Below are 58,677 nucleotides of genomic sequence, written 5' to 3' on the forward strand. Positions count from 1 at the left end.
ACCTTAAGTAATAGTATCTTAAATGCATGTGTGTTTTCCTCATAAGTAAAGAAAATGTGAACTGTAGACTGTAACCGCCTGGGTCATGCAGCATCACGCTGCGCGTACTGCTGTCCCAGGTGGAGAATGTATGTGCTGCCATCCTACCTGCAGCTTCCTGGGTACTGGGTGACTGCAGTGTCTCTGGAATTTCATCTTCCCTCTTAACGGTGCGTGAGGCAGCAGCGAAAGCTCTCAGATTGTCCTTTGCTGCTTGAGGTGACTTGTCTATGAAGAAAGGATACAACTAGTTCTAGTATACACACTGCACTCTTGTGAGGTCTCAAATGTCTCATTTGCCCAGTGACCAGGCCAAACTGTTAACTCAATTATATTCCTTTACTTGTTAAAAGTTAATAAAGCATTCAAAAGGCAACTGCTTGGTTTCATTTGCGCCTTGTATGTGTGATTTGGTTTTTCTTGGGTAAAATCATCAGTAAGGAAAGAGCTTCTATCTAAACCAGGAGGAGAAAGGGTACTGAGCAGGAGTTGCACCACTAGAGGACAGTGTATTGGCCTGAAAAGCCATCCCTAAGCCAACTCCTTATTTCAGCTCTAAGTACATGAAACATGTAGCTAGAATACAAGAAAAAAGTACCAGCCAGATAAAGATGGGCTCAAACTTCAAAACAATTTAAAATGGACTGGATGTGTCTTGGTGTGTCATGATCCTTATTTTTATTGCTTTCATTAACTGGTCATCAGAGTCTTTGTCCTGGAATGAGAGGTAGGGACTGAAGAACTGGCCTCACACTCCAGAGTCTTCCTTAGGGGCCTACTCATTCTACTCCTGCCCTTTTAACCACTGAGCTTGTTTCCTGGCCTGTAAAATTAGCATATTTATTGTGCTTATAAGGTTTCCAAAAAATAGGTTTTGATAATTGATATAGTTAATACAAATATATCAAACAAAAATTTAAAAATCAAACTTAATTTTTTAGCAAAAATCACAATTGATAAAGGAATATTATAGAAAGTTTACTAAATGCACATAAAAAAGATTTTTACCTCAAGCATCTCATTCTCCATACAATTTCACCCATTAAAAGTATACAATTCAGTGGTCCTAGTATATTCAGAGTTTTTATGCAACCATTAACCGTGGTCAATTTTACATTTGCATCACACCAAAAAGAAACCCTGCATCCCTTAGTACTGTCACTCCCTACTCGCCTTCCCAGCCACTGGCAATCATGTATTTTCTGTCTCTGAATTTGCCTATTCTGGACATATATATGAATGAGGTCACAGTTTGTGGCCTTTTTGTGTCTGGATTATTTCACTTAGCATAATGCATTTGAGGCTCATCCACATTATAGCATCTGACAACTTCCCTTTTTAAGGCCATGTAATAGTCCATCCTCTGTACAGACCACATTTTATCCCTTTATCACCTGATAAACACTTGAGTCGTTTTCACTTTGTTTACCATGAATAATGTTAAGAACATTTGTATTCAAGTTTGTGAATACATAGGGTGTCCCAAAAATGTATGCACACACTTGGAATGATTATAAATGCAGTGTTTATTAAAATACACTTCATTTTCAAAATTGAGCTATCAGCTGTTACAGGGTATATACATTTTTGGGGGGGACACCCTGTGTATTTTCACTTCTCACGTGTATACAAACGTAGGAGTGGAATTGTTGGGTCATACGGTAAATGTTTACTCTCTTGAGTGTCTGTGTGTGCATTTAAACCAGGCGTCCTCAAACTACGGCCTGCGGGCCACATGCGGGTGTTTTTGCCGTTTTGTTTTTTTACTTCAAAATAAGATATGTGCAGTGTGCATAGGAATTTGTTCATAGTTTTTTTTAAACTATAGTCCGGCCCTCCAACGGTCTGAGGGACAGTGAACTGGCCCCCTGTTTAAAAAGTTTGAGGACCCCTGATTTAAACAGTTTTGTGATGAGTGAATCAGAATGACTGCTGTGACATGAAACCAGAATGTGTAGCTATGTATTAGCACCACATTTGCTTGAATTTGGGTGTAAACTGCCCCCATCTGGTGATACCTACAACAGAAACAGTGTAGATACCATCCATGATTAAAGTGCCTGGATTCAGGCCCCCTCGGGTGCTGTGAAAGAACAGTAAGACCTATCTTGTAATAGGCACTGAGAGAAACCATGATCACTCAGAAAGGAGTGCCCTGTGGCCAGCTTGACCCAGGTGTAGCTTCTGAGTGCAGAGTAACCAAGGGGTGGGGGAGGACAGGCCCACAGTAAACTGGCATAGGCACTGAATGTTCCTTAATTGTTCTGGAGCCATGGACCCTTGCCCCTGAGTCTTCAGAATGCCTCCTTGCTTCTCTGAATCCCTCCCATGGAAGAGTGGCATTCAGGGAGGGTGGCCCGCTGTTTGGCCTTCATCCCCAAGTCAGCTACTTGTTGGGCTGGTGGGGCAGTGACTAGGTAACCCACTTTGCCTGTTTATGTAATCTGTAAAAGGAGATGCCGCTGCTCATGATGGCGATAGTATCTATCTCACAGGACTATGGCCAAGATTTTAGAAGTGCCATCGACATGAGAACCGCCCTGCCTTCCTGACCCGTTCCTCTTCCCCAGCCCTGGCTCGGCCCTCCGCCTGCCCCAGCCCCTTCCTGGCCTCATTGGGATTGTCCAGGGCTCAGCGGCGGCGAATCGGCCCGCCTTTCCCCTCCCTGGCCAACCCACCCCTTCTCTGCAGCCCTGGCTGCTCACATTCCCCTCCGAATCGCCTGTGCTTTTACTGGTGCGCCCTCTACCCACCATTTGACAGCCTAGCGCCGGCCGGCGCCGGGCCTGCCTACCCCGAGCACGCCAATCCTTAAGTGGGCGGCAGTGCAGCTACGTCATTGGGTTTTGTTCCGTCACTCATTGGGACTCAGCCAATCAGCGCCGCCATCGAAAAACTGGGCGTGGAGGGCAACTCCAGAGGAGCAAACACCCACCGGCAGCTGGAGCAGGGCTGGTTGCGCGCGCGCCCCAGCATTCCTGGGACAAGGGTTAGGCGGCTACCCTGGCCCCAGGAACGAGGCGGACATGGGCACTTGGTTCTAACCGCAGGCTGACCGGGTGGAACGCTCGGGTGGAATGGGGTTGTAAGGGATAAGGGTGCAGGGGAGAGGAAGGTAGTAGTGGCTGGAAGTGCAAGCAAGGGTGGTGGCGGGACTGTGCATCCCAGGCCTTCCTGGACTCCTAAAGGGGAAGGAAAGGGATGCAGAGACTCCGAGCTCCGAAGCAAGTGGGGCCTGGCAGCTGAGTTCTCTAGGTAGGGCATGCCCACCCAGAGGCCATTGTGGTCTTATTTGCAACAAGAAATTAAGAGGGTACCTTTTATGTCCCCACTGTGATAGTGTGCCCTGCCAGGCCATGCTTGGGATCAGAAAAGCAGTGGCCTGGAATTCAGGAATCCTAAAATGGTCCCCACGTGCGATGCTCTATTTAATGAGGAGGACAAACAGCGGTTACAGAACACTCGAAGTAAGGGCGCAGGAGTGCACCAGGGGTGTAGAGGCAGAGATGCAAAAAGACCCGCCCTCAGTGTATGCCTGTGTCCCTGGAGCATGCTGTGATTGGACCCTAGTTTTGGGGTCTAATGGCAACAGTGGGTGGCTGCAGAGGATTTTAAGGAGAATGGATGCTCAAATGAAGTAATGACACAGTCCTCCAGCAATGGAACTCCAGTCCCAAGACACAGGAAAGCAGCCTACTTTCACCAGAAGGGGGGCTCAGAGGGACTGGGGGCTTCCTGGTGGTCAGTTTCAATTGAGGCCAACCAGATGTCCCAGTTCCAGATGGCAGGATCCCGCTCCTCCAACCACTGCCCTACCTTTCACTTGAGAAACATGGAGAAAGAGGGAATTCAAATGACACTGGGATTCTGCAACCCACACAATTAAACACTGTGTTTGATTTTCAGCTCTGTCAGCCCTGCAGATACAGAAGTGCAGGAATTTTCAGGGCTGTCATTGAGGTCATCAGCTTGTCTGTCATACTGTGACTTGAGCAGAGAGAAAAGGAACTGGAGCTTGAAAATACACACACACACACACACACACACACATATATATATATATATATATATATATATATATATATATATATCATTGATTTTTACAGAGAGGAAGGAAGAGGGATAGAGAGTTAGAAACATCGGTGAGAGAGAAACATCGATCAGCTGCCTCCTGCACCCCCTCCCCTACTGGGGATAGAGCCTGCAACCAAGGTACAAGCCCTTGACCGGAATTGAATCTGGGACCCTTCAGTCTGCAGGCTGACGCTCTAGCCACTGAGCCAAACCGGTTTAGGGTATGAATATATCTTTTAAATATGTTTTTGCTAATTTCAGAGAGGAAGGGAGAGGGAGAGAGAGTTAGAAACATCCATGAGAGAGAAACATTGATCAGCTGCCTCCTGCACACCCCACACTGGGGATCGAGCCCGCAACCTGGGCATGTGCCCTGACCAGGAATTGAACTGTGACCTCCTGGTTCACAGATCGATGCTCAACCCCTGAGCCACTCCGGCTGGGCTGGAGCTTGATTATAAGGGGCTGGAAGACTGAATGTGCAAAACGGGATGCCGCAGTAGCAGAGATAGTACAGGAAGGAGCTGCCGCCCCCAGAGCAAGGGGAAGAAGAGCAGTTGGTGTCATCAGAAGCCTAGGAGCCAGGATGGGGGGCGTTGAAGAGCCAGAGCCTGGGTCTCTGAGGAGGAGCTGCTGCAGTTTTTCAGGGAAAGCAGCAGCAGCAGCAGCAGCAGCTAAGAGGGAGCAAGGCAGGAGGTGATTTCCAAGGCACCGTCTTCAGGTCACTGATTCTTTGGTGGCATCTTTTTGTGGCTTACTCCATCGGCTGAGATTTTTATTGCAATGACTATGTGTTTGTACTTCTAAAGTGTTTTGTTTGTTTTTTTCAAGTATGCCTGGGCTTTTAAAATTATATTTTATCTTTTTTTTTTCTTTTTAATCCTCGCCCAAGGCTATTTTTCCATTGATTTTTAGAGAGAGTGGAAGGAAGAGGGAAAGACAGAAATATCAATGTGTCTAACATCAATCCGTTGCCTCCTGTACGTGTCCTAGACCGGAATTGAACCTGGGACCCTTCGGTCCACAGAGCAGCACTCTAACCACTGAGCCAAACCTGCTAGGGCTATTTCTTATCTTTTTTATTCCTTCTTTTGTATCTTTATTTTGTTGTGTCTCAGAAGCCATTGAAGATTCTGGCAGTTGGAGTAGCTTTATATCACAATAATACAAACAATTCATAAATATCCATGAGAAACGCTCTCTGGTCTTATGAAAATTCAAAGGTAATATCAATCTGTATTTCTAAGTCCCCTCTTCTTAAAAGGTTAAGCGTCAACCTATGAACCAGGAGGTGACAGTTCGATTCCCGGTCAGGGCATATGCCCAGGTTGTAGGCTTGATCCCTAGTGTGGGGTGTGCAGGAGGCAGCCGATCAATGATTCTCTCTCATCATTGATGTTTCTATCTCCCTCTCTCCCTTCCTCTATAAAATCAATAAAAATCTTTTTTTTAAGGTGGTTCTCTTTCTCACCCTCCCTGCTTCCTTATGCGCTGGCCCAAGGCCTGGGGGATATTCACGTGGGCTCACCCCTGACACCTTCAGGACATACTGACCCAGGAAGCTCTGATTGAGGGAGCAAGCCAGGCCGCAGAGCTTAGCCCGCAAAAGGGGGTCAGGCTTGGAGCCCAAAGTCCTTGATCCACACCCGGCCTTGGCCACTTGCTAGCTAGTGACTCAGAAAAAAAACTACTCAACCCTTCTTTGTCTTGCTCATTTCCTCATGGAGAATAGGGATTGCACTGCTACCCACCTCCCAAAGCTGCCAAGAGGATGGGATGCATGAGTCCAGGCATGCAGCAAACACTCACAGCCATTACTGAAGATTACATTCTCTGGCCTCTGACAGTTACACTCTGGGAATACTGGTGGGGACTACTCCTCTCTGACGGATTCTCCATGAGGATAGGCAGTGTCTTCAATTTTATTTTATTTTTTATTATTATTATTTTTTAATATATTTTTATTGATTTCAGAGAGGAGAAGGAAAGATAGAAACACCAACGATGAGAGGGAATCACTGACTGGCTGCCTCCTGCACGCCCCCCACTAGGGATCGAGCCCACAACCCGGGCATGTGCCCTTGGCTGGAATCGAACCTGGGACCCTTCAGTCCGCAGGCCGACGCTCTATCCACTGAGCCAAACCGGCCAGGGCCAATTTTATTTTTTAAAATAAAATATATTTTTATTGGTTTCAAAGAGGAAGGGAGAGGGAGAGGGAGGGGAAGGAGGGGGACTGGAACGGGGAGGTGGAGGGAGAGAGGAAGGAAGGGAGGAAGAGGGAGAGAGAGAGAGAGAGAGAGAGAGAGACATCAATGATGAACCCTAGCCAGTTTGGCTCAGTGGATAGAGCGTCGACCTGCAGACTAAAGGGTCCCAGGTTCAATTCCGGTCCAAGGCATCATGCCTGGGTTGAGGGCTTGATCCCCAGTGGGGAGTGTGCAGGAGGCAGCCAATCAATGATTCTCTCTCATCAGTGATGTTTCTTTTAAAATATATATTTTTATTAATTTTAGAGAGGAAAGGAGAGAGATAGAGAGATAGAAACATCAATGATGAGAGAGAATCATTGATTGGCTACCTCCTGCACGCCCCACACTGGGAATCGAATCTCCAACATGGGCATGTGCCCTGACCAGAAATCGAACCGTGACCTCCTGGTTCATAGGTCGATGCTCAACCACTGAGTCATGCTGGCTGGGCTGTGTCTTCAATTTTAGTTTGCTGACCCATCTTAAGCAGGGCTCTGGGAGTCCTGGGTGGAGTCCTGGGAGAGGTATCCCTTCCCAGGGAGGGTGGGTTTGCTCTACCAGGAGTCCAGCAGTATTACACGACGGAGGGGGGGGTGTAGTTTCTTTCATCCAGGGGTTCACTAAAGCCCCTCTGCCTGTAGCTGGGTAAAGGCAGCTCCTGCTCATTGATGCTGTGGATGGTGGAGTTCCTGGCCCGCTCACTCAGACCCAGGCTGGGATGTACCTACTTCTTCTTACACTGAGCGGCCAGATTATTATGATCTCTGAATGCATAATAATCTGGCCACTCAGTGTGTGTGTGTGTGTGTGTGTGTGTGTGTGTGTGTGTGTGTGTGTGTTAGAGTCCCGGTGCATGAATTCGTGCATGGGTGAGGTCCTGCCAGCCTGGCCAGGGGGAGGGGACATGGGCGGTTGGCCGGCCTGCCCATGTCCCCTCCTGGTCGAGGGGACAATTTGCATATTAGCCTTTTATTATATAGGATATACACTGAGTGGCCAGATTATTATGCGCTCAGAGATCATCATAATCTGGCCACTCAGTGTATATCTCTGTCCTTCCTTTTCACTGTGGAAATGTGCCTTTCAGAGCACTGGTTTTAGGTGGGATCTCAGTTCTGCTCTCTCACCTTCAGAGCTCCATGAACCCTGAGTGCCTTGGAAATCCAGCTGGGCAGCACCTCACCGGGCCCAGCCCCACCACCCCCGTTTTCATTTGCTCTGTTTCCCCAGGGATTTCCTTCCCTTCCCTGCAAGCCACCTATGCATTTAAAGAATGTAACTAGCCCTACCTGGTTTGGCTCAGTGCATAGAGCATCGGCCTGCGGACTGAAGAGTCCTGGGTTTGATTCCGGTCAAGGGCACATGCCTGGGTTGGAGGCTCAATCCCCAGTGGGGGGTGGGGGGGTGTGCCGGAGGCAGCCAATCAATGATTCTCTCTCATTATTGATGTTTCTATCTCCCTCTTCCTTCCTCTCTGAAATCAATTTTATACTATATATATATATATATATATATATACACATATATATGTACACACACACACACACACACACACACACACACACTGAGTGGCCAGATTATTATGCGTTCAGAGATCATAATCTGGCCACTCAGTGTGTGTGTGTGTGTGTCTGTGTGTGTGTGTGTGTGTACATACACACACATACATATACACACACACTGAGTGGCCAGATTATTATATATATTATATAATGGCATATAATATATGTATGTATATTTTACATCAAAAAATGTGGCCAGATTATTATATATATTATATAATGGCATATATATGTATGTATATATATTTTACATCAAAAAATCTTTTTTTAAAAAAAGAATGTAACTAGCCCTGGCTAGTTTGGTTCAGTGGATAGAGTGTTGGCCTACAGACTGAAGGGTCTGGGTTCGATTCTGGTCAAGGGCATGTACCTAGGTTGCAGGCTTGATCCCCAACCCTGGTCCAGGCAAGTGTGGAAGGCAACCAATTGATGTGTCTCTCTCACATCAATTTTTCTCTCTGTGTGTCTCTCCCCCTCCCTTCCACTCTCTCTAAAAATCAATGGAAAGCCCGGCCGGCGTGGCTCAGTGGTTGAGCGTCAACCTATGAACCAGGAGATCAAGGTTCCATTCCCGGTCACGGCACATGCCCAGGTTGCAGGCTTGATCCCCAGTGGGGGGCATGCAGGAGGCAGCCGATCAGTAATTCTCTCTGGTCATTGATGTTTCTATCGCTCCCTCTCTAAAATAAATTAAAATATATCTTCTAAATAAATAAATAAATAAATAAATAAATAAATAAAGGAATAGCAAGCAATGTTGTTTTAAAAAAAATCAATGAAAAAAAATATCCTCCGGCGAGGATTAACAAACAAAAAGAATGTAACTAAACACTTCTCATTGCATATTTTCTTGTCTTCCTTCCAAACTGAACTGGCATCCCTGGAGGGCAGGGGCTGGATATCTGACAGTCACCACCACTAACCCTGGCCCAGGCAGCACTGGGTCATGTTGACCAACTCCCCAGGCCACAGTGATGGGCTAGCAGGCCTACCCATCAGCCTGGGTCAATGGGCAATTGGCAAACAAGACTCAGAATTTCCGCTCCAAGTCTCCTTATTCTGGTCACATATGGGAGAAAACCTCTATGCCCAAGAAGCACAACCCAGAAATCATCAATTGAGAGCTTAATAATTTTGATAATATAGAAATGTCTCGCCCTGACCGGTTTGGCTCAGTGGATAGAGCGTCGGCCTGCGACTGAAGGGTCCCAGGTTCGGTTCCAGTCAAGGGCATGTACCTTGGTTGCGGGCACATCCCCAGTGGGGGGTGTGCAGGAGGTGGCTGATCAATGTTTCTCTCTCATCTGATGTTTCTAACTCTCTCTCCCTCTCCCTTCCTCTCTGTAAAAAAAAAAAAAAATCAATAAAATATATTTTTTAAAAAAGAAATGTCTCACTTCCTGCATCCAAAACGAGCAAGTCTAGTCTTTTAAGACAAAAGACAAAATGAGGGGAAATATTTACAATATATGTAACAAAGGACTAACAGCCCTAATGTATGACAAGTAGGGTCTTTTGGGGAGACACTGATATAGTGTCTATTAACATGTGAAATGCCCATAGGTTTTGACCTGGCAATTCCGCTTAGTGGAAATTATCCTAGAGGGAGATTGACACATGTTCAAAGCTGGTGGTTGCAGCATTAATGTGAATAGCAAAACAAGAGAGAAAATGTGACAGTACATCAATTGGGATTCATTATGTAAATTACAGTACATGTATTTCATCAAATACCAAGACATTTGTGTACTAACACGGAAAGGTCTCAAAGTATATTACTGCCCGGCTGGTGTGCTCAGTGGTTGAGCATGGATCTATGAACCAAGAGGTCACGGTTCCAATTCCTGGTCAGGGCACATGCCTGGGTTGCGGGCTCAATCCCCAGTGGGGGGGCATGCAGGAGGCAGCCGATCAATGATTCTCTTTTATCACTGATGTTTCTATCTCTCCCTCTCCCTTCCACTCTGAAATCAATAAAAACATACGTTTGAAAAAAAAAAGATATATTACTAAGTAAAAGAAAATCACAATCAAATGTATACAGCATAATTCTAAAATAAGAATTTTTGTACATATTTTCATCTGCTTTTTTTCTTAGGTCTCTTGTTGGTTTATGTTCGATTGTTTCCTGTTCTGTTTTATTTTTGAAATGTGTCAGATGTCCTTTGATGCTAAGAGAGTGCAAACTGAGTTAAATGGATCCAGGCCTTATCCCTTAGGCATTAATTCTGTTCCGTAAGAACACAGAGACAAATATAAAGATAAGGACAAAAACATCTGTACAACTATCAAATACATAAATAAAATATGTTTTAAAGTGTATGTTTTTAAAACTGAATAACTATGTTGGTGATTGCATAGAAAAATGTAGTTACTGGTCTGTCTCCACACCCCCCCCCTGCCCCCCCTCCCCAACTCTCCCAACTCCAGGGCTAAGCCTGCTTTGGGACTTCCCTGAATGAAATACTTCGATAAAATGGTTCTTGACTGATTCTTCGGAGGTTCATGCTGCAGCTGAAATCCCAGGGGTTCAACAGCTAAGCTGCTGAGAGATCAGAAATGACGTACTGGGGGTAAGAGATCAACTAAAGAACTTGTATGCATATAAGCATAACCAATAGACACAGTCAATGGGGGGGGTGTAGACTGGGACTGGGGGGCAGGGGCAGGCTGGGAGATGACAATGGAGGAGGAAGGGAACATATGTAATACTTTCAACAACAAAGAATTCAAAAAAAAAAAAAGAAATGACGTACTGCTTCCTCTTTCATGGGGCACTTTCTGTATTATAAATGGGACTTTACCAAACACACTGGGAAACCAAGAGGTCCCAAACCTCCAGGCTGCCATTTGTCTGTCAGCCCGACTCCAGTGCCCAAACCACTGCCCCCTGGCCACCAGCTCCTTCCCGGGCCTCAGCCCGCAGAGCTCTGGGAGTTAGGCTTTGGCAAGCAGTAAACACCCTTGCCAGCCTCCTCCTCCTCTTCTTCTTCTTCTTCTTCTTCTTCTTCTTCTTCTTCTTCTTCTTCTTCTTCTTCTTCTTCTTCTTCTTCTTCTTCTCCTCCTCCTCCTTCTTCTCCTCCTCCTTCTCCTCCTCCTTCTCCTTCTCCTTCTCCTTCTCCTTCTCCTTCTCCTTCTCCTTCTTCTTCTTTTCAAAAGGTCTTCCCCTAGCTGGTTTGGCTGAGTGGATAAAGCGTTGGACTTCGGACTGAAGAAAGGGTCCCAGGTTCAATTCCAGTCAAGGGCACATGCCCAGGTTGTGGGCTCAATCCCCAGAAGGGGGCATGCAGGAGACAGCCGGTCAATGATTCTCTCTCATCATTGATGTTTCTATCTATCTCTCCCTCTCCCTTCCTTTTTGAAATCAATAAAAATAAATTTAGAAAAATAAGGTCTTGTCTTCCCACCAGCCTTCAGAGAGCTTAGAGCCCTTACACCTCAGAAGCCCTCCTCCCTCAGCCTTAGGAAACGGGCCAGAAGGCAATGATTGGTTTTATGTTAAGATTAGAACATACATGCCAAAACCGGTTTGGCTCAGTGGATAGAGCGTCGGCCTGCGGACTGAAGGGTCCCGGGTTTGATTCCGGTCAAGGGCATGTGCCTTGGTTGCGGGCACATCCCCAGTGGGGGGTGTGCAGGAGGCAGCTGATCGATGTTTCTCTCTCATTGATGTTTCTAACTCTCTATCCCTCTCCATTCCTCTCTGTAAAAAATCAATAAAAATATTTTTTTAAAAAGATTAGAACATACAGCCTATTTGTCTACTATCCCACAGCCTAGAATATCTAGATTTTTTTTTAATTTAAAAAAAGAAAGAAAATTGTAGTTGGATGAGAAACAAAATTGTTAACAATCTTGCTTAAGCTAATGTTGTTTTGTAAAAAAAAAATCAATTATGTACTTTTAAAGTGTGCAGGATGGTCATGTAAAATGGCATAGCCACTGTGGAAGGCAACTCAGCTGTTTGTTTTTTGTTTTGTTTTGTTTAAAAAAAAAACAGATTTGTATTGATTTCAGAGAGAAAAGGAGAGGAAAAGAGAAAGAGAAACATCAATGATGAGAGAGAATCATTGATTGGCTGCCTCCTGCCTGCCCCCAACTCGGATAGAGCCCGCAGCCAGGGTATGTGGCCTTGACCAGAATCAAACCCAGGACCCTTCATTCCACAGGCTGACGCTCTAGCCACTGAGCCAAACAAGCCAGGGCTCAGCTGTTTCTTTTATTTTATTTTTAAAAATATACTTTACTGATTTTTTTTTTTTTTTTTTTTTACAGAGAGGAAGGGAGAGGGAGAGAGAGTCAGAAATATTGATGAGAGAGAAACATCGATCAGCTGGCTCCTGCACACCCCCTACTGGGGATGTGCCCACAACCAAGGTACATGCCCTTGACCGGAATTGAACCTGGGACCCTTCAGTCCGAAGGATGACGCTCTAACCACTGAACCAAACCAGCCAGGGCTTAAAAGAAACATCTTTTAAAGCTACACATCCATCTCCACAGGACCCAGCCATCGCACACTTGGGCACTTAGGCCAAAGAAGTGGAAGCTTGTAATCACAGGAAAACTGTGCTCCAGTGTTCAGAGCGGGTAATTTGTAGAAGCCGAAGACTGGGAACAAGCCAGCCGCCCTCAGCGGGTGAATGCTGGAGGGAACCCTGCTTGATCCACACCGAGGACTACAGCCGGCAATGCAGAGGGAACACCAGCGACACGTGCAGCAGCGGGCATGGCCCTCAAGGGCCCCGCGGAGTGGAAAAGGCTCAGCCAGTTACACACGCATTCTTCCACTCAGGTAGCTAATGGACTTCAGATGACAAAGCTGCAGGGATGAGGATAGAATACTGGCCCTGACCGGTTTGGCTCAGTGGATAGAGCATCGGCCTGCGGACTAAAGGGTCCCAGGTTCGATTCCAGTCAAGGGCATATGCTCGGGTTGTGGGCACGATCCCCAGTAGGGGGCGTGCAGGAGGCAGCCAATCAACGATTCTCTCTCATCATTGATATTTCTATCTCTCTCTCCCTCTCCCTTCCTCTCTGACATCAATAAAAATAAAAAAATAAAAAGAATAGAATACTGGCCCTGACCGGTTTGGCTCAGTGGACTGTAAGGTCCCAGGTTCATTCCCCTGGAGGGCATGTACCTTGGTTGCAGGCTCGATCCCCAGTAGGGGGCGTTCAGGAGGCAGCTGACCTATGTTTCTCTCTCATGGATGTTTCTAACTCTCCCTCTCCCTTCCTCTTTGTAAAAAAATTAATTAAACAAATTTTTTTTAAAAAAAAAAAGAAGAAAGAAAAAAGAATAGAATACTGGTTGCATGGGTTGGCGGGAGGAGGGGAGAGGCTGTGGCTGTAAAAGGTCAACCGGAGGGATCCTTGTGAGGGAACAGGCTGGACACTGATGGCAGTGGCGGCCCCTGGAATCTACACGTGTGATCAAAGTGCACAGCGCTGTGCGTGCGCATACACACGGGTGTACCCCGGAGCAGCTCTCGGCTGGCGTCAATGCCATTTCCTGGTGTGCGACTGTAGTGCTGACCCTAGGGAACTGCAGGAGGGGCCCAGACCTCTGAGACGTTTCCATGGAACTTCCTATCAAGTTAATTACCTCAAAATATAAGTTCACACCAAAACAACGCAAGCAGTGCATACTGTGTACAAACAAGACGATTCTCGCGGCTCTGCATGGAAAGTCCCTGCTTTCCCACATTGGAACCGACGTTGTCCCCAGTCCACAGACAGCTCACCCCCACCAAGAAGAAAGAAGCTGGCAAACATTAAGCCTAGAGGCGGAAGGAGAACGGCTGGCTTTGATTGGGCAGAACAACTGTCCGTCAGGACCGAGGGGCTGAGCTACGTAGGGTGGGCTGGGGGCGGGTCTTGTCACGAGCCAAGCGTATTTATTGGTGGAGCCAGCGAGACGGTGTAGGAAGAAAGGCGGTACTTCCTGTCGGCGGGCTGATGACGCCCTGAGACAATGGAGAGCCGCTTTGTCTCCGCCATCTCTCCCCGCCCCACACACACCGTGAATTGGCCATAGTCACCGTTCCCTAGACCCGGGGATCTCGACGTCCCCCCCTAGAGAAAAGCCACCACCGAGTCCAGGCCCCGGGAGATTCTGGGGTCTCAGTCAGGCGGCCCGCCCCCGGATCCCGGCAGGACTTGCCCACCTTCTTGACGGTGCCAGGCCCTCCAGACGGCCAGGGACAGTGTACTGGAGTCCGGAGGGGACTGGTGAGGGGAAAGGAGGCCGGGGACCCCACCCAGATGGCAAAGGGCAGGGTCACCCCGTCTCCGGCCCCGCCCAGTCCTGGCCAATGAGGGTGGCCTTGCTCCGAGCTCTTGGGAGCTCCCATCCTCCCAGGGCCCCAAATGGACCCCTCACCCCCACCCCCACTCCCCCCACACAGTCACATACACACTCATTCCCGGGCCCACTGTGTTCCAGCGCCTCCCGAGTGTACCCAGACAGTTTCTGTAAAGCATGGCCTACAAACAAAACCACCCAGGAGCCGGGTCCCGGGGAGAGGGGCACAGCGTGGAGGCCGGTCACGGGGCCTGTGCCGGCCGCCAGAGGGACTGGCTGTCCACGGCCCTGGAGGTGAGAAGGCGGGAAGGGACCGTCTTCCCCGTGGGCCCTGGCAGGGTGGGCCTGAGGGAGGGAGCCCTGCTCAGACAGGCCCGTTCTTCTGCAGGAGCCCCCGCGCTGCCGCCATCAGCTGTGCCCGCCTGCCTCTCACCTGGACAGGCCAAGGTGAGCCCTGCAGACAGAGATGGCGGCTTCTCCGGGAGGAGGTGTGATCAGGGCCATCCATCCCGGTGGTGCTCAGGCTGGGGGGGGGGGGGGGGGGAGGGGTGCGGGTGCATGGCAGCCCCTGCAGGGCGTGTTCACACCCAGGTCACTGGCCTACCCTGGGGTCTCTGATGCTGCAGATCTGACCTGGGGCCTGCGAATCGGCGATCTCACACTCTCCCTGTGATGCTGCTGCTGCTGTGCAGGGGTCCCGCTGAGAGAAGCACTTCCTTGAAGGCCTGAAGCCCCGAGGTGTGTGCCCCCTGCCCTACCTGCCCTCCGTGGGGCTGGCTCCTCTGATGGTCCCCGCGGGTCTGGGAGATGCTAGGAGGCCGCTAGCCCTCCAAGACCAGGGGCCTCCTGTGAGCAGCATCACCCTTCCTGCCTGCCTGGGCGGCCTGCAGGGCACCGTGCACAGCCCCGGCGGGGAAAGGGGTTGGGGTGCAGGGGCTCAGCGATCCCCGGGTTTGATAACAACATCTGGGCATGGAGGAGAGACAGACCAGACTGGGGCCTGGGGTGGGCTGGACAGACTCTCTGAGGAGGCAGAGGGAAGGCCCAAACCCCAGCTCGGAGATGGGAGAGGAGCCTGGGCCCAGAGAGCCGGAACGGGGATGTGGGGGCACAGAGCACCCAGAAGGTGGTTTTCTGCCTGGGAACCACCCTGACAGGTGGCAGGGGTGGGGGTGCGGCCGGCCCTCTAGCTGCTGGGAGCCTCCACCTTTCCTGCAGAATGCCCCTCACCCGGAGGGTGTCCCAGCGCCTGGGGCCAGTGCCCGGCAGCACCCTCCTTCCTCGGCCCGTCTTTGCAGGGGTCAGAGGCCCGTCCTGTTCGGCGCCACGGCGGCCTGTCCTCTCCCTGGAGCGGCAGGTGACGGGCATGGCCAGTCATGGCCCCCGTGGCCCCTCAGAGCCCAGCGCCTGAGCGTACGCTGGCTGTGGGAACAGAGGGTGGAGGAACCCTTGGCTTCCGTTGTCCACGTTTCCCCTCCTGGACCCCCTCTTCCTTTTGGGGTGTCGGGCTGTGCCCTGTGCCCTGGGCCCTGGGTCAGCTCTCTCTGCGTTAATGACAGGAGCCCTGACTCATCTCGTCACTGTTTCCCCCTCACTTTGTCACTTGTCTCCTGACTTTGTGGTTTGGGGTTGTGTTTGGTCAGGCAGACAGCTGCAGTTTCCATGCCATCAGACTCTCCAGGCTTTTCCTGATGGCTCTGGGCTTTCTTGTTGGTTGGTCTGCTTCTGACTGACTCTGAGCCCCGTCTCCATTTAAAACTGTGTATCAGCTCCCTGCTGCTGATAACAATGGCCCCAATCGCAGCGCCCTGATGGGAGTGACAGTGACCTCCCAGTGTCTGAGGGACAGGAGGCCAAAGGGCCTGGCTGGGGAGTCTGGCTCCGGGCCTGTCCCAGGCCGCAGTCAAGGCCCCAGCTGGCTGCAGCCTCGGGCCTCCCTGGTGGGGGAGGGGCTCTGCCTCCAAGATCACTCAGGCGAGGTGACAGGGGTCTCGGTGCCTCCCCACAGGGCCTGGCCACCGGGCTGCTCAGGCAGGGCTTCCCCGGGACCAGGGCAGAGGGGGGAGCGGCCCAAGATGGAAGACACAGTCTTTTTACCTCTCGACCTTCCCTCACCTCTGCCGTGTTGTTATGGGTCACACAGGTCAACGCCGGAACAGGGCTGGAGGGGAGATGGGCTGAAGGGTGTTCTGTTCACAGCAGATGAGAAGGCTGCGAGAAGGGCCTGCTCCCGAACCTGGGGGTCCAGGCGTGAGGACTCCGGGCCCCGCACAGAACAGCCCCTCCAGAACGTGTCCCTTGTCTCAGGGAGGGTGGCCAGTTCTAGCCCCGGGACCAAGCCAGGCAGGGCCCGAGCTAGCGGGGCAGGCGGCTCTTTGTCTTTAAAGGGCTGTGGACGAAACACACAAAGGGAAAGAGAAGAGAGTGCCTCCGAGCCCCGTGTGCCCGCGGTGTGTGCTCTCTGCCCTTCGCTGGGGACTTGGCAGCCCGGATGGCGGTCCCAGCCCCTGGAGCAGCTCGGGGCTCAGGGCAGGAAGCTCTTCCTCATCACAGCAGCGCTGCTCAGCGCCCTGTCAGTCCCCACCCAGGCTGGGCCACAGGATGTCCCTGACCTCCCGTGTCCCCACACACTGGCCCAGTCTTGCCTCCATTCCTTCTCCGTCCGCAGGGGCAGGGGCAGGGGCAGGGGCAGGGCAGGGGTGACCTCTGGCTGCACACAGGCTAGGTCACTCCCCTCCCCCTGCTGTCCCCTCCAGCCTTCCTCCATGCAGCCTGAAGGCTGGGGGCGGGGCGGGGGTGGAGAGGTGCAGGCAGCACTGGGGAGGGGCAGGCCCAGGAGCCCCTTCTCTTCAAGGAGGGTGTCAGTAGCCCCGGCTGGGATCTGGCGGGTTGGGGGGTGAGGGTGGCAGGTGCCAGTCTGGGGGGAGGAGGGGCGGGGGCAGCCGAGTGTCCAGTTGTTCAGGAAGGAGCTCCCACTGTGGCTGAAGGAGGCCCTTTGCATCTCGTTTCCCTGGAGACGTGCCCGCCCCAGCCCCGTGGCTCCTGGCTGGGGCCCAGAGGTGACTTCCCGATGACGCATTTGCTGGCTCTGAATTTGTCACCCAGGTTCTGTGGGCGGTGAGTGCTTCCCTTGTTGGCTCTCGCTGCTGGGCAACACGGAGCCCTCGGTGCCAGCTCCGGGCACCGCCCCGGGTGCTGTGCGTTTCTTGAACCCGGGACAGCGGGTGTCTGGGGAGCCAGGCTCCGTTTCCCGGCAGCAGGGGACGCCGGCGCGCCTCGCCCCAGGGATCCTGGCCCTGACTCTGGGGGCATCAGCCAGGGTGTGGGGACACAGGGTCGGGGCCCCTGAGACGCCCAGGCCTGGGGCAGCCCTGGCTCCTGGGCCACCTGACCTCTGACTCACCACCCCCCCTGTGCCCGCGCCGAGCCCCCTTCCCATCCCTGGGCGCTGGGCAGGAGCCACGGTGAGGAGGGCGCTGCCCTGCGGTCTGCCCGGGGCCGCCGGGCCAGGAAGCTGAGGAGGGCTGGGCGGTGCTGGGCGGGCACTGCCCCCCCCCCCCCCCCCCCCCGCTGCAGGGCCCCTTTCCTGGGGAGCTCCTCCTGGTGGCCTGCCCTGAGGATGGGCAGTCACAGCCCCACCCGGAGCCTGTCCCCATCTGCCCTCAGTGGCCTCACCCTCTGCCCGAGGACCCGGGTCCTGACCCAGGGGCACGGGTGTCTGCCCCCTCGTCTCCAGCAGCTGTGCCGACCGCAGGGCAGCCTCTGCCCCGCCCGCTGCTCAGCGATGTCCTCACCCTGCCCCTGGCTGCGGCCTCGCTGGGCGCTGGAGACCTGCCCTGACCCCCGTGCTGGTCACGGAGGTGGCGGCAGCAGCCTGACCTCCGAGCAGCTCCGTGTCCTGCAGGGAACGGCCTCCCTGGGGACGCCCGGGCCTGAGGAGGAGTCTGTGCACGACCGGCCCTGCCTCTGGGGCCCCGTCTGCGGCGGGATGGCCCGGGCCCTGCACGGGGATGAGACGTCCTGAGCCACTGAGCGCACCGAGGGCCCAGGTCAGCACCAGCACCGCGCATGCTCGCCGCCCTGGCTTGGTGTCTGCCCCCCTCGGCCCCTGGCTCCCTCCAGGTTCCCAGGGGGCTGCCCTGGAGCACCGTGGCCCCAGGCCCTGGACAGGGTGAGGCTGCCCGAGCTGGAGACCCAGCGGGAACCCCAAGGGCCCCCAGAGGAATGTTCCCCTCGTTGACATGCTGGGCTCCCTCACTGTCGGGCAGGGGGGTGGCAGCCCTACCCTGAGGGCCCAGTGCTCCCCTTTCTCCACCTGGGCCCCCAGCCTCCTGCGGGGATGGGCAGCAGGGAGGGGCAGGTGCAGAGGTGTGGCTGGGGCAGGGGTGGAGGCTGACGGTGGGGTGGGGGTCAGCTCAGCCCTCCCCCTGCCCTGCCCTGCCCTGCCCTGCCTGCACTCAGGGCAGACAGGACCTGCGGGGCGGGGCCCGGGGCCCCCAATCGGGTGACCAGCCATCTCCTCCCCATTTAGTAGGTGAGGTGGGGGAGCCTGGGAAGGCATGTGGCCGGGTCCTCCCCTCTGCTCCTGGCCCCTACTGGTGAGCAGGGCTTGGGCGTGAGGCTGGGTGACCCCCCTGTTGGCTCTGGGCTGGTGGCCAGGCCTCCACACCCAGTGTGTGACCCTGGCTCATGGCCTGGGCCTTGCCCCTCCCCGTGTCCTCCCAGCAGCCAGGATGTCATCTGGGGTTCGCTCAGTGGCTCAGTCGGGTCCCGGGCCATGTGCCCCCAGCAGCATGGGGTCCTGGTGGCTCTCTCTCCTCGTGCCAGCTGCGGGCCCTCCACTGGGCCCCTCCTGCCCGTGCCCGGCAGGGCTCAGGCTCAGGCCTGGTGTGTCCTGCATGCTCAGCCCAGGGTGGTCCCCAGGGGCCTGTTCCCCCAGGTGGGCATTTTCCATCGTTGCTGCCCCACGTGTCACAGCTGCCTGGGTGTGACAGGGCCTCTGGGGAGGGGACAGGGCTCCTGGTAGCTGGGAGCCATCTCCGTGGGGGGCCCACCAGGCAGGGATTTGGGAGAGGCTGGGGGGCAGGACTGTCTCCTCTCAGAGCGGCCAGCCTAGGAGGCGGCAGGAGGCTCTGGCATCTCAGGGAAGGGAGGTGTGTGCTGGGTGTGCAGAGTCCTGGGGGTCCACTGGGCCGAGGGGAGAAGGGGTGCCTCGGGGGGATCTCTGTTCCCCTGCTGGTGCTGCAGGTCTGTGGGCCGGGCTCTGCCTCCTCCTGTTCCCTCCCCAGCCGGGTAGCTTCCAGAAGCCTCCAGAATCCACTGCCTTTGAGGACAGTGGGAGAGAGAAGTGCTGGGCCAGCGGGTGGGGCCTGACTTATTCAGGCGTGTCCAGCGGCCCCTGGGGCAGAGTTTAGTGTGGAGACTGGCCACCCAGAGCCCAGGCAGCAGTCCAGCCCCAGGGGCAGTAACAGCGAGGGTCCAGAGCCACTGTCCAGTCCTTTAAGAACCTCAGAGCCCCTGCCAGTCCATCCTCGTGGAGCTGCAGGATGTGCATCCACTGGGTTGTCTGAGAGGCTGCCTGCTTGGTGCTGGAACCCACGTGACTCAGTAGGCGCATTCTCCAGCTTAACAGCTGGCTATTGTGCAGCATGGGGGTCAAGGCAAGGGCACCTCTGGGCCTGTCCAGTGCTGTCTGCCACTTCCCCTGGACCGTCTCAGGGAGGCCAAGTTCATGGGTGAGATCAGGAGTGGTGCTTCTTGGGCCCCACCCTTTGCCCCACCAGCAAGGGCACTCCTCTCTCAACCTCCCACCCTCAGGGTGCATCTCAGCTCCTCCCACAGCCACCTGTTCTGTCCAAGGCCCCAACAGGACTCGGCTCAGGTGGTACCCCCAAAGGAAGCAGAGATGATCTGCTGGACTGTAGGCCACTGCTGCCCCCTGCTGTGTCCCCAGCTCTGCTGGTTCCCTTGGGCGGGAAGAGGGGAGTGGATCAGGGGTGTGAGTCATCCAGTGTGAATACTGGAGCCCTCAGTTGCTATACCGGGAGGACCCCAGAGCCCTCGGGGGCTTTTGGGAGGTGAGTCCCCTTAGAGTTCGCAAGGAAGGGAAGTAGTCCCAGCCCTGGAAAATACTAGGTGGAGACCTTCGAGCCTGGGGTTCCCTTGGGGGCCCAGGGAGCACTCAAAAGCCTTTGGGTTGAAGTGCCCAGAGCACTAGGGAGCACTCAGGTTTCTTTTGGGGCTCCAGAGCTCTAGGGGTTGGGTGTGGAGAGCCCTTGGGACCACCAGAGGGGGTGTAAGAGCACTCGGGATCCCCTGATGCCCTGGGGAGTGAGCCAAGCCCAAGGGGGAGTCCTGGGATGGGGATCCAACCTCCTCAGGAGCTGTCAGAACTCCTTGGGATGGGAGTGTCCTCAGAGCCCCAGGGCAGGAGGCTGGGAGCCCTCAGCAGTCCTCCATGTGGCACATGGTGATGAATGAATATGGTTGCCCATGGGGAGTAAATGAATGAGAAGGGGGAAGACTATGTCACGTGGGTGTTGCCTCTTTTCTCATGCCAGACACCACAGTGGTTGCCAAGCACACCTACCTAGCCTCCCCCTCAGATGGAGGACCAGAGACTTGGAGCCATTCTACCCAGAAGCCATGCCATCTCTCTCCCCTTCCTTGGGATGCCCCTGGCCCAGCTCCCCTTCCTCACGCTGTCCCTTTTCTCCACCGCAGCTTTGACAGGTCAATCTTGCCCTTCGCTGGGCTCCACATACCTTTCCAGTGCAACAGCAGCCCCAGGCAGTGCTTGTGGGGGGTCCCTCCTAACATACTTAGATTTGGGATCAGTTGCTGAAACAAGCTGTGTCACTGTGCCCCTCTGGGGTCTTGGTGCACTTGTTCTGCCCCTCCCCCTCTTACAGGCTCATTGATCTGACCATCAGGTTTTACTGTCAGTGATGAGGCAGCATTCCCTGCCCCTGCCCCTGCCACCGCCACTCCCCCCATAGAGCATCCAGGTTTAGCCCTTGCACTGGGATGGCGAGGGGCAGTCTGGAAGTCTGGGGAGTCCGTGCCACAGGTGTCTGTGCACTTGGGGATGAGCCAGGTGGGAGTGGCTTGCAGCAAACAAGGGAGGCTCTGCAGCTGTGGGAGTGGTGAGAAAAATAGCAATTCATTTCTTTCATTCTTTTGAATATTTTAAATGCCCAAAAAGCATGTGTGACTTTTAAGAAAACACAAAAAAATGTGGCGAGAGTCCAGCTGGCATGGCTCAGTGGTTGGGCATCGATCTATGAACCAGGAAGTCACGGTTCGATTCCCGGTCAGGGCACATGCCCAGGTTGTGGGCTCGATCAATGATTCTCTATCATCATTGATGTTTCTATCTCTCCCTTCGTCTCTGAAACTAATAAAAGCATATTCTTTAAAAATGTGGGGAGAGACTAGGATACAGCAAAGAGAAATGGCCAGGAGCTGGAGTAGGTGGGTCCCAGTCCCAGCCCTGACCTAAGCTTGCTGTGTGGCCATAGCCAGCCGAGGGCCCCGAAGGCTCAGGAGCCCATGGGTACTTTATGGGCGCTGTGTCAAGTAAGAGGCTGCCACCTGCTGAGTCCTACCACCTGTAGCCAGGAGCTGGTCAGAGGCGAGATGGAGTGATGCCAGGGCCCCACCTGTCCTGGCAGCCTGGCCTCACCTCTGCTTCCCACCTGCCTGCATGGCGTACACGCCTATGTGCTTTCCCAACTTGTGCTGGCAGCGCACCAACAGGACGCACAGCCTCACGTGGCATTCTACCCTGGGTTCCCTCAGTACCCACTGCTATAAGCACGTGTACATATTGAAGATGATTCAATACCCATGGCAGAAAACCTGGAGATAAATAAGAATAGTCAGTTGAAGAATCCGATTACCCAGAGATGGCGGGCCATCTCAGATGACGATGACTGCCCCGTGTCACTAAACAAGCCGCTTTCCGGAAGAGAAGGCCCACCGAACACATGCTGCCCCTTAGACCCCAAGGTCAGCGTCAGCTCTTCCCGGTTAAAGCACCTGCAGCCAGCATGGTGCGCGCAGCCTCACCTGCATTTCCAGCTGGGCTTTCCATAACCTATGGTGCCGCAGTCATTTTCAAAAGTAGTCAAGAGGTCTGGCAGTAGACCCCACAAGCGAAGCCCAAATGTGTCTGTGGGTAGAATGTGCCCAAAGCAAAGGAGGAGAGCCAACAGAGCCAGGTGGGGATCTTTGCGACCTAGGGTAGAGGCCCCAGGCAGAGAAGCCCAACCCTTTCCCCAGCAAGAAGAGCCCACGCGTTAAAAATAAACTTTTTATTGTGTGTCCACGAAAACAGAAGTCAGGGCGGCCTTTGGTTAATCCCCCAACAAGGTGACAACAACAGGAGGCATGCAATGACAACAACTATGTTCTCCTCTTCAGGAGAAGGGTCTTGCCCTCCTGGGCCCTAAGGGTCAGAGGCAAGCAGGGTCAGGAGGAAGGTCAGCCCAGGCCCACCATGCTGCAGAGAGCCCAGGTCTGCTGCCTCCTAGGCAGGACAAGGTAGGACAAGGCACCCACAAGCTAGAACACACACGAAAAGTCCCCCACCCCCCTCCCCCCAACAAATACTGCTAAGGCAGTTGGCCAGCACTTCCATGAGCCGCTGGCCATGAAGCCAGCCGGACCCTCAGGTGTCCCCTTAGAAGGGGTTGCCGTCCTCAGCCTGCATGGAGTAGTAAACCAAGAGCAGGAAGGCAGCGAACACCACAAAAAGGATCAGCTGGCCCCAGAGTGGGACCTGGCGGTCCTGGCCCAGCCCAGCCCCAGGGGCCTGCTTTTCTGGCCGGATGGCTCGGCGGGCGAGCCACGAGGGGGGGCAAGATGAGGTTGAGGACATGGAAGAGGTGGAGGAGGTGGTGGGATAATAGGACATGCCCAGGGAGCTTCTGGTGATGTTGGAAACAGGGCGGTAGTGCGCGATGCTGTGGTAGGCACTGTCCCGGCCATACACGGGGCGTTCCCTGAGGCAAAGAGGGGAGCAGATGGGCCAGGAGGGTCTGGGTCCAGAATCCGTCCTGGCCCCTGGCCTTCCCCACGACTCACCTATTCTTGCCATCCTCGTCTGAAGAGAAAAAATTGTCTTCACGCACCTGAAGGAGAGAAGCGGGGTGAAGAGACCCTGTCGGGGTCAGCGTGGTCCTGTCATATCTCAGGCCAAACTTCCCTGGCTGGCCTGCCCTGCTCCAGAACCCTTCTGAACTCCTGGCCTTATGTCCACGGGGCTTTGCCACTTGCTCAGTAATTGTCCTGACTGCGTGCACCCTACCTTCTGCCCCAGGATTCTCAGAAAGAGCTCACACCTAGATCCCCAGACCGGGGTGCAAAGCATGTCCCATGTGCTCTAGTCAAACAGTTCTGACAGCGCCCCCAAAGGAAAGCCCTGACCAGGCAGGTGTCTGCGGACCCCATGTCTTCCTGGAGGCTTGAAAGCTACCATTTGCACCCAGGGGCCCCAATGATTTATCCAAACCCAGATATGACCCCCCCCCCCGAGGTTGTACCTAAGTACAGGGTGCCCGGCAGCTAGCTCACCTGGTGGTGAAAGGTGTCAGCATCTGCGAGTGCAGCGGCGGGCTGGCGGAAGCCCTTGGGTGTGCCCGCAAAATCAGGTTCACCGTAAGTTCTGGTGCTCATGTAGCTCTCCTCATAGTAGTCATCATTATAGCCTTGGGAAAGGGGGGAGGTAGCGGTAGTAGAGGGGGCAGTGGTGTCCCCCACCTGGCCCCATGGTCCGAATGTGAATCCTATTTGGGGCCTGTGACACAGCTGCCCCCCCCCTCCAGGGCTGGTGAGGGACAGTGGGGATTGAGGTCTCAGGTTCTTCCTGACACTGAGGTCCCTGAGGGAGTGGAATTGAAGATGTCAGGGCCCCTCCCACCGCCGTCTTACCCTTGCTCTGATAAAGTAAGGCGTCCTCTTTCTTGGGCAGATCGTACATATCCGAGTCCACCGATGCTGAATCTGAGTCTGAATGGGGGAGGGGGAGAGCAGGACCATTGGCCCCCAAGTTCTTTTCCTCTTGCCCCTCCCGGCCAGAGTCCCTGCCACACCCGCGCAACCCAATCCTCCCTATAGCGCAAAATACGTCCCCACAGGTGGTCAGGTGGGGCCCTGGGGTGGGGGGGGGGGTCTCACCGGAGAGCCGATAGGAGAATGAGGATGTGGACGAGTTCTGGGGCGAGAGCCTTCGCCTCTGAGTCTCGTACTCGAAGATTTTCTTTTCGTAGAGCTTGCGAGTGGAGCCTGGCCAGACATGGGGCGCAGGGGAGGGGGGGGTCAGGAAAGTGGGCCCAGAACCTGGGGAGGGAGTCCCAGGAGGGGGCGCGCAGTGCGGGCTGGTGCCCGGGAGGGGGACCCGGGAGGCGGGGGGGGGGGGGACACGGGAAGGGGAGGGGGCCGCCCGCCGCCGCATACCCACGACAGGCCCGTGCGGGATGTTGTACTGGCGCAGCACAGCGGCCAGCTCAGCGTCCGAGAGGACCGCGTAGTCGTCCATGGCGGGAGGCGGAGGCCTAGTGGCTGCCCGGGCCTGGCGACACGGGCCTAGCTACGGTTGCCTCGGAGCTCGGCGGTGGCAGCAGAGTGCCTCGGGAGCGGCAGCACTCGCGTCACGCTCGCGTCACAGTCGCGGGGTGCGCGCGCCGCGCAGGGCGGAGCCAGTCCGCTGGGAAGCAGCCAGCGCAAACCGGTCTGGCCTGGGGAGTGGGCGGGGCGGGGCTGGTGAGCCCAGACCTCACAAACGAGCGCGATTGGCTAGAGGCGGAAGAGGGGCGGGGCCTGCGCGCCCCCGGGAAGAGCCAAAGCAGCTCAGACCTGTTGGACCGTGGGAGCTGGCGGGGCTGCGCGCTCAGGGAAAGGGGAGGGGTCGGCGAGCCCGGCGTCACACGCTGTGGAGTTTGGGCTGGACGTGAGGGAGGGGCGGGGCCTGCGCGCGAGGGAAATGAGAATAGACCCGCCTGTACATGGGGGGGCGGGGCGGGGCCAGCGAGCGCAGACGTCACCCACTGGTGTGTTCGGGCGAGAAGTGAGGAGTGGGGCCCCTGCGAGTGGAACCGGCAGAAACCGGCCAGAGCCTGGAAGTGGGGCGGGGCCGGTGCGCACGGCGTGGCTTGCCTTCTCTGAGTCACGTGGGCTCGCCCCTTCCCCGCAGCCCCTGCTACCCAGAATCGGGGGGGTTTCCTGGGCCGCACCTGGCAGGCTGCCCGGGCAGTACCGGGAATGGGCCCATTCTGAGGGTGAGCCCTTGGAAAGCGCAGGGCCCGGGTCCGGCGCTGTTGCAAGCGCTTTGAGTGCGTGTGCCACACCTGGGAAGCGACCCCAGGCAGAGCCCAGGCCCTGGGTTGCCCCCAGGCCTCCCTCCCCCCAACCACCTCCCCCCTGTTCCCCTCCAGCTTTCCTGTCTGCATAGCTCTGGCCTGTGCACCTGCACCCTGCGGTCCCCACCGCTTCCCTCCCTCCCTGCTCCACCCGGGAGGAAATGGGGCACTGGGCCAGGAGGCTGCCAGCACTCCAGGAGCAAGCAGCCTTGGAAGGGGCCGGACGTGCCAATAATGGGCACTGGCATAGGACGCCGTGTGATGTGAGCACAGACAGCGGAGTGTCCGCCTGGGGTTGCCATCCACCTAGGACACTAGGGGTTTCCCTTCCTGTGTGAATGGCCCCTGCGCCCAGTGTGACCCAGGAGATGGCCAGACAAGGAGCCAATGGGGCCCTTCCAGACCCAGAGTGGCCTGCTCAGGGCTCCCAATAGGCTTGGCAGGCTCTGAGCACCTGGGTGTGCGTGGGTTTCAGTGCCATGAAAGTTTAGGACAGGGGGGTTCAGCGCCACGCCAGGACAGGGGGCCCAGGGACTGAGGGGGGGGGCAAACCACAGAAAGCACCAAGGCCTACTGAGGAGCCTGGACTGTCACTAGGAGTTGGTAAGGGCCTTTGTCAGTCAAGAGCTGTCCCATGGAGAAAGGAAAGTGGTCCCGTGGAGATTCTAAACAAAGACAGCCAGTGGAGTGTGCGGCCAACTGAGGTGCCCCTCCCTGGGCAGGCCTAGAACTGGGAACATAGGAAAAGGAGGTGCTGTCCCTGGTCTCATAGATGACAGCTGGTGATGGGGAGCAGAAGAGAGGTGGGCTCTGGGTCAGACAGGCTGGCTGGCCCAGCTGGTGCAGGGTCACAGAACAGTTCTCCATGGAGGGGAGAAGGTTGCCAGGCAGAGTGGTAAACACACGGGCCCCTGGACTGACTGCAGACAAAGACCCTCAGAAGAGTTGCTGTTGACTTGGCTTTAGCGTAACGGTGGGGCCTGCTCTGTCTCCTGAAAGATGAAGAGGAGACATGTGGATCCCCAGACACGTGTATGGCTTCAGAGCAGGGAGAGAGATGGCGTTTGGGCTCTGGGCCGCTCAGAGGCTGCCTCGTGGAATTTTGAGTTTTGGCAAGATCAGATTCCCCAGCACCTCTCCAAGCCTTCTTCTGCAATGTTGGCCCATGTCCCGGAGGCTCAGTCCTCCCCCATGCCACCCCTCCCTGTATGCATCCAAGCTGTTTCCTTATGAGGTCAAGGAATTCTAGGTCTGCCGTCTCCCCAAGGAACACCCCTCCCCCGGCACCTGCCTCGGCACTCGGCCTTTTATGTCCCCCACTGTTGTCCCACTATGAGGTCCCACCATAGACGGCACCAGGAGTCTGAACTGTGATGGTCCCCTGCGCCCACCCTGTGGGCTCCTGGAGCCCAAGTACAGCCCCACTGCAGGGCAGACCCATCCCAGACCACCAGAAACCAGGGGGAGCCCTTGACCATCAGAGCTGAGAGGCCCCCTGCGTCACCCCCATCACATAGAGCAGAAATCGGGAGACCAGAGAGGGAAGAGACTTGCCCAAGGGTCTCAAGTGCAGCGGTGCATTCAATGGACTGTTCCCCCAGCCAGTACCTAGTCCTCATGGCAATGACCTGGACATCTGTGGCCCAGCAGGGGTTCCGAGTCCTCAGAGGACTCCTGTTGGAGGAAATCTATGGCCTCCATGGAACTACAGCCAGGATGAAAGGGCTAGGAAGCCACCGAGTCCAAGTCCAGAGTAAGAAGGCAATTTCACCCTAGCGGGGTTGGCTCAGTGGATAGAGCGTCGGCCTGCGGACTGAAGGGTCCTGGGTTCAATTCCAGTCAAGGGCAAGTCCTGGGTTCGATTCCAGTTGCAGGCTCAATCCCTGGCCCTCGTCTGGGCCCGTGCGGGAGGTAGCCAATTGATGTGTCTCTCTCACATCAATGTTTCTCTCTCTTTCCCCCTCCCTGCCACTCTCTCTAAAAATCAATGGAAGGATATCCTCAGGTGAGGATTAACAAACAAAAAAGAAGACAGTTTCACCTTTAAGGATGGGGAATGGCTTCCAAGCAGTATATTGTATAACACGCAATTCCAGCCAGATTGAAAGTTGTAAGGAAAAATAGTATCAACACGAACGCATTTCTCAGCATCCATGTCCAAGGACATGATTGTTCCCTGAGCTATTCGTGTTTTCCGTAAGATCAGAATCTTCTTCAGACTTTAGCACTGGACAAAACTTAACTTTTCAAGGACGTTCGAGAGCCTTTGGCTTTTCCCCAGTGTTTGAATTCTTTGAAACAGCTCTGATAGAAACAAAAGTCATCAGATGGTGATTGTTGTGAAAATGTGTGTGTGGAAGGAAGATTGTCACAAGCAACATACAAGAGTGAATGGTCAGCGGACCAAAAGCCTCTCAAAGAACGCCTTGTGTTCCAACCCTGGAACCATTGATGCATCTGGGAGCCATTGGCATGGCCAGTTGGAGAGTCAGCCTGCCTTGGCAGCAGGAATGGAGCTGATTCTAGTGGTTTTCCAAAACCTTCAACACAAGGAGAAAAGGTCTTTCATTTATGACATTTTTTTTTTAACACCAGGGACCAGCTGGTGCTGGACAAACCTTCGTTCCCCCCAGACCTGGAAGCAGCAGGTATGAAGAACTGCATGTGTGGGAGGGGTTATGTGTGGAGGGGGAGGGAGGCAGAAGTGTAAAGAGAGGCTTCAAATGGAGGTGGGGGTTCTGGGGTCCAGTCACTTGGCCACTGCCCCCTTCATGCCCCCTCACCTATTGTAACCCTGACAATCCCTGTGGTAGGTAAGTTTCCGTCCTTGAAGGACAGCCGTGGCCATGAGCTCCAAGCAGCCACCCAATGGAGCTGAGGTCAGGCCACTGATCTATCAAGTGATCATAATCCACCTCCCTCCCCAGTGATAGTGGTGGGGGGTCCCACCAGAGCGAGCAGTGAGAGATGGAAACCCTGGCACTGCTGGGAGATCCCACCATGGGTCTAGGTAGAAAGGTCACTGGCAAGGGAGGCTTGGAGAGTGAGCACCACCTTCCCATTCGTGTTAGACTGTAGATCACCAAATTCATTTAGCAGGTGTGACCAAGCTTCTTCCTTCCTCTCCCTTCCTTTATCCCTTCCTCTCTTTTATTCTCTTTTGAAAATACATGTTTATTCAGAGAGGAATGAAGAGGGAGAGATAGAAATATCAATGATGAGAGTCATTGATTGGCTGCCTCCTGCACGCTTCCCACTGGGGATCGAGCCCGCAACCCGGGCATGTGCCCTGACTGAGAATCGAACCATGACCTCCTGGTTCATAGGTCGACGCTCAACCACTGAGCTACGTCAGCTGGGCCCCTTCCTCTCTTTTAATGAAGTAGAACAGAATAGAAAATACCCAAGTGCTTTACAGGTACTAAGGGAGGGTATTTTCGTGAAATGTTTGTTTCAGTTTTTGGTGCCAGCCTGTGTGCATGCGCACACAGACTGGCTCAGGATAGAAACAAGTCATTCTTATTGTGGGCAAAATGTTAAAACGACACTGCTTTATGTGGCCTTCCTCGGAAGTGACACTTAGGCTGAATCTGAAGCTACCAGGAAATGGGCATATAGAAGAGGAAGAGGGAGCCTGGCAGAGCCAGGGTGTGGCTGTGCCCACCCAGCTCACAAACACTTGGCTCTTTCTGGCTGCTCCTCACCGCACGCTCCCAGGCTTCGGAACGGCACCTGATCCTGCTTCTAACAATTCAGTGCCCTTCAGCAGGGGCCCAATTGGTGGCAGCTGGGCTGCTTGCTCATCACCAGGCTTCCCTGCCCCGCTGGGGCCTTGTGGCTGGTAAGCATTCAGTGGATACCTGCAAAGGCCTGTTGTTCCACTCCGCCCCAGAGGACAGAATCCCACTTGCTGGCCAGTCCAGGCTTGGGGCAAAGGTAGGGGCCGTGACTGGGTGGCTCCCTGGAGGAGGTGGCCTTTCTGGCTGTGTTGAGACGTGGGCCCTGCAGACCCTACGGGCTCTTTAGAGGACCCTACCACCACCCCCCCCCCCAATCACCCCAGCGGTCCTCGAAGGGCGGTGAGCTCATCGAGGGGGGGCACGTCGCCAGGCAGCCTGGGTGCTTGAGCTCACGGCGCGCCCCCGCCCCCCAGCCCCCCTCCCCCGCTCCTGGGCGATTTTACCAATTAAGGCTTTTTCGCCGGGCCGGGCCGGGCCGGGTGCAGGGCGGGCGCGGGGCGGGGGTGCGGCCAACAAGAAGGCAAGCGGCGGCAGCGGCCCATTCGCGTAGAGGCTCCAGGCGCGCGGCGGACGCCAGCGGAATCCCGAGGCGCTGGCTGCGGGGCGCGCAGGCAAGCCGGGCGCCACCCTGCGGTTGAGGGCCGCCCGCAGGGACAGCAGGTGAGGCCTCCGCGCGGGATGGTCACCGCGCTGCTCACGGACTCGGGGCGGGGGTGGCGAAGGCGCGCGGCGAAGCCCGAGGACGCAGGCGCCGGGCGTGCACCCAAGGCCAAGCCAAGTGCAGCTGAGGCGCCTGAGCGTGAACGCTGGGGAGACGCCCCCTGCTCCTGGGAGTGCGCTACCCAGAGGCTGCCTTCCCTAGTCTTCTCGCGAAGCTGTGGGAGCCCAAGGCCACGGGCGTCCCTGAGAAGGAGCGTGTCTGAGCACCTGGTAGGATATGGGCTCGTGTGGGTGCCCACGAGCTGCCCCAAGAGCAGGGAATAGTGTGGGGCGAAGGTGATTGACCAACTGCAAGGACACTTGGCAGCCAGTGTGCCACCTGGGAAGGCAACAGCGGGCTCTTCGCTGTCACCAATCCTCAGGGCACCAGCTGCCTTGGGCACAGGGGAGCTGGCCTGGGGCTGCTGCACTCCGTGGGGGCCAGGGCAGGGCTTCAGCCAGGTACCGAACGCAGGATCTCTTCAGACAGGCCAGATTCCTGGGCTGGGCCCTGGGCTCTGTCCCAGGTTGGCTCGGAGCTCGATGTTCACTGCCAGCCAGGATGTGAGCAGCAATATACCCAGATTCCCAGGTGCAGGGAAAGTAGGTGAAGTCCGTTGGCAGGCCCGCCTGCACGTGCTGCAGGCTGCACGGCCAAGGCGGGAGCTCAGGAGATGAGTCCCCTCATCTGCAGCACCTGGGCAACCCAGGTCTCTTCTCCCTGTGCCATGAGGAGGCTTTCTCGGCCAGCTGAAGCGCCCCTGTGGGAGGGCCTGGCCTGGGGTCTCAGGGCCGGGGGCGGGGTGGGGGGCGGGGTGTGTCTAACATCCAAGAATCTACTCCAAATAAGGGAAAATATGAAAGAGCTGGATTTAGGCTTCCAAAGACTGCCTGATCTGGGGGCTTTGTGATTGGGGCGCCATCTGGTGGTGATAAGATGTCCCCTAGGGACAAGAACCTTCTACACCCCCAGCCCTGTCTCCCCCAAATAGGGAAAGCCTAGGGCTGGAAGCCAGGCCACCTAGCTTCTGCCCACCTTTTCTGTTAGAGTTGAGTGCTGGCCAGTTACTCTGACTCAGTTTCCATGCTCTCTGAAGATTAAGGAATGAACACAGACGATCCATTTGGATGGCACTTAGTGAAAAGAATAGCAGTTCTTGATGTAATGCTGTCCTTGGGAACTTGCTTTCCAGTGGGGGCAGGGGGAGCTGAAGGACAACTTAGCGTGTCTTGAACGGAGCCTGGCAGGAAGGGGTCCATCCGGGTTCCCCCTTCACAGCTCTCCCTCCCACCTTCACTCCAGTTCACAAGACACTGGTGTGGAGTTTTGTGCAGGTGTGGTGGGAAGTGCTCGGGAGAGGGGAGAGTGCGCAGGAGGCGGGCCTCAGATTGGGAAATGGCATTTGGAGTCTCTACCACCACCATGGGTGGGGAAAACCAGTCGTGTGACAGGTAGCCCCTACGTGAGCATGCTGGCGGGTAGGGAAGATGCCCGCTGGGACCATAGCCCCACCGTGGGTAATGCCGGCACTTAGTCATGCAAGAGTCAACCATATTTGGACATGACATGCTGGCTGAACCGGGGCTTGCTGTCCCACTGGTCTTTAGCAGATAACTTAATTATGGCTAGTCTGCAGCTCAATCTAAGAATCCAGTAGGAGGGACAGAGACCTAAAGAAGGGAACATACTGGAGAAGGGAGGCACATGGGACTGGGAGGAGTAAGCCCACTCTGGGGATGAAGGCTTCTCTTGATTGAAGAGGGTGGCAGTGAGTGTCTCCAATAGGCCTCTTGCTGGTGCCCATGTCCCCACATCAGCCTCCTCACTGTCGCCAGACTTTTCTACTAGAAAATTAATTTTGAGTGAGTAGTTCCCCATTGCCCTGGCAACACAGCCCAGGCCTTAGCAGTCTTCTCTGGTTTGTCCCTCTCAGTCCCCTGCTCCCACCCTGTTCTCAGAAGGGGCCCCTCTGCATGGCCACAGCCCTGAAGCCCACCCAGACCCAGGTGCTCAGAGCCTGCCAAGCCTTATTGGAAGCCAGGAGCCAATGGAAGGGGCCCCTGGCCTCCTGCCTGGCCACAACTGGGCTCCGGGACCAGTTAGACAAGAGAGGAAACCCCTAGTGCCCCAGGTGGACAGCAACCCCAGGCGGACACTCGCTGTCTGTGCTCACATCACACGCACGCGGTGCCCTCTGCCAATGCCCATTGGCACACCGGGCCCCTTCCAAGGCTGCTTGCTCCTGGAGTTCTGGCAGCCTCCTGGCCCAGTGCCCCATTTCCTCCCGGGTGGAGCAGGGAGGGAGGGAAGCGGTGGGGACCTGCAGGCGCAGGTGCACAGACCAGAGCTGTGAAGAGCGCAATGCCTGGCCAGGAGCGAGGGTCTAGGGAGCAGCCTGGGAGGCAGTGTAGGGTCCGGGCTCTGCCAGCAGCCGCTTCCCAGGTGTGGGGCACGTGCTCACAGCAGTGCCGGCCCAGACCGTGCTCTCCAAGGGCTCAGCCTTAGGATCGGCCCCTTCCCGGCTGCTGCTGGGGCACCGGACAGGGTGTGGCTGGGGAACCCCCAAGCTGGAGCCCCAGGGGGGTGGGGTCAGGGTTGTGCTGCCGGGAGGGGGCGGAGCCCATGTGACTCACAGAGGGCCAGCCATCGCTATGGCCCTAGGGGCCATGGGGAAGGAAAGTCCCTTGTATGGCTTGCTCGCTGGAGACCGAGACCCGGTGGTCCAGGGCCAGAAGCTGCTCAGCCTTTCCTTGCTGCAGGGTTTTCTGCAGCACTGGCGTGAGGCCGTGCTTGCCCCATTTGGGGTCCAACGAAACTTCCTCGGAGCACGGGGGGCAAGGGGGGTCGCCTCAAAACTGCCCGGGGTCGGGAGGGGGGGCTTTGGGGGGCATTCCAAAGGGCGAGGTGGGGCGGGCCACCCCCAAAGCCCCACCCCATGACCACGCCCCATCATGACCCCACCCCCAGCCCCGCCCCCAGCCCGCATTTAAAGGGCTCGCTCTCTCCACAGCGCAACCTCCGCTGTCTGCATCGCCCCTTGCACGCCGGAGTGCCTGCGACTTTAATTAAAGGGCCGTCCCCTCGCCTAGGCTGCAGCACCGCCCATCGGCTCCTCGCGCCTCAAAATGAGTAGCTCCCACTCCCGAGCGGGCCAGAGCGCGGCGGGCGCGGCTCCGGGTGGCGGTAACGACACGCGAGACGCCGAGATGCCGGCCACCGAGAAGGACCTGGCGGAGGACGCGCCGTGGAAGAAAATCCAGCAGAACACATTCACGCGCTGGTGCAATGAGCACCTCAAATGCGTGAGCAAGCGCATCGCCAACCTGCAGACGGACCTGAGTGACGGGCTGCGGCTTATCGCGCTGCTCGAGGTGCTCAGCCAGAAAAAGATGCACCGCAAGCACAACCAGAGGCCCACCTTCCGCCAGATGCAGCTCGAGAACGTGTCGGTGGCGCTCGAGTTCCTGGACCGCGAGAACATCAAGCTCGTGTCCATCGGTGAGGGCGCGTGCCGCCCCGTGGCGCCGGGAGGGCGAGGGCGGGGGGCTCCGCGTGTCCTTCCATCTCCCCCGGGTAGACCCCTCCCAGCCACCCTCCCCGAGTCGTGGTGCTATCCCGGCCCTCTCCCCCCGCCCCACCTCGGCCGAGGGGCTCCGCGCGGGGCCGGGCCTCGAGAACAAAGGCGCGCTGGCAGGCTGGCCCCGCTGCTGTGCGGACCGCTACGCGCCCCCGCCCGCCGCGCCCCGGCTGGCCCGCGCCCAGGCTGAGCTCACATCCTCCGCAGGCCGTGCCCCCGCCCCTTCGCTTGCTGTGGGAGAGGGCCTGGAGGGTGGGCACTGGCCAGGCTCTTGCCCTGCGCCCAGTGTCCCATCCCTGTGCAGCGGGAGGCCCCGTTTCTCTACCTCCTACAGCAGTTTGGAGAGGGCCTTCTGACTTCCAGGTTTCCCCGTGGTTCCTAAACAAGGGAGTTAGAGTTTGTGGGTTCCATTGTTTAAGGCTCTCAGCTTTTGCTGGTCTTGGGAGATGCCCCCCTCCTCAGAGATGGCTCTAACCCCCCCCCCCCCCCGTTTAGATCTCCACCAGGGAACTTAGGAGGCCAGAGAAGGGCATGGCCAGCAAAACGGTACCTGAAATGAGTCTGGGTGTCAGCCAGTGAAGGGAGCTGGTTGGTCGTCTACTGAGACACTGAATTACTGTTGAACTTGGGCCAAACTCTTGTTTCCATGCAGGACTTGGCTTTTCTGCATCTTGAATGCAGGAGTTGGTTGGGAGGTACTCCAGCGTGTGCTGGGCTCACTGCCAGCCCAGTGTCCGTGTCACTGGGCTGGTGATGCTGGCATTGACCGGGCCTACTGTAGCATCCCTGGCTCTTAAGGTGGAACCCACTCCGGGACGGGCACCAGCACTGGTGACTTGGGGGCATTGTACAACAGAGAGAGAAGGGACGTGCACTTTTCTCCGAATTGAAAGGGACCTTGCAGTTGGCCCCCTTGCCCCGATGCGGTCCAGGCTTAGCCTGAGAAAGTGAGAGACCAAGATTCGGGTGCCCCCAACCACTCAGAGGGCTGGCCCCTACGCCCTCACCTCTTTCTTTGGAATGCCTTTGGAGGCTCAGGCCCACCCCCCCAGTCCCAGTGTGTGTCTAGCCAAGCTGAGTCATCTCTGAGCCTTGGGTGGGGGGGCAACCGGATGTGGGGAGGCGGGCCACACCCCAGCTGTCTGAGGGGGGGTCTCCTCCTCCCTTCTCTTTTGAGCTGGCTGGAGCAGGCCTAGTTCCCAGAGCTTTGCCATATAAGGCAAAAAAATGTTGGAAAGCAGCAGTGATTAGGGGAGGGAGGGGGCAGGCTGGCCCAGGGGCTGGGGAAAGGGGGTGGGAGGGGGCGGGGCCATCCAACCAGGCACTCTCCCTACGAAGCCTGGCCCTTCCCTCTCTCTTTTCTGAGGGGGATGGGGAGGGCCTAGGCCTGCCTCCTGTGGACCAGGGGGTGGGCCCAGCCTGACCCGCCAGGGCTGATGAGCTTGGCCTTGTGTGTCCCCCTCCTGGGTCACAGTGGGCCTCAGGCCTCGTTAGGGCTCTTCTTCTGGACCCAAGGACTCTGGGGACGGGGGCCTCGTGGGAAGCCCCTGCTGGTCCTGTGTATTTGGTCTTCTCTGAGCCTTCCAGTCACCACTAGCCTGAAGCCCTCCTCTCTACTTTCCCACCATTTGGGGACAGTGCAAGCCAGGGGTGCGGGACCCTGACCCATCTCAGTCTGGGGACAGACAGGCCACTCTGCTCTGAGTGGCTCAGCTGGTCCTCAGGGTGCTGCCTACTGGACTCAGAGGCCGCCCGCCATTGAGCGCCCTTTGGTGGCGTCCATCCCCTTCTCCCCACCCCCAAGTTGACTCACTAGACAAGTATTTTCTCTTGATTGGGGGTTGGGGTAGGTTGGAGGCAGCAGGGGTTTCGAAGATGAGCTCTTAGAAAGCTTGGCCTTCCTCTGAGCCCCTCTCCCAGCCCCTCACCCCTTGAAGCCGAGACCCACAGGGGCCTTGGGTGGGTCCCACAGCCCAGAGGGGTTCCCATGGTGACAGGGTGCAGGGTGCCCGCCCTAACCACTTCCCCTGTGGTTAGCTTGGTGGCCGCCCGCCCACAGCCCAGCAGCCCGTTAGGTGGCAAGGAGGGCAGGCAGCAGCCGGTTGGGCTCTGCTGAGGCAGCGGGATCAAGGACCCCACCCATGGCCTCCGCTACCCCAGTTCCCAGGCTGGGCCCTGGGCGTCCAACCCAGCCTCAGTGGCTCTGCCCTCCTCCTCGGGCTGGGCGAGGGGGCCCCCCAGAATGTGTCCTCATCCTCCTGCTGGGCCCCAGTGAGCCACGACTCATTGGCCCAACTGGTGGTTCCATTGGGCTTCCGGCCCCTCCCCTGTGCCGGGACCGTGCCTGACTCCCAGCTTGGTCCTGCGGGGGTTGGGGGGCATTAAGGAAGTGCGGGGTGGGGCTTGCACCCTCCACCCAAAGGGTTTTTGCCCAACACCTCCACTTCCCTTGCCTCATGCCACCCACCCTGGGGCAGCAGTTGTATTTCCCAACTGCCCCACCCACCAGCCTTCCTCTTCCCCTTCCTCAGCCCCGGTCAGGGGCCCTGGCATCCAGGCCCACTAGGGCTGCGCTGCTCCTACTGCTTGTTGCCTGGAAACCCGTGGCGATGAGTGATGGGCCCATCATGCTCACTCCAGGGCCTTCCCCTGGCCCTGTCTGCAGCCTGCAGCTGTCAGTCCTTCCTCTTGTCCCCCAGGGCTTCCAGCAACACCCCCTCACTACTATATGGGTGGGTCATCGCCCCCCCAAAAGTCTCCTTCCCTCTGAAACCACCCACACCCCCTTCCGGGGGCCTCTCCCTCCGTGGGGATCCCTGTGCCGCCACGCTCCCCACTGCCTGGGAGCCACCTGGCGCCCTGTGTGGGCACCCTCCCCCCACACAAGCCCCTGTGTGCACACGTGCACAGGGACACTTGGGTGGGCCCCCCTGCTGCCCAACACCGCCACTCTTTTCCCTCACAGACAGCAAGGCCATCGTGGATGGGAACCTGAAGCTGATCTTGGGCCTCATCTGGACCCTGATTCTGCACTACTCCATCTCCATGCCCATGTGGGATGAGGAGGAGGATGAAGAAGCCAAGAAGCAAACGCCCAAGCAGAGGCTCCTGGGCTGGATCCAGAACAAGCTGCCGCAGCTGCCCATCACCAACTTCAGTCGGGACTGGCAGAGTGGCAGAGCCCTAGGCGCCCTGGTGGATAGCTGCGCCCCGGGTAAGGAGCGTGGGGAGTAGGAGGCGCGGGGCTGGAGCGGGGGCTGCGCGGAAGATAGTGGATACGGCCTGCAGGGGAGTCTGGAGGACCCCAGACTCAGTCGTTCTTGTTCCGCAGGCCTGTGTCCTGACTGGGATTCCTGGGACGCCAGCAAGCCTGTGAACAATGCGCGAGAAGCCATGCAGCAGGCCGATGACTGGCTGGGCATCCCTCAGGTACAACTCTGCCTGGACGTCCAGGGCTGTCCAGGGGCCAAGTCCCAGGGGGGAGCGGGGTCCTATCCCGGGAATCTCTGAGGCCTGGAGGCCAAATGGCTCTTGTCTTTGGACTGTGACAGGTGATCACCCCCGAGGAGATCGTGGACCCCAATGTGGATGAACACTCCGTCATGACCTACCTGTCCCAGTTCCCCAAGGCCAAGCTGAAGCCAGGGGCTCCCCTGAGACCCAAACTGAACCCGAAGAAAGCCCGAGCCTACGGGCCAGGTGAGGGACATGGGGCCTGTGCATTGGCCTCCCTGGGGGACAGTGTCCTTTTGGAATTTGGAGGTCCCTGGGGATCTTCAGGGACATGGCAGCTAGGTTCTCAAATGCCCCCCCTCTGAGAGTCAGACAGGAATGGGTCGGAGCTGGTCCAAACTGGCCACTTGTGACTAGCCATCAACCCAAGGTGGGACCTGTTCAAGGAGGGAGCACCCAACCACTTTACTGTAAGTGGAGACCAAACCCAGCCAGGGTATCACGCAGGAGCAAGGGCCCGGGCAAACCCAAGTGCAAGTTCCAGAAAACAGGCCCAGGCCTGTCTCACAGCAAACGTACAGCTGGGGCCCAAGGCCAAGCTCCGTGCGCTGATGTTCACGCTGAACTGACTCAGCCAGTTCTGAGTGTTCCACAGGGATGGCGGGGAGGGGGCTGAGCTGTGGGAGGAGATGCTCTTGAAGGGTGATGGGGGAGGGGTAAGGCCATGGCCCTAGCAGCCAGCCAGGCCTTTCTCCTTCTCGCTTGGCAGGCATCGAGCCCACAGGCAATATGGTGAAGAAGCGGGCAGAGTTTACTGTGGAGACCAGAAGTGCCGGCCAGGGAGAGGTGCTGGTGTATGTGGAGGACCCAGCTGGACACCAGGAGGAGGTAGGGCCACCTTCAGGCAGGGCGGGGCACTGCAGTGCCTCCATTTAAAGGGGCTGCTCTTGCCTGGCGGGCCAGTGTGGCTCACTGGTTGAGCATCGACCTATGATCCAGGAGGTCATGGTTCGATTCCCGGTCAGAGCACATGCCTGAGTTGCAGGCTTGGTCCCCAGTGTGGGGCGTGCAGGAGGCAGCTGATCAGTGATTCTCTCTCATCACTGATGTTTCTATTTGTCTCTCCCTCTCCCTTCCTCTCTCTGGAATCAGTAAAAGTATATTTTAAAAAAATAAAGGTTCTGGTCTTAGCAAAGGCTCATGGGCTCCTTGTTACCACAGGCCAAAGTGACTGCCAATAATGACAAGAACCGTACCTTCTCTGTCTGGTATGTCCCCGAGGTGACGGGGACTCACAAGGTGAGCCCTCAGCCCGTGGGGGAGGCTGGTGGCAGGGACAGTGGCTGTGGGGCCCCGACCCTCTCACAGCCTGCCCCTCCTGGACACAGGTCACCGTGCTCTTTGCTGGCCAGCACATCGCCAAGAGCCCCTTTGAGGTGTACGTGGACAAGTCCCAGGGTGACGCCAGCAAGGTGACTGCCCAGGGCCCTGGCCTGGAGCCCAGCGGCAACATCGCCAACAAGACCACCTACTTTGAGATCTTCACCGCAGGTGAGAGGAGGCTGCCGGGCAGGCGGTTCTGGCATGGCGGACTGTTGCTGGGGTCCGGGCGCAGCCTGGAGGCTCTGGGAGCTAAGCTGGTACTTTTGTGACAGGAGCTGGCTCAGGTGACGTCGAGGTCACGATCCAGGACCCTACCGGACAGAAGGGCACTGTGGAGCCTCAGCTGGAGGCCAGGGGCGACAGCACCTATCGCTGCAGCTACCAGCCCACCATGGAGGGTGCCCACACTGTGCACGTCACCTTCGCTGGCGTGCCTATCCCTCGCAGCCCCTACACTGTTACTATTGGCCAAGGTAGGCTGGTCCCGGCCACCTACGTCCCCCCCCCCATTGCTGGGGCCTCCCATGGGATGGTTGGTTGGAGGGTCCCACTCCAGCCCTCCCCACCCTGGCACCCGGGGTCTCTGCTTCCACTGTCGGGGTGAGCTCTCTTTCCTCCCCCGCTGGGGCCCCTCTTCTGCTCCTCTCGCCCTCTCCATCTCTCTTTCTCTTCACGCTTTCACCTTCGGAAGAACTTGCTCGAGCTGTCTAGAATCCTGCTGCTCTCTGCTCTGCCCACAGGGTCAACGGTACTTGGATCTGTCTTCCTTTGGGAGGGGCGGGCTGGGTGGGGCCGGGCAGGTGGGAGGAGGCTGTCACATCCTGGTCTGGGCCACAGGTCCTGGGGTCAGGGTCCCTTTTATTTCTTTCTGGCACGTCCCTCCCTATCTCCTGGGGTTAATTCTGAGGGTCCCCACCCTCATCCTGATGGCCCAGCCCTGTGGGGAGAAGCAAGGGAGGGGTCGCCCCGTGCCAGCCCCAGCGGCTTCATGAGCCCTCTGCCCACAGCTTGTAACCCGAGTGCCTGCCGCGCTGTGGGCCGGGGCCTCCAGCCCAAAGGCGTGCGGGTGAAGGAGACTGCCGACTTCAAGGTGTACACGAAGGGCGCGGGCAGTGGGGAGCTCAAGGTCATTGTGAAGGGTCCAAGTAAGTCAGCCTGCAGCTGAGGTGAGGTGGGCAGGGGCCACCCCAGGGGCGCTGCTGGGCAGGCCTGAGGCCCTCCTTTGTCTCTGGCAGAGGGTGAGGAGCGCGTGAAACAGAAGGACCTGGGGGATGGTGTTTACGGCTTCGAGTATTACCCCACGGTGCCTGGCACGTACACCGTCACCATCACGTGGGGGGGCCAGAACATTGGGCGCAGGTGAGGCCCCAATGCAGTGTAACCCCCCCGACCCTGCTCAGGGCCGTGCCCCTCCAGGGCAGTGTCCCTCAGCACACCCCCCCGTGTGGCTTTCTCTCTACAGTCCCTTCGAGGTGAAGGTGGGCACAGAGTGTGGCAATCAGAAGGTACGGGCCTGGGGGCCCGGCCTGGAGGGTGGTGTCGTCGGCAAGTCAGCGGACTTCGTGGTGGAGGCCATCGGGGATGACGTAGGCACCCTGGGTGAGTTGGAGGCCCACAGTGTGGGCACCTTGGGGGCCCCCTGCCAGGCTCCAGGGCACTGATAGAGTTGGTGGCTGTTGACAGGCTTCTCCGTGGAGGGCCCGTCGCAGGCCAAGATCGAATGTGATGACAAGGGCGATGGCTCCTGTGATGTGCGCTACTGGCCCCAGGAGGCCGGCGAGTATGCTGTGCACGTGCTGTGCAACAGCGAGGACATCCGCCTCAGCCCCTTCATGGCTGACATCCGGGAGGCGCCGCAGGACTTCCACCCGGACAGGGTAATGCACACGTGCCCCTGGCCCGGGTCTTGGCCCCCTTTTGCCTCCCCTTGGGGGGCTGGGCTGAGTGGTTGGGGTTCCAGGCCCTGGTGTTTCCCTGCCACCCTGTTTCCTTGGTGGCCTGCATTTGGTCCCCTGAGATCTGGGTGGCTTCCCATCAGGTGAAGGCACGTGGCCCTGGATTGGAGAAGACGGGCGTGGCGGTCAACAAGCCAGCGGAGTTCACGGTGGACGCTAAGCTCGGCGGGAAGGCCCCTCTCCGAGTTCAAGTGCAGGTGGGGTGCCCACCCATGGCACAGAGGTGGGGGTGGGCAGGTGCCCAGATCTGGGTACTGACCAGTTGGCCACCTACTTTCCAGGACAACGAGGGCTGCCCCGTGGAGGCCTCAGTCAAGGACAATGGCAACGGCACGTACAGCTGCTCCTACGTGCCCAGGAAGCCCGTGAAGCACACAGCCATGGTGTCCTGGGGAGGCGTCAGCATCCCTAACAGCCCCTTCCGGGTGAGCCGGCCCTCCCACGGGCCTTGGACAGCCCTTCATCACATCTTCCTAGGGCACCTGTCCCGTGTTTATCTATAGCTCTCTTAGATCAAACGTGAATCCCAGCCCTGGCCGGTTTGGCTCAGTGGATAGAGCGTCGGCCTGCGGACTGAAGGGTCCCAGGTTCGATTCCGGTCAAGGGCATGTACCTTGGTTTCGGGCACATGCCCAGTAGGGGGTGTGCAAGAGGCAACTGATGGATGTTTCTCTCTCATCAATGTTTCTAACTCTCTATCCCTCTCCCTTCCTCTCTGTAAAAAATCAATAAAATATATTAAACTAAAATAAAAGTAAAACGTGAATCCTAGACAGCTCACCCATTCCAAGTATATAGCTTGGTAGTCTTGAATCCATTCAGAGTTGTGCGATGGATAACACAATTGAAGACTAGGTAGGGTTTTTATTATTATTATTATTGATTTCAGAGAAGAAGGGAGAGGGAGAGATTGAAACATCAATGATGACAGAATCATTGATGGCTGCTTCCTGTACACCCCCTACTGGGGATTGAGCCCACATCCCGGGCATGTGCCCTGACCAGGGATCCAACCGTGACCAATGCTCAACCTCTGAGCCACACCAACCGGGCAAGACTAGATAGTTTTCATCATCCCAAACAAACGCTCCTCTTCCCCCCAAAATTCCCCTCCCCCGACCCTGAGCAACCACTATTCTGCTTTCTGCCTGTTCTAGACATTTGCTAGCGATGGAACCATGCAATGTCTAGCCTTTTGTGTCTGAATGCTTTCACTCAACATAATGTTTTCATTGTGGTTCTACATGGCAGCATGAATTGGTACTTCCTGCCTTTTCATGGCTGAATGATAGTCCATTGTATGGATTAGACCACATTGTATTTATCCAGTTATTTGTTGATGGGCCTTTGTTACGTTTTCCCTTTTGGCTGTTGTGAATAGTGCCACTATGAACATTTGGGTACAAGTATGCAGACGAGTGCTCTCATCTCTCTGGGTAGACAGATGCGGAAGAGGAGAATCACAGCACCATATGGTCATTTTATGGTTAATCATTGGAGGCACCACAAGACCCAAGGTGGTCGCACCATTTTGCGTAACAGCCAGCAGTCGATGAAGGGTCCCCTGCCTCTCCAGGCTGGTAATGCCCTTGCCCTTACCTTGTCCTGTGCAGGTGAACGTGGGAGCCGGCAGCCACCCAAACAAGGTCAAGGTGTATGGCCCAGGAGTGGCCAAGACAGGGCTCAAGGCTCATGAGCCCACCTACTTCACCGTGGACTGCACGGAGGCCGGCCAGGGTAAGGCTCCGCCTCCGGTGGCTGGACATGTGGGTGAGGCATCCACATGAGGTCCCAGCCTCCACTCCCTCCCCTGCTGCAGGCGATGTCAGCATTGGCATCAAGTGTGCCCCTGGCGTGGTGGGCCCGGCTGAGGCCGACATCGATTTTGACATCATTCGCAATGACAATGACACCTTCACGGTCAAGTACACACCGCGTGGGGCTGGCAGCTACACCATCATGGTCCTCTTTGCTGACCAGGTGGGTGTCGCTGCTTCCCACTCCCGACACTGCTGGGCATTGGGGTGCTGTTCTCCTCTTAGTCCGCTCCTCCCGCCATTGCAGGCTACACCGACCAGCCCCATCCGGGTCAAGGTGGAACCCTCCCATGACGCCAGCAAGGTGAAGGCAGAGGGTCCTGGCCTCAGCCGCACAGGTGAGGATGACCACCCTCTGGAGAGGTCGGGGACCTCAAGGGGGATTGAGGCAACGTGCCCCTAATGGCTGCCGTGTCACCTTAGGTGTTGAGCTTGGCAAACCCACCCACTTCACGGTCAATGCGAAAGCCGCTGGCAAGGGCAAACTGGATGTCCAGTTCTCGGGAACGGCCAAGGGGGAAGCAGTGCGTGATGTGGACATCATCGACCACCACGATAATACCTACACGGTCAAGTACACTCCTATACAGCAGGTAGCGCCCTTAACCTCTGCAGCTGCACCTCTTCTACACCCACCACGCCCGTGGTCCTCCTTGAGCGGTGGGCTGGCTGGGCTGCTCCAGGAGGCTTCCCGCTCACTGCCATTTCCCACGTGGGAGACAGTGGGCATGAAGGCCAGGGGCGGAAGAGGAGAGCCAGTTGTCTGGCCGGCGTGGCTCAGTGGTTGAGCGTCGACCTATGAGCCAAGAGGTCATGGTTTGATTCCCAGTCAGGGCACATGCCCGGGTTGTGGGCTCGATCCCCAGTTGGGGGTGTGCAGAAGGCAGCCGATCAATGATTCTCTCATCATTGATGTTTCTATCTCTCTCTCCCTCTCCCTTCTTCTCTGAAATCCGTAAACTTTTTTTTTTTTTTTTAAAGGAGAGCCAGTGTCTCTCTGACCAGTCCCCAATTCCTAACTGGGGAAGCTGCAGGCCAGGAGACCAGGGTCATGACCTATATGACTCTACCCTTCTGTACCCCTCCCAGGGCCCAGTGGGCGTCAATGTCACCTACGGAGGGGATCCTATCCCTAAGAGCCCCTTCTCCGTGGGCGTGTCTCCAAGCTTGGACCTCAGCAAGATCAAGGTGTCTGGCCTGGGAGAGAGTAAGTAGTTGGGGCTGTTGTCGTGGTTACCGAGGATGGCCCAGGAGCTGCCCGGGCTCAGTGTCACAGTTCTTTCCCTTCTTCTGTCATCTCAATAGAGGTGGACGTTGGCAAAGACCAGGAGTTCACAGTCAAGTCAAAGGGTGCTGGTGGCCAAGGCAAAGTGGCATCCAAGATCGTGGGCCCATCGGGCGCATCAGTGCCCTGCAAGGTGGAGCCCGGCCTGGGGGCTGACAACAGTGTCGTGCGCTTTGTGCCCCGCGAGGAGGGGTCCTATGAGGTTGAGGTGACTTACGACGGTGTGCCTGTGCCTGGCAGCCCCTTTCCTCTGGAAGCCGTGCCTCCCACAAAGCCTAGCAAGGTAACTGAGGTATGGGGGCCCCCCTGTCTTTCCCAGACATGCTCTTACCCTTTATCGTGCCGAGGCCTGCTTATGCCCCTGTCTCGTGGGGGAGGGAAGCCAGAACAAGAGGAGGTAGATTGTCCTCGCTGATTTGGCTCAGTGGATAGAGCATTGGCCTGTGGACTAAAGGGTCCCAGGTTCGATTCCCAGTCAGGGCACATGCCTGGGTTGTGGGCTCGATCCCCAGTGTGGGGCGTGCAGGAGGCAGCCAATCAATGAGTCTCTCTCATCATTGATGTTTCTCCCTCTTTTCCTCTCTGAAATAAAAAATATATTTTTTAAAAAAATTAAATTTAAAAAAAGAGGACATAGATTGAAGTGGGGGCCAGGGGTCAAGGGTCAGGGAGGTGGTGTGGTTTCAGCTCTTGACCTGCCCGTCTCTCCTCAGGTGAAGGCGTTTGGGCCAGGGCTGCAGGGCGGCAGTGCAGGCTCCCCTGCCCGCTTCACCATCGACACCAAGGGTGCCGGCACGGGCGGCTTGGGCCTGACCGTGGAGGGCCCCTGCGAGGCGCAGCTCGAGTGCCTGGACAATGGGGATGGCACATGCTCCGTGTCCTATGTGCCCACCGAGCCCGGAGACTACAACATCAACATCCTCTTCGCCGACACTCACATCCCCGGCTCCCCATTCAAGGCCCACGTGGTGCCGTGTTTTGACGCATCCAAGGTCAAGTGCTCCGGCCCTGGGCTGGAGCGCGCCACGGCTGGGGAGGCGGGCCAGTTCCATGTGGACTGCTCAAGTGCAGGCAGCGCAGAGCTGACCATCGAGATCCGCTCCGAGGCCGGGCTGCCTGCCGAGGTGCACATACAAGACCACGGTGACGGCACACACACCATCACCTACATCCCCCTTTGCCCCGGCTCCTACACCGTCACCATCAAATACGGTGGCCAGCCTGTGCCCAACTTCCCCAGCAAGCTGCAGGTGGAGCCCGCAGTAGACACTTCTGGTGTCCAGTGCTACGGGCCTGGCATTGATGGCCAAGGTGAGAGGCCCCACTGCGAGACCAGGGGGCTGGGGGGGGGCATCTAGGGTCCCCAGAGCCCTCGGAGCCCATGCCTCCTCCTCATTGCCCCTCCTACAGGCGTCTTCCGAGAGGCTACCACTGAGTTCAGCGTGGATGCCCGGGCTCTGACGAAAACTGGAGGGCCGCATGTCAAGGCCCGCGTGGCCAACCCCTCAGGCAACCTGACCGAGACCTACGTGCAGGACTGTGGTGACGGCACGTACAAAGTGGAGTACACGCCCTACGAGGAGGGTATGCGCCAGGGCTCCCCAGGGCTGTGGGGCATGCGTGGGGTGGCCCGGGCTCCTCCTCACCCAGCCCCCCATCCTCCAGGACTCCACTCTGTGGACGTGACCTACGATGGCAGCCCTGTGCCCAGCAGCCCCTTCCAGGTGCCTGTGACCGAGGGCTGCGACCCCTCTCGAGTGCGCGTCCATGGGCCAGGCATCCAAAGTGGCACCACCAACAAGCCCAACAAGTTCACCGTGGAGACGAGGTGAGGAAGTGCCCAGGAGGCAGGGGCGTGATGGGCCTTGAAACTCCAGGTCTAACTGGCTGTCTGTCTGGACCAGGGGAGCTGGCACAGGGGGCCTGGGCCTGGCTGTAGAGGGCCCCTCTGAGGCTAAGATGTCCTGCATGGATAACAAAGATGGCAGCTGCTCGGTTGAGTACATCCCCTATGAGGCTGGCACCTACAGCCTTAATGTCACCTACGGCGGCCACCAAGTGCCAGGTGAGGAGGCAGGTCAGCTAGGGCTGGGCTGGAGGCCACCCGCTTGCCCTCCACCCTGTCTCACACACAATCCATCCCTCTGCCCCCCACCCAGGCAGTCCTTTCAAAGTCCCTGTGCATGATGTGACAGACGCGACCAAGGTGAAGTGCTCTGGGCCTGGCCTGAGCCCAGGCATGGTCCGTGCCAACCTGCCTCAGTCCTTCCAAGTGGACACGAGCAAGGCCGGCGTTGCCCCGCTACAGGTCAAAGTCCAGGGACCCAAAGGTGAGTGTCCACACGCTTAAGAGCAGGAGGTTGGGCCTAGCCAGTGTGGCTCGGGGGTTGAGCCACCAACCCATGAACCAGGAGGTCACAGTTTGATTCCCCATCACTGCACATGTGCGGGTTGCAGGCTCAATCCCCAGTGTGGGGTGTGCAGGAGGCAGCCGATCGATGTTTCTCTCTCATCATTGATGTCTCTATCTCTCTCTCCATCTCCCTTCCTCTCTGAAATCAATAAAAATATATATTTTTTAAAGAGCAGGAGGTTGGGAGGGCATGATCCTCTTTGAGGGGTAGCGGGAAGCGAGCAGAGGCTTTGCCCAAGAGGTTGGAGCAGGTGCACGGGCCGTTGATAGAGGAGCCTCAGGTGATGGGACCAGAAGGAGGTAGAATAGACACTGAACAGATGTGGCAGCGGGGACATAGGGCCAGGGTCCAAGCTGGCACCCAGATTAGTGTCTGGTGTCACGGGGCACAGGGCCATTCCTGGGATGGGCAGATGAGGGCAAAATGAAGGGTAGGCCTGGGGTGAGGGCTGGGCACACAGCTGAGCCCCTGCCGTCCTGGGTGGTGGGGCTGAGGGCTCAGGAGACTGGCTGAGGCTCTGTGTTTGGGACTGGGGCCAGGCCTGGTAGAACCAGTGGATGTGGTGGACAACGCTGACGGCACCCAGACCGTTAACTACGTGCCCAGCCGTGAGGGGCCCTACAGCATCTCTGTGCTGTATGGGGAAGAGGAGGTACCCCGCAGGTAAGAGGCAGCTCACTGCCCAGCTGGGGGCGGCAGGCTGGGCATCAAGAACCTTCCTAACCACTCACAACACCCTGGCCCAACAAACAGCCCCTTCAAGGTCAAGGTGTTGCCTACGCACGACGCCAGCAAGGTGAAAGCCAGCGGCCCTGGGCTCAACACCACCGGCGTGCCCGCCAGCCTGCCTGTGGAGTTCACCATTGACGCGAAGGACGCAGGGGAAGGCCTATTGGCTGTCCAGATCACGGTGAGCTGGTGGCCTGGGCAGCTCCTCGCCCTGCTGGGTGCCAGGGAAGGCCAGGGAAGGTGGGGGCCCAGGCTGGAGCCATGTGCAGGTTAGAGCATGCAGCTGGGGCACTTGAGGTCTCCCCTGGGAATGATGCCAGCCAGGGCAGGTCTCCTGTGTCTAGGAAGATGGTGACAGGCACAGACTTCCCCACCCACACACTAGCTCATGCCTCACTTTGAGCCCATTACCAAAGCCCTTAGTTCCTCAATTTGCCCACTTGTGACATTAGTGCTGGGCAGGCCCTGGGGTGGAGGATGGGAGCCGAGCGGTACTCATGGGGATAAAGCAGAATGGGTGCCAAGATCCCCGGCCCTGCCTGTTGTCATGGGGGGCAGGAGCTTTGGGCTTTTGGGGACCTCTCTTCTGGCCCTTGCCAGTGGAGAAGTAACGGACAATGCTGGATGCAGGCAGCTATTTTGGGCCATGGAGGCTGAGTGACATGGAGGCTGTTCCTGCAGCAGCAGCACTTGATGCTGGCTCCTTTAAGAGAACCTGAGCCTGGCCGGCATGGCTCAGTGGTTGAGCATCAACCTATGAACCGGGAGGTCATGGTTCTATTCCCGGTCAGGGCACATGCCCGGGTTGCAAGCTCAATCCCCAGTGTGGAGCATGCAGGAGGCACCCAATCAATAATTCTCTCTCATCATTGATGTTTCTCTCTCTCTCTCTCCCTCTCCCTTCCTCTCTGAAATGAATACAAATATATTTTAGAAAAAGAGAACCAGAGGTGATCCTGGGCTGGGTGGGCTTATGACAACCACCTCCGTCCCCTGTGCTTTGCCACACAGGACCCTGAGGGCAAGCCCAAGAAGACGCACATCCAAGACAACCACGATGGCACGTACACGGTGGCCTATGTGCCAGATGTGACGGGCCGCTACACCATCCTTATCAAGTATGGCGGTGATGAGATCCCCTTCTCCCCGTACCGTGTTCGCGCCGTGCCCACCGGGGATGCCAGCAAGTGCACGGTCACAGGTGAGCCCGCCCGCCATCGGCCACGGCGCTCAGCACGGGGCTTGGGTGTGCCTGTGTGCAAGGGCTCGCTGCTTGGGGCAGCGTGTGGGAGTGGGGGCCGCCCCCTGAGTGACTCACCTGACCTTTCTCCTTGCTCTCTGCCCTCTCACCTCAGTGTCAATCGGAGGTCACGGGCTAGGTAAGCTGCTTGCCGGGGCCACTCCCAATGCCCCTCCTGCCCAGAGGGCAGCTTCCTTTCCTCTTCCGTGCTGATTCCCAGGACAGTTCCAGCTGCAGCTCTTGGCAGGGACAGAGGGGGTGGCCGGAGGGTTAGGGCCCAGGGAGGCCTCTGGAGCTGAGCATGAGCGCTCTGGCCCGTCCCCTCTCTGGGCCTCTGTTTCCCCATCTGAGAAGTTGGGTTGCAGCTGAGAGCTTTGGGGTGAGGTGCATCCTGAGAGGCACCCCACTGGGGCTCTGGGGTCTGGGGATCTTGGCACTCCAGGAAAGCCCAGGAGGCGGGCAGCAGGCCCTTCCTTCTTGCTCCCTCCTTCCATGTCAAGGGCTCCTGCATGGGCTAAGGGGACAAGGGGTCTCCCGACAGGCGCGAGTCCCCAGCCCTGGCCAGATCCACAGACCCTCATCCCCACCTCCCAGGGGCCTCGCGTCCCGGGCCGGGGGAGGCGCAGCCTGCATGAGCGGGTGGGGCTAGCTGGTAGTGCAGTAGCACCAGCGTCGACTGCTTGGGCGGCCAGCATGGCGGGGCCTGGCCCAGCCTCAGAGCCCCAAAGTGCACGCGGTGGCCTATCTGCCCTCCCCGCCTCCTTTCCTACCCCTGTCCCCCCAGCAGTGACGTTATTCAGAGGGTCCCCAACCAGGTGTGGCAGAGGAGAGCCAGCCCCAGGCAGGGACACCAATAAGAGGCGATTGCTACTTAGGAGGTTCCCAGGGCTGCAGGCCTGGAGCTTGGGCGAGGCAGCCAGCACACGTTAGGGTGGCCTGGGCTTTGCAGCAGGGGCTCATCTGCCGAATACATAGGCCCTGGGATCTGAGATGATAGGCATATGTGCCTAGGGCAGGGGGACAAGACCTTGGGGACCAGAGGCAGGGTCAAGCCTTGGTTGAGGGAGTGGTCTCGGTTTACCTGGCCACTGTGTGCAGAACAGAGGTAGCGAGCCCAATTGGGGAGCTGAAGTTACTTTTATTTTTTAAATATTTTTTTATTGATTTCAGAGAGGAAGGGAGAGGGAGAGATAGAAACATCAATGATGAGAGAGAATCATGGATGGGCTGCCTCCTCCATGGCCCCAACTGGGGATCGAGCCCGCAACCCAGGCATGTGCCCTGACCGGGGATCGAACCATGACCTCCTGGTTCATAGGTTTACGCTCAACCACTGAGCCACACCGGCCGGGCTGAAGTTACTTTTAGATCAGCCAGAAGGGGGCGCCAAGTTGGGAGGTGTACTTTGAAGATGGAGCAGCCAAGACCGGCTGATGGGCTGGATGGGAAAAGTGGGGGTTCACGGGTACCTGAGGTCGGGGCCCAAACCACTAGCTATAGATGGCGGGTTCAGTTCCCAGTTGGAGAGAACGGGTGTTGGATGGGTATGAGGTGAGGCCTTCCAGGGCAGAGTGGGCAGCAGGTGGCCAGGCCTGGACCTCAGGAGAGCTGCAGAAGGCCAACACAGAGCCTAGGGCAGCCTGAGCCCTCGACCACAGGGGAGCTCAGGGGCAGGCTGGCTGGAGAACCCCTGGAATGCAGCCCTGGAGCAGGTTCCATGCTCCTGGGGGCGTCCCTGGCCAGGGCCAGCCTGCCTGTCACTTTGAGGCCTCACAGCCCACCACCCCCTGAGCCTCCACGGCTAAGCGCAGGTCGTAACGTCACTGTCCCTCCCCTCTCCTCAGGCACTCTGGGGCCCTGGAGGCTGCTCAGCTGCTCTGCCCTTGCAACCTAGAGGCGGTGGCTGTGGCTTGGGCCTCCTGTCCCCCTCCCTCTGGGTGCTGCCGCTGCCTGTGCGCTGTGCTGCTAGGGCGCTAACCCCGCTGCTCCCTGCTTCCCTGCTCCCAGCTCCCTGCCTGCTCTGGGCTGTGCCCAGCCACCCCTCACCACGAGCCTTCGGTTGAGCGAGCATTCTCAGTTGTCAGGAAACTTTCATTTCCCCTTCAGGCCTGGGCCGGGGGGGGGGGGGCGGGGGCGGGAGGCGAGTGTCACATCCCCCCACACTGCAGCAGGACCCCCGCCTCACCGCGTGCGCACACAGCACTGGGGGCCGGGGCCAGGCCACGGGGCAAAGGCAGCTGTGCGCCCAACCCGGAGCACTGGCATTGCTCAGCGCGGTCCACGGCACCAGCTGCGGCTGAGTTGGCAGGGGAGGTGGCAGCAAACGCTTGTGCCCCAGCGGCAGCAGCGGCCTCACGGGCCTCCAGGCCCACCCTTCCTCCCAAACACCTGGGTGCCACCCGTGGGGCCTTTCCCACATGGGGGCTGCCCCCCAAGACAGGGCTCCCTGGCCTGAGGTGGCTCGAGGGAACCTTTCCTGCCTTCTGAGAAACTACTCACCGTCCCAGCTCGGGGTTCAGGGGCGGGAGGCCTGGCTGTGCTTGGTGGTGGCAGTAAAAGGCCTGGGCGGGCGGCAGGCAGTGGATAGGAGCAGCCTGAACGCCAAGCTCATGCACTGGCCCCCCTCTGGGGACCCGCCCTGCCCCACTAGGTGCTGGCATCGGCCCCACCATCCAGATTGGGGAGGAAACGGTGATCACTGTGGACACCAAGGCTGCAGGCAAAGGCAAGGTTACCTGCACTGTGTGCACACCCGACGGCTCCGAGGTGGACGTGGATGTGGTAGAGAATGAGGATGGCACCTTTGACATCTTCTACACAGCCCCGCAGCCGGGCAAATACGTCATCTGTGTGCGCTTTGGCGGCGAGCACGTGCCCAACAGCCCCTTCCAAGTGACGGTCAGAAGGGGCTAGGGGTGAAGGGTCTTGGGGGGACCCATCCTGAATGCCCCCCACCACCACCACCCAGGATTACTCTGTAATTTCAGAGTCTGCAGCTCTTGTGTTTGCTCTGCAGGCTCTGGCTGGGGACCAGCCCACCGCGCAGCCTCCTTTGCGGCCTCAGCAGCTGGCCCCACCATACACCTATGCTCCGGGCGCCCAGCAGACCTGGGTATGGCCTGGCCCACCACCTCCAGCTTGCCTAGCTCTAAGGGACATTGGGGGGGCTGGCCAGCTGGGTGTCCCAGGAGGCCCGTTCTGGCATATGTGAGGAGGGATCCCAACTCTTCCTGCTTGGGACTCCCTCGACTCCGACAGCCCCTCATCTGGGCCCTCTGTCTCCACTGCAGGCCCCGGAGAGACCCATGGTGGGTGTCAATGGGCTGGACGTGACCAGCCTGAGGCCCTTTGACCTTGTCATCCCCTTCACCATCAAGAAGGGCGAGATCACAGGTGAGTGGGAGCAGGAAGGCGGTTGGGAGCCGCAGAGGTGGCTCGAGGGAACCAGGATGTGCCAACAGGCTGCCCTGACCCTGTCACGTTGCCCTGCAGGGGAGGTACGGATGCCCTCCGGCAAAGTGGCACAGCCGGCGATCACCGACAATAAGGACGGCACTGTGACGGTGCGCTACGCCCCCAGCGAAGCTGGCCTGCACGAGATGGACATCCGCTATGACAACATGCACATCCCAGGTGCGCTCCCACAGCATGCCACCACCGCCTCACAGTGGCCTGGGGCAGCGGGAGGACTTGGGGGCCAACGCAAGGTCCCCATTCCACATGGCCCCTCTTCCTGCCTCAGGAAGCCCCCTGCAGTTCTACGTGGATTACGTCAACTGTGGCCACGTCACCGCCTACGGGCCAGGCCTCACCCACGGAGTAGTGAACAAGCCTGCTGTCTTCACAGTCAACACCAAGGACGCAGGAGAGGGTGAGTGGCAGCCGGTTTTGGTCTTCCTGTGCCGTGGATGCCCTCAGCCTGTGGGGAGCTGGGCGCAGGAGAGACACTCCCGAGTGGGGCCCCCTGCCCTGCCCCCCAGCCTCTGCTTGCCTGTTGGGGCTCTCCCTCATCTTGTCCTGGGTTTGGTTCACGCACTCACCCACGATTCTCTTTAGGGGGCTTGTCCCTGGCCATCGAGGGGCCATCCAAAGCAGAAATCAGCTGCACCGACAATCAGGACGGGACGTGTAGCGTGTCCTACCTGCCGGTGCTGCCTGGTGACTACAGCATCCTCGTCAAGTACAATGAGCAGCACATCCCAGGCAGCCCCTTCACCGCCAGGGTCACAGGTGGGTGCCCGTGGGGAAAGTTACAGGAAGAGGCAGGTGGCCTGACTGGCGTGGCTCAGTGGTTGAGCCTCGACCTATGAACCAGAAGGTCATGGTTCGGTTCCCGATCAGGGCACATGCCCGGGGTGTGGGCTCGATCCGCAGTGTGGGCCATGCAAGAAGCAACTGATAGGTGATTCTCTCTCATCACTGTTGTTTCTATCTCTCTCCCTCTCCCTGTCTTTCTGAAGTCAATCAAAATATATTTTAGGCCTTAGCCGGTTTGGCTCAGTGGATAGAGCATCGGCCTGCGGACTGATGGATCCCGGGTTTGATTCTGGTCAGGGCACATGCCCGGATTGCGGGCTCCATCCCCAGTAGGGGGTCTTGCAGTAGGCAGCTGATCAATGATTCTCTCTCATCATTGATGTTTCTATCTCTCCCCTCTCCCTTCCTCTCTGAAATCAATAACAAATATATATATATATATATATATATATTTTTTTTTTTTAATATATATTTTTAAAAAGGCAGGTGGCAGGGTGGGTGCTGTTTCTCCCTGCTTCTGGACACTCAGTGACTGTCCTCTGCCAGGTGATGACTCCATGCGCATGTCCCACCTGAAGGTGGGCTCCGCTGCTGACATCCCCATCAACATCTCCGAGACGGACCTCAGCCTGTTGACGGCCACAGTGGTGCCGCCCTCGGGCCGCGAGGAGCCCTGTCTGCTGAAGCGGCTGCGCAATGGCCATGTGGGTAAGAGGCTGAGGGGCAGGGCCTTCTGGAAAGGAGGGAGGTTGGGGCGGGGGCATGCCTTTCCCTGGCTGACAGCCCGCTCTGTGCCCAGGGATCTCCTTCGTGCCCAAGGAGACGGGGGAGCACCTAGTGCATGTGAAAAAGAGTGGCCAGCACGTGGCCAGCAGCCCCATCCCGGTGATGATCAGCCAGTCGGAGATTGGGGACGCCAGCCGTGTGCGCGTCTCGGGCCAGGGCCTCCATGAAGGCCACACCTTTGAGCCCGCGGAGTTTATCATTGATACCCGTGATGCTGGTAAGCGATGGCGGCCTGCCCGCCAGGGTGAGCCCACTGTGCTTGGCTCTCTGGCTCAGGGGTGTCCCCTCGGCAGGCTACGGCGGGCTCAGCCTGTCCATCGAGGGCCCCAGCAAAGTGGACATCAACACAGAGGACCTGGAGGATGGCACGTGCAGGGTCACCTACTGCCCCACGGAGCCTGGGAACTACATCATCAACATTAAGTTTGCCGACCAGCACGTGCCTGGTGAGTGCCGCGCACGCGCATTTCTCCCTAACCCTCCTGATCACACCCCAGGGCCAGGATGTAACCTGTGTGGGGTGCGGGCTGTGCTCCCCTCCTGCAGGCAGCCCCTTCTCCGTGAAGGTGACAGGCGAAGGCCGAGTGAAAGAGAGCATCACACGCAGACGACGGGCCCCTTCAGTGGCCAATGTTGGCAGTCATTGTGACCTCAGCCTCAAGATCCCCGGTAGGAGCTATAGGGAGGCGGGGGGTGGCGGGGGGCGATGGGGAGGCCTGGTAACCCCGAGCAGAAGTCTGGGGTCTGGGGCTCCTGCTCACCAGGCTGTCCCCCGACCTGCAGAAATCAGCATCCAGGACATGACAGCCCAGGTGACCAGCCCATCAGGCAAGACCCATGAAGCTGAGATTGTGGAAGGGGAAAACCACACGTACTGCATCCGCTTCGTGCCTGCTGAGATGGGCATGCACACGGTCAGCGTCAAGTACAAGGGCCAGCACGTGCCTGGGAGCCCCTTCCAGTTCACCGTGGGGCCCCTAGGGGAAGGGGGTGCCCACAAGGTCCGCGCCGGAGGTCCGGGCCTCGAGAGGGCCGAGGCTGGAGTGCCAGGTAGGCCTGCTTCCTGCCAGCTTCTTGCTCTCCTCCTGGGCAGGGTCGGGGGGGGGGGGGTGGAGGGGCTGAGGTCAGGGGTTGCAGCCTCGGGAGAGGTGCGCATGCGCTCTACTCACCAGACACACTGCTTTGCCACAGCTGAATTCAGCATTTGGACCAGGGAAGCCGGCGCTGGGGGCCTGGCCATTGCTGTCGAGGGCCCCAGCAAGGCCGAGATCTCCTTCGAGGACCGCAAGGATGGCTCCTGTGGTGTGGCCTATGTGGTCCAGGAGCCAGGTACTGAGGGCCGGGCCGGGGTGAGGGGCGGCGATGCCTCAGTGTGGGTGTTGGTTGGGTCTATGCAGACAGTCCTGCTCGGCTCCCCTCTCCACCTTGACCCAGGGCCACTGGGCTGTTCGTGGGAGGCGGGAGGCTAGAACGCAGCCAAGTGGGGCCTCGTTATCTGCGTCTCTCCCTATGCAGGGGACTACGAGGTCTCCGTGAAGTTCAACGAGGAGCACATTCCCGACAGCCCCTTCGTGGTGCCTGTGGCTTCTCCGTCTGGCGACGCCCGCCGCCTTACTGTTTCTAGTCTTCAGGTGAGGCACTGAGAGAAACCGCCCGCCTGGGGCTCCTGGGCCCGGCCAGACCAGAGCCAGTGCACGGAGCAGGCCTCGGCCCTGTGTCGAGGGACCCGCCCAGCCCCGCTCGGGGCGCCGGGCCTCTGCTCTGGCCGGGTGCAGCCCACGCTTTGGGTTGGCAGGACACACCCCTGGCCACCGCGTGGAGTTTTTCTCGTGTCTCAGGTCTAAAGGCTTTGAACAGAAGCCTGTGCCCCTTGAGCACCAGGGCTGAGGTTTAAAGAGGGACAGCCTGCAGGGGCTGAGTGCTGCCCAGCGGGTGGGGCCGCCCTCCCTTCACGCTGCCCCGGGGGGGTGTGATTGTGGAGCGCATGCGCCTGGGGGCGGGGGCAGGGGTGTGTGCCTGTGGCTTGTTGCCCCTCGAGAATCAATGGCTCTCCCTCTTTAAACCAAGTTGGACGCCAGATGGGTAAGTGCAACCCTTTGGGCCTCCTGCTTCTGGGGCCCCGCCCTCCCTCATTCTGACCACCCCGATCTAACCACCTCTGCTGTGCTTCCAGGAGTCAGGGTTAAAGGTCAACCAGCCAGCCTCTTTTGCAGTCAGCTTGAACGGGGCCAAGGGGGCGATCGATGCCAAGGTGCACAGCCCCTCGGGAGCCCTGGAGGAATGCTATGTCACAGAGATCGATCAAGGTGAGGCCCTGTCCCTACCCAGCCACCCCGCCACCTGCCCTGGCCTCACTGGGAGCAGTGGGCCTGCCCAGCCGGCGGGAAGCAGGCTGAGAGTACGAAAGGAGGTCCAGATTCTGTGAGCAGCCAAGACGGGGCCCACACCCGGGCCCCCTCAGCCAGGCGACCCTGCCACCACTCGTGACCCAAGCCCCTGGGCATCTGGCTCAGCAGCCACGACTGCTAGAAAGAAGACAGCCTTCCGCAGGGTCCGATGCAGTCTCCTGAAGGAGAGGCCGCAAGTCCAGCCAGAGGGCTGAGGGCCCTTGAGCCAGGGCATGGCACCTACAGACAGGCCTGGGCACCCCAGGGATGGGAGAGGGGGAGAGGGTGTGCATTGCTGCCGGGTAGAGTTTCACTAGTATCACAGCCTAGTCCTGCCCTTTCCCAGCCGTGTGGCCTCGAGCAAGTTCCTCACTGCCTCTGAGCCCCAGTTAACATGCAGGGAGCTTGGCATTCCTGGTAACCTTTCTTTTTGTTGTTGCTCATCCTCACCCGAGGGTATTTTCCCATTGATTTTTAGAGAATGAAAGGGAGAGGGAGAGACACAGAGAAACATCGATGTGATGAGACACATCGATTGGTTGCCTCCCCCATGCGCCCTGACTGGGCCAGGGATGAGCCTGCAACCGAGGGACATGCCCTTGACTGGAATCAAAGCCAGGACCCTTCAGTCCATGGGATGACGCTCTATCCACTGAGCCAAACCGGCTAGGGCCATGGTAACCTTTTTAAAGAGGCAGTGAGATGCGTGTTTTGCTTGTAAAAGATTTCAGTCCAAATGAGTCCCGATAGGCTGCTTGGGCATCTACAGCTTCACCCCTCAAGTTTTAGGAGGTCTGTGCTGTGGGGTGTGGGTGCCCAGCATGGTCCATGGAAGAAGCTGCGTGAACTGCGTGGACCTGCTGGGCTCAGGCTGGCGGGCAAGGGTCGCGCCTCACAGATGTCACTTGCTCGGTTTGTGGGGAGGGACCCAGGTCCACAGCATGCCCCTCTGCTCCTCAGATAAGTACGCCGTGCGTTTTATCCCACGGGAGAATGGTGTCTACCTGATTGATGTCAAGTTCAATGGCACACACATCCCTGGAAGCCCCTTCAAGATCCGAGTTGGGGAGCCTGGGCATGGAGGGGACCCGGGGCTGGTGTCTGCCTACGGAGCCGGCCTGGAAGGTGGCGTCACAGGTAGGTCAGCTGCTAGAGCCCCCGTCTAAGAAAGATCTCAGTGGCAACAGGAGGCACACAAGAATGACAAAGCTATGCTGCTGGGTGGGCAGTGGGGGGCTGGAGTGGGGTGGGCCAGACCAGCTCTGCCTGACCTCCTGTGTCCCCAGGGAGCCCAGCTGAGTTTATCGTGAACACAAGCAATGCGGGAGCCGGTGCCCTGTCGGTCACCATCGACGGGCCCTCCAAGGTGAAGATGGATTGCCAGGAGTGCCCCGAGGGCTACCGCGTCACCTACACCCCCATGGTACCTGGCAGCTACCTCATCTCCATCAAATATGGTGGCCCCTACCACATCGGGGGCAGCCCCTTCAAGGCCAAAGTCACAGGTGAGCCTCTGCAGCAGACTGCTGGCGCCCGCCTCGGTGCCTAGCCCTCAGCTACCTCTCAGCCCCACTTTGCTCTGCCCCACAGGCCCCCGTCTCGTCAGCAACCACAGCCTCCATGAGACATCATCAGTATTTGTAGACTCCCTGACCAAGACGGCCAGTGTCCCCCAGCACGGCACCCCAGGCCCAGGTCCCACTGATGCCAGCAAGGTGCTGGCTAAGGGCCTGGGGCTGAGCAAGGCCTACGTGGGCCAGAAGAGCAGCTTCACCGTGGACTGCAGCAAAGCAGGTGGGTGCCCGGAACACAGGAAGGAAGATGAAGGGGTGGGGATGCCTTTGAGGGTGTGGCCGTCGCTTCTAAAGCCACTTCCTATCTTGGCCTCCCTGCCCTCTGCCTTAAGTACCTTGAAGGAGCTGGAGTTTCCTATGCTGGCCTGGCTGGGGGGCAGGGGTGCTGGCAGGTCTTTAGAAAGGGGCGGCAGCCTAGCCGGTGTGGCTCAGTGGGTATGTCAACCCATGAACCAGGAGGTCACGGTTCGATTCCCAGTCAGGGCACATGCCCGGGTTGCGGGCTCAGTCCCCAGTGTGGGGAGTGCAAGAGGTAGCCGATCAATCTTTCTCTCTCATCATTGCTGTTTCTATCTCTCTCTCCCTCTCCCTTCCTCTCTGAAATCAATAAAAATGTATGTTAAAAGAAGTAAAACAAAAATAAAAAAGAAAGGGCTGTTCACTCAGCCCTGGCTGGGTAGGTCAATTGGTTAGAGCATCATCCTGATACACCAAGGTTGCGGGTTTGATCCCCAGTCAGGGCACATACAGGAATCAACCAATGAATGCATAATTAAGTGGAACAACAAATCCATGTTTCTTTCCTCTACCTCTCTCTCTCTCTCTCTCTCTCTCTCTCTCCCTCTCTCTCTCCCTCTCTCCCCCCCCTCCTTTCCCCCCAAGTCAATAAATAATTTTTTAAAAAGAAAAGGCTATAACCCTGGAACAGGTGAGGGGGACAGAAGGAGGAGGCGGGGGGTCAGCATAGTTACAACTGAAAATAGGGGGCTTGGAGCCTGGGACTGAGGCCCTCTCCCCTCTCCCCCCGCCAGGCAACAACATGCTGCTAGTGGGGGTGCACGGCCCCCGGACGCCCTGTGAGGAGATCCTGGTGAAGCACGTGGGCAGCCGGCTCTACAGCGTGTCCTACCTGCTCAAGGACAAGGGGGAGTACACGCTGGTTGTCAAGTGGGGCGACGAGCACATCCCGGGCAGCCCCTACCGTGTCCTGGTGCCCTGAGCTCTGTGCCTGTGCCAGTGGCGACTCCCAGGACCAGAAGTGTCCCGTGCCCACCGCCCCCTCCCAAGCAGCCCCCCCTCCTCCTCTCCTCAGCCCCCGGAGCCCTGGCCAGCCCTGGCCGCCCTGTCACTGCAGCCACCCCTGCCCTGCGCTCACCTGCCTCTGCTTGGGCAAAGGAGAGAAGCGAGCAGCGGGAACCGTTGGTGGCTCTGCCTGTCTTCTTTGGTTCTGGGAGGGGTGACGGGTGGAGGCCTGCGCACGACCACCTGCTAGTTCCCTTCCCTAGCCAAGAAGAATAAAGCTCAGCTTTCATTCTCCTGAGACTGGCTCTCGCTTTCTTGCAAGGACGCCGACAGGGTGGACGGCACATGGGCTGCGGCCACAGGCTGCTGATCTCCAGGCCTGGCCCCACCTGCTGACCCCACCCCCTAACTCCAGGAGGCCCCATCTGCACTGGCCGCCTCTGCCTCTCTGGATTCGGATCAATGCAGGGCAAGGGGGATGTAGTACCCCCAGGACACGGCCTGGTAAACTTGTCCCGGTCCACACCAGAAATAGACAGTGTCC

At 57.9% G+C, this 58,677-nt stretch overlaps 2 protein-coding genes and 1 long non-coding RNA gene across 4 annotated transcripts; 2 read left to right on the top strand and 1 right to left on the bottom strand.

The window, feature by feature from the left end:
• Nucleotides 1–13,908: 13,908 nt before the first annotated feature.
• On the top strand, nucleotides 13,909–15,199 carry LOC307095830. The gene is made up of 4 exons (XR_013813232.1): nucleotides 13,909–14,161; nucleotides 14,376–14,528; nucleotides 14,623–14,681; nucleotides 14,861–15,199. It is a non-coding gene; the product is annotated as an uncharacterized lncRNA (long non-coding RNA).
• A 7,335-nt stretch (nucleotides 15,200–22,534) lies between these two features.
• On the bottom strand, nucleotides 22,535–25,109 carry EMD (emerin). The gene is made up of 6 exons (XM_079765393.1): nucleotides 24,693–25,109; nucleotides 24,414–24,521; nucleotides 24,168–24,245; nucleotides 23,811–23,944; nucleotides 23,322–23,368; nucleotides 22,535–23,239 (listed from the first exon to the last, which is right to left on the bottom strand). The coding sequence occupies exons 1-6, from the start codon at nucleotides 24,772–24,774 to the stop codon at nucleotides 22,918–22,920; spliced, it is 771 nt and encodes a 256-aa protein (XP_079621519.1). The 5' UTR covers nucleotides 24,775–25,109; the 3' UTR covers nucleotides 22,535–22,917.
• Nucleotides 25,110–29,840: 4,731 nt separating this feature from the next.
• Nucleotides 29,841–58,431, top strand: FLNA (filamin A). 2 transcript variants are annotated; one of them, XM_079765391.1, is made up of 48 exons: nucleotides 29,841–29,994; nucleotides 33,045–33,532; nucleotides 36,577–36,825; nucleotides 36,943–37,040; nucleotides 37,163–37,310; nucleotides 37,834–37,952; nucleotides 38,286–38,363; nucleotides 38,453–38,615; nucleotides 38,720–38,920; nucleotides 39,455–39,592; nucleotides 39,683–39,806; nucleotides 39,910–40,046; nucleotides 40,131–40,324; nucleotides 40,486–40,599; nucleotides 40,684–40,827; nucleotides 42,016–42,139; nucleotides 42,222–42,382; nucleotides 42,467–42,557; nucleotides 42,643–42,812; nucleotides 43,309–43,426; nucleotides 43,525–43,787; nucleotides 44,218–44,815; nucleotides 44,915–45,088; nucleotides 45,170–45,332; nucleotides 45,409–45,569; nucleotides 45,664–45,834; nucleotides 46,458–46,581; nucleotides 46,672–46,828; nucleotides 47,659–47,848; nucleotides 48,003–48,026; nucleotides 50,538–50,785; nucleotides 50,904–50,999; nucleotides 51,178–51,280; nucleotides 51,380–51,520; nucleotides 51,630–51,758; nucleotides 51,944–52,117; nucleotides 52,691–52,852; nucleotides 52,944–53,147; nucleotides 53,224–53,376; nucleotides 53,477–53,599; nucleotides 53,714–53,980; nucleotides 54,122–54,259; nucleotides 54,446–54,561; nucleotides 55,104–55,236; nucleotides 56,278–56,454; nucleotides 56,604–56,822; nucleotides 56,908–57,111; nucleotides 57,923–58,431. In XM_079765391.1, the coding sequence occupies exons 2-48, from the start codon at nucleotides 33,160–33,162 to the stop codon at nucleotides 58,108–58,110; spliced, it is 7,944 nt and encodes a 2,647-aa protein (XP_079621517.1). In that variant the 5' UTR covers nucleotides 29,841–29,994; nucleotides 33,045–33,159; the 3' UTR covers nucleotides 58,111–58,431. The 2 variants fall into 2 exon arrangements, with proteins under 2 accessions (XP_079621517.1, XP_079621518.1); XM_079765392.1 differs by lacking the exon at nucleotides 48,003–48,026.
• The last annotated feature ends 246 nt before the right edge of the window (nucleotides 58,432–58,677 follow it).

This window comes from Cnephaeus nilssonii (assembly GCF_951640355.1).
Source record: "Cnephaeus nilssonii genome assembly, chromosome: X".
NCBI classification, from domain to species: domain Eukaryota; kingdom Metazoa; phylum Chordata; class Mammalia; order Chiroptera; family Vespertilionidae; genus Cnephaeus; species Cnephaeus nilssonii.

What these genes read in the sequence shown, in the direction of transcription:
- EMD (XM_079765393.1), bottom strand. Translation starts at nt 24,774, where the DNA reads ATGGACGACTACGCGGTCCTCTCGGACGCTGAGCTGGCCGCTGTGCTG. An exon ending in CCCGCACGGGCCTGTCGTGG is followed by an intron (nt 24,522 to 24,692) that starts GTATGCGGCGGC and finishes ATGTCTGGCCAG; the next exon opens with GCTCCACTCGCAAGCTCTAC. An exon ending in ATTCTCCTATCGGCTCTCCG is followed by an intron (nt 24,246 to 24,413) that starts GTGAGACCCCCC and finishes TCCCCCATTCAG; the next exon opens with ACTCAGATTCAGCATCGGTG.
- FLNA (XM_079765391.1), top strand. Translation starts at nt 33,160, where the DNA reads ATGAGTAGCTCCCACTCCCGAGCGGGCCAGAGCGCGGCGGGCGCGGCT. An exon ending in CAGCTGGACACCAGGAGGAG is followed by an intron (nt 37,953 to 38,285) that starts GTAGGGCCACCT and finishes TTGTTACCACAG; the next exon opens with GCCAAAGTGACTGCCAATAA. An exon ending in CCTCAGCCTCAAGATCCCCG is followed by an intron (nt 53,600 to 53,713) that starts GTAGGAGCTATA and finishes CCCGACCTGCAG; the next exon opens with AAATCAGCATCCAGGACATG.